The sequence below is a fragment of the Pinus tabuliformis genome, chromosome 9, assembly GCF_031772625.1.
Source record: "Pinus tabuliformis cultivar Carrire ecotype Pingquan chromosome 9, CPIR1, whole genome shotgun sequence".
Classification (NCBI taxonomy): Eukaryota; Viridiplantae; Streptophyta; class Pinopsida; order Pinales; family Pinaceae; genus Pinus; species Pinus tabuliformis.
This window is the reverse complement of record NC_142307.1, coordinates 1333550109-1333622197: the sequence shown is the minus strand read 5'-3', so window position 1 is coordinate 1333622197 and position 72089 is coordinate 1333550109. Positions and strand designations below refer to the sequence as shown.

At 36.9% G+C, this 72089-nt stretch overlaps 1 pseudogene across 1 annotated transcript; it reads right to left on the bottom strand.

Moving 5' to 3' along the window:
• Positions 1 to 26629: 26629 nt before the first annotated feature.
• LOC149153439 (beta-ketoacyl-[acyl-carrier-protein] synthase III B, chloroplastic-like) lies at positions 26630 to 54983 on the bottom strand (annotated as a pseudogene). Its single transcript, XR_016263346.1, has 8 exons — positions 53649 to 54983; positions 53007 to 53155; positions 52658 to 52794; positions 43991 to 44093; positions 43780 to 43898; positions 27739 to 27803; positions 27275 to 27497; positions 26630 to 27172 (listed from the first exon to the last, which is right to left on the bottom strand). The product of XR_016263346.1 is annotated as a beta-ketoacyl-[acyl-carrier-protein] synthase III B, chloroplastic-like (transcript).
• Between the last annotated feature and the right edge of the window lie 17106 nt (positions 54984 to 72089).

Here is a 72089-nt window from a genome sequence, read left to right as displayed (position 1 = left end):
TATAACCAAAAGATGAAAAATCATGGGATCGATTATGGACCATTGTTGACCTCAATTTTAAGAGAAATAGCAAGTTGGGGATCTCCTTTATGCCACCGAATTTGGGGGTCTCTCTCTACCATCAAGGTTGCAGGGTATCTTGTATTTATAACATAAATTATAGAAGTTTTTTTTTTACAGGAATTGGAATATGTATGTGTGTGTGTGTGTAAAGCATGTGGCCAAAGCTCAAAAAAGTAGTGCAACCCAAAATCTACTAGCAAAGCAAGACATCAAAATCTAAAGCTAACTAATTCCATATGTCTTTGTCCTGATGTTTCTTTGTAGAGCCCGTACAACTGTAATTGATAACTGAAACAAAATTGGCCAAAAGAGATCTAGAAGAGAACCACATATGGTTGAGAATTTATTTAAAATTTGCCTCTACAACACCATGGACCTCATAAAGAGACGAGTTGTAAGGAGAATTCCAACCTAGGTTATAATTTCCAAAGAATAATGAAATTCTCTAAGTGACAAGGGACATTGCCAAGAATGATCCCAACTAAGCTTCTTCCATGGTTGGCTACGAAAAAATACCACAATTGCAACCTGGGAGATGACGGGCAAATTGATTAACAAGGGTGGTGCTAGATATGGTGATCATCAGAAGTGGTGGTTGATTTATGTCCTTCGATGATGCAATTTGTTGTAAGTTGATAAAGATGGGTCTTGCATAGTTTAAAAAACCAGGGTTGGGTTTTGAATCTGCCACCTATCAAACCAGGATTCAACCCGGAACCAGGTTAAACCGTATCACACAATATTCAATGAACCAAAGTTAAAAAAAAAACATAAAATAACTCCATTTTAATAAAAATAAAAATAAAAAAAATTGAGTATTCAAACCATGATTCCAACCCATAAGAGACAAAATATCCAAAGTTTTGTTCATCTATATACCATGTAAAGGTGCATATATCAAAATGGCACCAAGTGCAATACATATCATCAACATAATACATAATCAATGACGCTCTAAATGATCTCGAGACTCTAAAAACAGGGCCACTAGCCTACCACAAATCACTGATCAACATGATCACTCATCAAATTCATCATTAATTCACCACTACTCGAAATGGGATCATCAACAAAATCCGCATAGACATCATCTGGATCAAATTCTTCATACTCATATTCCTCAACCTTATAATATGGTAGAAATTGAAAAGTTTTAACATGCCTAACATATGATTTTGGTTTCAATGAAGGGTTAATCTCCTCAAGCTTATAACATTGTAGAAAAAACTTAACATGCCTAACCAATCCTTTTGCTTTGAGTGAAGGGTGCATTTTTCTTACAACTATGATGCAAAAGTTCAACAATCAATACCACCAACATCAAGATACATAAATGACTTCATGCTCTTGATTAAATTCCAACCCCATACCCTCATACATGATAGAATTCAATGGAAATGTTGCAATCCTACAAAGCTTAAAATTCCAATAAATTGCTAAAGTCTATATTGAATTTTGTGTGGGATATGAAATTATACTAGTTTCTCCATATGAAGCTCGATAAGGTTGGAACCACTTTAAAATATCCCGAAACAATTAATGGTAATGATAAAAATTCAAGTAAAAGGATCATTTTACTTTAAGAATTTAACATTATCATTGATTGCCAACATTGCTAGGGTTGAGTTAGGTTTTTTGGTTAGGATTAGGGTTTAGAAGGGGAGTTGATTTTGTAGCCAATGGGGGTTGTTTTGGGAGGGAAACAACTTCTAGTTTCCTCGAAAACCACTTGAAAAATTTGCCACCATAGGTCCCAAACTCCTCCCACACATGTGAGAACTGACCAACCAAGTTTGGAGCGTAATTGGATAGTTCAAGTCAAATGGTACTAGTTAGGTACAAAACCGGCTGGTTTGGTACCTAACTAGTATCAACCGGTCTCTAAATTAGATTTTGCTACCAAGTCATTGGCTAAAGGTTGCTAACCAGCCAGTTTGACCAGTTTTTAAAACTATGGTCTTGTGTGGTTCCTTCATAACATGATTCTTATCTTAAGCTCTTGTTTAGGGGACAGATTGATCATGAGTTGAGTCAATGAACATCAAACACCCCTTTTTCCTTAACTTAATTGCATGACTAGCTTCTAGGTCTACCACAATATCATTTTTCCTTCTTACATGGTACTATTCTACTTGGCAACTGTTGCTTATAATAGATCTTATCCTTCCCAAGATTGCTTCTAATCAATTATCCTTGACATGTGATCCTTTGATCATGTGCCCTACTATAATTAGAGAGTCTCTAATGACTATTATAGATGGAGGAGAAAAAGACTAAATAACAATAATCCCTTGAAGAAGTGCATAATCAGGAAGAAAACAAACTCTCTAAGCAAGATTGTAGTAGATCTACACGTACACTATTTGTTTCATCATTTGAGGATGGATTTGAGGAAATCCTCCCTCCAAAAATGATAGTTATATGATCTAAGCTCAGGATTGTTTGAGTATTATTATTGGTTGATTGTTGATGTTTTCTCTATTCTTACAGTATTATGTTGTATGGTTAAGTATTTTACTGGTGGTATATGGGGACAGGTTGATCATTAGTTGAGTCATTGAACATCAAACACCCCTTTTTCCTTAACTTAATTGCATGATTGGCTTGTAGGTCTACCACAATATTATTTTTCCTTCTTACGTGGTAATATTCCACTTCACGATTGTTGTTTAGAATAGATCTTATCCTTCCCAAGATTGCTTTTAATTGAAGACAGTTGACCTGTGATCCTTTGATCATGTGCCTTAATATAATTAGAGAGTCTCTAATGACTATTAAGTAGGGAGGAGAAAAGGATTGAAGAATAATAATCCCCTAAACAAGTACATCATCAGGAAGAAAATAGACTCTCCAAGCAAGATTGCAGCAGGCCTACAAGTACACTACGTGTTTCATCATCTGAGGATGGATTTGAGGAACTCCAAAATTGATAGCTATATGATCTAAGTTGAGGATTGTTTGTGTATGATTATTGGTTGATTGTTAGCGTTTTCTATTCTTACAGTATTATGTTTTATGGTTAAGTGATTTACTTGTGGTATATGGGGACTCCTCGATGCCACTCATTGCTAAACAAAATGTACCTCTTTATAGAAAGAGTTATGCATTTTTTATCTAGAAAATGGCAAATACTCATTTGTATATTTTTATAAATCCTAGCTATTTTTTGTATATTTTTTAATCTTTTCATATTTTTCACTTTTAAGTATTTTTTTGCCATTCTGTGAAAAAATCAGGGAGATTTCCCTGTTAATCTGAACATCTATTTTTATGTCCCCACATCTACCATTCCAGAAACTAGTGCAACATAAGAATAATATCAACTATTTCTCTCTCTCTCTCGCATCTATGAGAAATTGCATGAGTGTGTTCCTAACACAGTTAGAGCTTGAAACTGGACATCCAAGAGAAACAATGAAGAAAAAAATTGGTTCAAGTGATCCTTGGTACACAATATTGAATGAGGAAGCAGAACTAAAGATAAAAAAAGAACATGTCAGAAGCCTAAATAAGAAGAATGAAGAATCAAAGGAAATCATCAACAACCTAAAGTGCAGCTAGAAGAAGCCAAAAAAATTGAAGAGCCACTTAAAAGAGAACTTGAAGAAAGTAACAAAGAATGGAAGAACACAGAGAAGGAAAATCACACACTCAAAGAAGAAGTTTCTCTATTGAAACTCCAGGTACAAGAAGCAGAAAACAAAGAGAAAGACTTGATAAACCAACAAAAGGAATATGGTAAAAGGTATGTATCTGAAGTTGATCAAAATCAAAGGGAACTAGATACAGTTGTTGTAGAAATACACAGGCTCAAGAAGGAAAATGGAAGGTGGAAGGAACAGATACAAGTTCTCAACAGCGAAGTAGAAATGGTCACTCTTCTAAAGCTACAAATAGAAGCAGCAGAAAGAAGAAAACAAATCTTGAAAAAACGGTTTCAAGAAGACCTTGCTCAAAAGCAAAAATAACTTGACGCAACTCTTAACGAAATCAACAAGTTCAAGGATTGGTAAAAAGAACACTTGCAGGTTATTGACATGAAATATCAAGAATTGTCTCAATTGAAGATGAAGGCAAAAGAAGCAAGTAAAGATCCATGTGACGAAGGCACAAGCTCCAAGCCTTCATAAAACAAGATTGATGAGACGACTAATCCAAGTGAAGGACCAAAGAAGATTAAAAATGTTGTGGCTCCAAGGAATAATGTTGAAGTACTCAAGGACAAGAATCAACAAGAGGTTGTACGTCCTCCTACAAGAAAGAATGAATACAAAAGATCATCCAAACTTATGACAAGTACAATCATCAAGGGCATTATCAAAACCCCAGAAGTAGGTTTGTTGAATCACGAGACAGGTTTCACAATGACTTTGACAACGGGAAGTATGTGTTGTTTGCTCCATTACGCAGGCTCAACATTGAGTGCTACAAATGCCATAACTATGGGCACAGAGCTCGAGATTGCAGGTACAAGATGGAATCAACCATGAATGACAAAATTAACATCGGTACTAGAAGGTTTGGAGAAAAATCAAGTACAAGAAGATCAAGCAAATAAGAAAGTCTTAGTACTCATGCTTTTAGGTTTTGTAATGGCAAAAGGTCATGATGAATCAATAAAAACATTGGATGACGACATGGTTCAGGATGATCTAGCTGAAGCATTGGGTGATATTAATGACAAAGGGGAATATTGTTGAATGGTGTTGCCATTGATATCAAAAAAATTTAATGAACACTTCTTGATATTTTCTTGAATTATATCAAGTTGGAAGCTCCACTGAAAGGATGGTTGAAAACCCTAGTTCTAGGGTTGGAGTTCCCTAGACTAAGGACATGTCGAGGGCTTTTGAAGAAGCTAATCGTTGATTTTTTCTTAGAGATCCTCACCAATGGATTCTCCTCGTCAAGCCGATTCTAGTAGTATATGGCACACCCCGGGAGGCCTCCTAGTTTGAGAGTTATTCGTATTTGAAGTTGAACCCCAACATCTAGGAAAAAACCCTAGAAAGTGACCATATGGTATCTTCACCATGGTCAAAGGTCAAAGGAAATTAAAAGAAAAAGTCTAATATAATTTTCACGGTCAAAGTACAATTAATAATTAAAATTAAAAGGATATTAATGCAACGTTATACTAAAAAACATTAAAGTTTATTAAAGTGTAAAATTGATCAAATTATAAACTATTATCAAATCTAAATCCTTGAGTCAACCTACCTTCCTTAAGCATCGCTTAACCATATATATAAGAAGCCATTTGTCACCTCATTGACAATGAAATATAAAACGATGATCTCTCGAACTAGTCTTGTGTGTTGAAATTAAACCTTGGCCCTCTGGATAAAGCTTCTACGGAATTCGCCCTCTCTAGGGAAAATAATTATTTTGGAGATCAATCACTTGAAAAGCAGTGAATGATCTGAAGTTTGGTTTGGCAACCTTTTGTTTTGTGTTCTTTTATATCTTAGCGATATGTTGGGTTACTGCTAGATTTTGGCTTGGTTTTTGGTTCACTCGCAAGACTCGACCATTCTAAGGCACTCACTCTACAAACCAACGAAGTTACCATTCTTAAGTTATATGTCCATCAAATAAGGTCAAGGTGTTACCGCCCTCAGTTAGGGCAAGTCCGCAATAATGTCCAGGACTTGTTGAGACACAGATCCACTCCAATCCTTGCGGCCTACTGTTGATTATGCAGTCTCAAAAGACCTAAAACACTGGGACTTCAGGGCATATATGATGTGCAAATTATTGCCTAAATCCTGTGCAGACTTGTACAGGCAGAATACAAGGAACTGTTGCTTTATCATTGTTTGAGACTTAGGGCGTAATCCAGTTTAGTTTAGGTTTACCCTTGGATCTGGTTTTTGTATACTCTGTTAAGCATTTTCTTAGGTGGGTTCCTATAATCATTGATCCTATTATTAACATGACTGCCAACTTGTGACAAGGAAAATCCTAGGTGGCATATGCAATGAATACTTATAAGGATTGATGGTGCGCTTATTGGATCTTTTGTGGTAGTGATCTATATAACAAAATTCCATAAGACAATACAACTGAGATAGTGACAAATAGTATTATGCAAGCCTTGTTGTAACAATATTGCTATAACAGTGATCCTTGATGATAACTTCAGTAACCTAATTAAGCTATGACATGTGTAGTGACAGTAACCTATCATTTATACATATACTTGAGACGGGACTTTTGATTGTGTTGTGCCCCTTGGTAACATTGGTTGAAGCTTAGATTTTTTACAATGATTTGCACGCCCATCTCATCATCAACTGAGTAAGCAGTGTGACAGTGATTCTTGTTGAAGGTGTGATGCTTTTAAACATATTACAGTGACTTGATTGACAACAACACTTAAAACAGACGTGATAATGCTGGCTTGTGACAATGAAAAACATTGGCAAACCTTATAACTAGGATTTGGTAGAGCCATTGTTGAGTAGAGAAACAAGAGAATATGATTTGATGTGGCTATATGGTTGTAACGGTGATTGACTTGATAATGGTGATTTGACTTCATACTTGACTATAGAGACTTTATTGATAAAACAAAATTCATCTTGCCAACATAACATCTATGATAGTATGAATCTATGACATGACAACACACTTGATGCTCTGACCTTGGAAAAATTGTGGCATGACAATGATCTACATGAGAGTACACTTAACATATGATGGTGTCTTTTACTATTTGATAATGTTCCTTGTACATGACAGTGTCCTAATGATGTGACAAGTACTTGATTGACATAACACAGTACCTATATGACAATGGATGATTATTGAACAAGTGTAATTAGCAGCTGGTAACTTTGATGATGACAACAATGTTTTGATTTGACTTGAGTAGAGGCAGGATTGTGTTTGAGGTATGATTGAACAATGATTGGTTTGAGAAAAGTCGTGCAGTGAAGTTGCCAGGACTTGACAATGTTATACATGACGAACAAAGCAGCAAAATCTTCATTACAATTTTCTTATATTGATTCAGAGCACAGGGGGATCCAGTATGAAAATTGTGAAATGTGGTCCACCCCCTGATCAGGGTGGCAGGGTGACGCTAGGGCAGGTGGAAGTCTACACAGGGTGTTGGAGCATCCTTTCAGTGAGAGTTGATAAAGCACAGGGCATTGGAGCGTCCATACAGTAGCAACAAGTAAACAGGGTGTTGGAGCATCCATCGGTTGGAGCCTGACTCTAGCCTGACTCTAGGACATTGGAGCATTCTTTCGGTTGCAGCTGGTAAACAAGGCATATGAGCGTCCTACAAGTTGGAGCAAGTAAATCTAGGAACTGGAGCCTCCTTTAGTTGGAGCTGAAAACTTGATGTAATTATTTTTGAAAGACAAATATTAAAAAGTGTTCGATGGTTTTTCCCCCGAAAGGGTTCCACCTAAAAATATATGTTTCCATTGTCTCTTTATTGCTGCATTGTTGAATGGTGTTGTTTAGTGCTTCTTTTATCTAATACAAATTAATGTGAATTACTGTAGAAAATTAACTTAATGCTTTGAAAAGATTAATAAGTTACTAATTGCTAAGAAATACTAATTCACCCCCCTCTCAGTGTTTCCAACAAATTCATGGGAACCGATGGACAATAAAGATATTGATACCAATTTATTTTGGAATCAATATTTTAGGCATTACAACATATTTCTCCAAGTAGGTAAGTGATGGTTGTTGGTCTCCTTGGTATTTAACAGATAGATGGGTAATGTGCAACATGTCTTGAAAAGACTTAACACAAGGTTGTAAAGACGAGTAGAGCTTGGAGAAAAGCAAGGTGTCAAAGCTTGTACATGTAGAGATTTGCAATCCATGGTAATTGTCAGGCAGCATGTACTCTTGGCTTCTTTGTAGTGATTTGTCAAAAATATTATAAATCTTCTTAGAGAAAACCCTAGTGCTTTAGATGCTTTGGAGAAATTCAATTCATTATTTGAAGATGAATGTGGAAGATTGATGAGCATTCTTTGGCCAAATAGAAGAGAAAAATTTAAGATGTTTGTTGACTCTTACAAGAAAGACGAGGTTTGGAAGCCAAAAGTTGATGGAGAAAGAAGCAAAAGAGCTGTAAAAATGGCAAAGAGTGTGTTGCAGAAAAAGCTAGTTCCAAATACATATTGGGCAGAAGTGATGCATGAAGCAGTGTATTTGTCCAATAGGAGTTACACCTAGGGGACATGGTTAGAGAAGAAACCCATGGTAAGCCACTTCAAATCTTTGGTTCAATTTCGTATGATAATGCTACATAGAAAATTGTTATTTGTTGAATATTATGACCAAGCAAAAGCATATAGGTTTTTGGGTCCCTATCCAAATCAGGTTGTTATGAGTAGGGATTTCATGGTTGTTGGACAATCGAAAGGCTAAATCAAAATGACGTTTGTTGGTTTGAAGCTGAAAATTCAAAAATCAATGCATTTGCAAGGAGACTGGGTGTACAATGTTGCCCAGTAATCATGTGATGTTGCACGAGTTGCGTGAGAGGTAAGAGATACCAAGATTGCTCCAAGAAAAGAGGGAAATGTTGTTGGTACCTATGGTAAAGGAAATGCTTGAAATGTGAAAGAAGATGAACTTGCATACTACGGTGACGAGGTTGCACGTGGCACGCTAGAAAAAAGAGGTGGGCATTGTGTTCAATAGATTTAACACAATGGTTTCTACAACGAAGTAGGACAGGATATTGTCAACTATGGGAATTTAATTTGGCAAATGGAGTAGCAAAATGAATGTAAAGAGTGGTGAAGTTAATGTACAAGAGGTGTGATCGACAAGGTGAGCTATGTACCTTGTTGTGCTACCAAGCCATAAAAGTGGGTTTGTTGGAGGACAAACGATAGAAATTTTCAGCCATCATTGACTCCAATTTGCCCTGTGAATTGCTAAATGATTATATGGTTGATGGTTTGGGATGTTCAGTATCAACCATGATGGATATAGGTCTTCCAGTCAGAGTTGGTATAAAGTGCATAGGAAACAGTTGGGTGTGGAGTTGTGAGGCATACTATGCCACTGATCAGTTACATTACTCGTAACTCGAATCAATAGCATAGCTACCTAAGGAAGGATATGGACATCTTATACATGTCTGGTTCACATAAATTGGTTTTGTTTTGAGATAAATAGTTGTGGATTATATGACCACTATGTTGGGTTGTGTTATATTCTTTCCACGACTAGCCCACGTAATTAACCGGGGGGTTAGAGGGGAGGCAAAGCCCTCCCTTTGTTGCGCAAATTACGTAGCGGGGGGATTACAAGGGATTTGAGGGGGGCAGGTAGCCCCCCTCTATGGGCTCTGGGGCAGCACCCTGGGAAAAAAAAAATTGGACCCTATATTAGGTTGGGCGGACCTACCTATAGTTTTGTGCATGGTTTTCGCACATGGTTTTAGACGTGATGGTTTTCGATCCATGGTTTTGGACGTGATGGTTTTCAGTCCATGGTTTTGGATGCTTTGGCATGTATAAATATGTATTATAACATTGGAATATAATGAAAAGTCAAGCTGGTAGTCCCGATTTTGGGATCCGGGGGAAACTCTGTGTATATGTGTTTTATGTGTTATGCTCTCGCATTGTTTATTTTCTGTGTTTTAGAATTTGTATGCGGGTAATTTTTGTACGGAGTTAAAATCTACATTTGGTATCAGAGCATTTTTGGCTTCAAGGGGACGCCTTTGTTGCTGAGGGGTTTCCCTCGGGCCTGTGGTAGACCCTATTCAGTGGGAGATCTGCGGGATCGATTCTAGTGGTGAAAGAAGATGGCGAGCAGTGGAAAGATAGAGATCGAGAAATTTAATGGTCAAAGTTTTGAGTTGTGGAAACTCAAGATGGAGGATCTATTGGTGGATAAAGATTAGTGGATCGCGGTAGATCCGGGTATTAAACCAACGAGAGTGTCCGATGAAGAATGGAAGAAGTTGGATTGGAAAGCAAAAAGCACAATACGATTGTGTCTCATATTCAGTATTGTTGAATGTCTCAGAGGAAGCTACATCAAAGGTTTTGTGGGACAAGTTAGGGACTTTGTACCAATCTAAGTCTCTGGTGAATAAACTGTTCCTACAGAAAAATTGTATAACTTGAGGATGAAAGATGGAGACTCGGTGACAGAGCATCTAAACGCATTTAATACTGTGGTAAGTCAGTGATTATCTGTTGATATTAAAATTTCAGATGAAGATAAGTGCATCAGTTTGTTGTGTTCTTTACCAGATTCATGGGATAGTCTGGTTATTGCAATAGATAATAATGCAACTGCATTGCAGTTTGATGAAATAGTCACATCCTTACTGATGGAGGAGATGAGACGGAAAAATATGGAGAGCCAGAATGGTGATGTCTTGTTTATATGAGTACGTCTTGGAACAGAAACAAAAATAAATCATCGAGTGGGAAATCTAAATCTAGAGGGAGATCTAAATCTCCAGGAAAACCTGTAAAGATGGTGTGCTAGAAATGCAGAAAGGAAGGGCACTACAAAAGGGACTGTAAATCTAAAGTTCCTGACAAAGGAAAGGGATCTAATGATTCTCCTTTTGCAGAGGCGAAAACCACCTCAGACTGTAGTTGGATTCTTCAAGTACACATGTAGATCATAAGGCATGGTTGATTGACTCAGGTGCATCTTTTCACTTCACTCCCCATAGAGAGTGGTTCTGCGAGTATGAGAAATATGATGGTGGTGATGTCTTCTTAGTGAATGATAGGAAGGCTAGAATCGTTGGTCGTGGAAAAGTAAAATTGAAGTTGCAAGGTGGAAATGTTAGAACACTTCCGGGTGTTCTGCATATTCTTGCATTAGCCATAAATCTGATTTTTGTAAGCAAGTTGGATGATGCATGTGTAAAAACAACATTCGAGAAAGGTACTTGCAAGATGGTTGGGGGAGCACTGGTATTGATGCGGGGAGTTCGGATTGGAACTCTGTACAAGCTGCAAGGTAGCACTGTTATTGATAGGTGCAACAATTCTGTAGTTCCTGGAAGTAGAGCAGAAAATATAGTGGTCTCTGGAGAGAAGACCATGTTGTGGCATCAAAGTCTTGGACATATTGGAGAGAAGGGCCTTCGAATACTTCATGGTAAAGGTATGGTAGAAGGTATGAGTAATTGCTCTCTGGATTTTGATTTCTGTGAAAATTGTGTATATGGGAAGAAGAATCGGGTAAGTTTCCCTTCTGGTGGTAAGAGGGCAAAACAGATATTAGAACTTATGCATAGTGATGTGTTTGGCCCTGTGAAGGTTCCATCACTAGGTAAGTTTGTGTACTATGTATCATTTATAAATGACTTCTCAAGGAATACATCGATATATTTCCTTAAGAGGAAATCTGAAGTCTTTGACAGGTTTAAAGAATTTAAAGCTCTGGTAAAAAACCAGATAGAGAAGAAGATAACGGTGTTGAGAACAGATAACAGTGGAGAGTTTTGCTGTAAGGAATTTGAAGAATTATGTAAGAAGTGTAGTATAGCACAGCAGAATACTACTCCATACACCCCTGAGCAAAATGGAGTTGCAGAAAGAATGAACAAGACGTTGATGAAAAGGGCAGGAAGCATGCTCAGTGGTGCTGGGTTATGACAGGAATTCTGAAAAGAAGCGGTGGAGACATCATGTTACCTGGTCAACAGATCACCTTCATTAGCGTTGGAGGATAAGACTCCACAAGAGGTATGGACTAGTAAGAAATCCTCTCTTTCACATCTCATGGTATTTGGATGTAATGCATATGTACATGTTCTAAAGGAGAAAAGAACCAAGTTGGATAGTAAATCTAAAAAGTGCATTTTTATTGGATATAAGGATGGTTTAAAAGGTTATAAGCTTTGGAACCCAGTAACAAGGAGGTTGTGTATAGTCGAGATGTGGTGTTCAGAGAGGTGAAAGATGTTATTAAGCATAAAGTCCAACCAAAGGAACCTAAGAAGATAGAGTTTGAGCTTAAGGAGGAAGAATCAGCCTCTACAGCAGAAGAGGAATCAGAAGATGAAGAGCCACAAACTCCGGGTGTGAGAAGATCAGTTCGAGAAAGAAGGCAACTAGAAAGGTATAGTCCATCTGCTTTCTGTTCAAATTTTTCTTTATCTATTATTGATTATGATCCCAGAACTATGAAGGAAACAGTAGATTCAGAGCATGGAAAACTCTGGAAAGAGGCCATAGTTGATGAAATGACATCTTTGCATAAAAATGAGGCTTGGGATCTGGTGGAATTGTCGGCTGGAAGGAAACCCATTGGCAACAAATGGGTGTTCAAGAAGAAGACAAATGCAGAAGAAAAGGTGGAGAAATACAAAGCTCGGTTGGTAGCAAAAGGTTATTCTCAGGTGCCGGGAATTGATTTTGGTGATATTTTTTCACCTGTTGCCAAAGTAGTTTCTATTAGATTACTTTTCTCTGTTGCTGCTGCTTTTGTTTTTGAGGTAGAACAGATAGATGTGAAGACAACATTTCTTCATGGGGATCTGGAAGAGGGATCTACATGAAGCAACTTGAAGGTTTTGCGGTGAAGGGTAAGAAAGCACTGGTATGCAAGTTAAAGAAGTCTCTGTATGGGTTAAAACAGTCACCAAAGATGTGGTATCAGAAATTTGATACATTTATACGGGGACTTGGCTTCACCAGAAGCAAAGCAGATCACTGTGTGTATTTTAAATTAATTGGTGACCGTGTTATTTATCTGGTCTTATATGTGGATGATATGTTGCTGGTTGGAAATGACAAAGAAATTATCCAGGATTTGAAGACCCAATTGTCCTCCAAATTCGACATGAAATATCTTGGTGTTGCAAACTATATTTTGGGCATGGAAATTAAAAGAGATCGAACAAAGAGGAAGCTCTAGTTAAACCAGAGGAAGTATGTCGAGACAATACTGCAGAGGTTTAATATGCAGGATAGTAAATCGTGAAGGTTCCTGTTCCTGTAGGTGTGAAGTTATCTGCTGAACAGTTTCCCAAGACACAAGAAGAGGAAAAGGACATGTCCCGTGTTTCATATGCAAGTGCAATGGGTAGCCTAATGTATGCAATGGTCCGTACTAGACCATACATTGCACATGCAGTGGGAGTATTGAGCAGGGTTATGTCAAAACCAGGGAAGGAGTGAAGTGGGTTTTTAGGTATTTGCATGGCACTAGTGATTATGGCTTGTGCTACGAAGGAAGACCAGAATTGGACAAATTGTTGGATATTCGTGGTTTGTTAATGCAGACTGGGCTAAAGATCTGGATCAGAGGATATCTACAAATGGATATGTGTTTAACCTATTTGGAGGTGCAGTCAGTTGGATGAGTAAGAAACAATCTGTAGCAGCACTATCAACTACAGAGGCAGAATATATGGCAGTCACTCATGCAAGCAAGGAAGCAGTCTGGTTGCAGAGATTGTGTTCAAGTGTGGGGTTAGTACAGGGAGCTATAAGGATAGACTATGACAACGAAAGTGTAATTTTCTTGGCAAAGAACCCTGCGTACCATTCAAAGACAAAGCACATTGATGTTCCATATCACTTTGTAAGGGATATGATAGAAGACAAAAAGGTGTTGCTGGTAAAGGTAGACACTTTAAAGAATACTGCAGATGCATTGACAAAATCTGTGAGCTCTCATAAGTTCTCTTGGAGTAGAGAAACAATGGGCATTGCAGGCTGGATAAACGACTAAGCTCTCTCGTGGCCCTCTGTGGAAAGAAAACAACAAGTGGGAGAATGTTGGGTTGTGTTATATTCTTTCCACGACTAACCCACGTAGTTAACCAGGGGGTTAGAGGGGGGGGCAGAGCTCTGCCCCCCCTCTCGTTGCGCCGATTGCACAGCGGGGGGGTCACAGGGGGGGCGGCACCCCCCCTATCGAGGGGGTTTTAGGGGGGCAAGTAGCCCCCTCTATGGGGTCCAGGTCAGCGCCCCAGGAAAAAATAAATAAATAAATTGGACCCTATATTAGGTTGGGCAAAACTATCTATGGTTTTGTGTATGGTTTTTGCACATGGTTTTGCATGCGATGGTTTTCGGTCCATGGTATTGGATGCTTCGGCATGTATAAATATGTATTGTAACAATGAAAGGAATATAATGAAAAATCAAGCTCATAGTTCCGATTTTGGGATCCAGGGGAAAATCTCCGTATATATGTATTTTATGTGTTAAGCTCTCGCATTGTTTATTTTGTGTTTTAGAATTCGTATGCAGGTAATTTCTATACGGGGTTAGAACCTACACACTATAAGACGATACTAGAATATATGTTATAATGATAGTATTATGTAACGTTATCTTAGGAACTACACTTCAAGACACATAAAAATTAGTAACATAACAAAATAAAGTTAAGATATAGCATAATGATGATTTAAGTGAATTAAGGCATGTGTTAGATGTTAAGCTAAGTCCCCTGACACGTGGATTCGGGAATTGACAAATATGGGGATTCGAGTGTCGGATTCAGACACATTGACTCCCCAAAACAAGGCACGTTCAGATCTGTATATATATATATATATATATATATATATTAAAAATTAGATATTTCTTACACAAATTCTCATTCATGATATAAATTCACTAATTTCAAACATAGATCTTCATCTAGATGTAAGTTTTTCTGTTTACAAAGTAAGTTAGTAACATTATGGCATGCATAGTACATACAAAATTCAAATACAATTGTAATTTGTGACATGTCACATAAATGATAAATGATAAATTCTGAATTCATAATAGATATTCAATTCATCAATGATCCAATAGGAGAAAGACAAGATAGTAAGATAAAGACACTAACAGCTGTAGTTTTCTCATTAAGTCATCAAAATCAAAATGTGTTACATAAGTAGTGCAATGTCAATGCCAAATAGAAATAGAAAATACGAAACAACTACAAATATACAAGCCTCAAGGCCGTAGGTAGCTCATGACTCATGAGTCATCAATCCTCATAGTCATCATCAAAATCAGCATCACTGTCCTCATCATCATGGTCACCACTGCTCTCCTTTGCGGCATCCTCCTCCCCTGTGTCCAAAATTATCTCTACATTTGCTGGTGTGGAGGATGACCCCTCTATAGTGTCACCATCATCAAATCTAACAGGTTGTAGCACTAGATCATTGAAATCCATGTTGGCCAATGCCAACTCAACAATGTTGTCCAGACCCATATCATCAGGAAAGACATCCAACATCTTTGACTTCCCTCTGTCTATAAATAAGACGAAGGTTGGTGTGCACATAACCATTGTCTCTACCTTGGACTGTTCAAGCCTGCTCTTCTTAACACTTTACAAATTCCCATATGTGCTCCAATTCCTCTCGCAACAAGAGGATGAAGTCACCTGAGAGGGGAGCCTCATGGCTAACTGCTGTAGAGAAGGGCTTGTTTCCCCATGATTTGCCCACCAAGAATAGGGCTTCTTACCCCCCCTGTCTCTGATCAAATCATATCTTGCAAATCGACCAATGCCAGTGGAAAACTCTGCAAAGGCATCCTCCACCTCATCAAGCAATGTCTATCCTGAAAAACCCGCCTGAATGCATCTTTCCTCCCTGGTGAGATTTCACCATCCATGTGAGGAGAGAATTTGCGGGAAGTTCCACCATTCATCCACTCATGGTTGTAGTATTTTGGGTTCAATGAGTGAGTCAAACAATGTTGTTAGGCCAAGTAGTAACTCCTCAAAGCAAAATTGATTCGTATATTTTATTCCTTCAGGTTGGTCTTTATTATATACATGAGGGAGAGACTATTCACTTCATCTCCCGATGACTATTCATATTACTTATTTATTTATTTACATTATGTTTCCCCAATCCTGATGATTAGGTGTCAACATTCCCCCCCTTAATCTGAAGGGATGTTGGTGAGTCCAAGCATCATTCTAAATCGTTCAAGTTTTTCTCTTCCAAGCGCTTTGGTGAAGATGTTTGCAATTTGCTCATTAGTGGAACAATGACAGAGATGGATTGTTTTGGCCTCAACATGATGTCGAATCAGGTGATATTTAGTATTGATGTGCTTCGTTCGATCATGGAACTTTGAGTTCTTGGCCAACTTTATTGCAGAGGTATTGTCAATCATGAGTGGAATTGATTGTACTTTTTTTACCTGCAAATCTTCAATAATTTTCCTGAGCCACACAATTTCTTTTGTTGCTTCAGTTGTTGCCACATATTCTGCTTCTATTGTGGAATCTGTTGGGACTGATTGTTTGCGTGATCTCTAGGAGACAGCTCCTGATTCAAGACTCATAGCATATCCTGAAGTAGATACCTCAATTTCTTTGTCTCCATCGAAGTCTGAATCAGAGTATCCAATCAAGCTGAAGTCGTCCACCTGTGTATACTTGATTCCAAAGTCTTGAGTTCCCTTCAAATACCTTAGAACTCTTTTTGCAGCAGACCAATGTCCCTCACAAGGTTTTTGCATAAACCTGGAGAGGATTCCAACAACAAACGAAATCTCTGGTCTGGTAGTAGTTAGGTAGTTGAGACTTCCTACAAGCTATCTATACTTTGTTGCATCCTCAAATTCTTTTCTTTCAATAGATGTGAGCTTTAAGTTTTGTTCCATTGGAGTAGTAAGAGGATTGCATTCTGTCATGCCAAACCTGTTCAACAAATCTCCAATGTATTTCTTTTGAGAAAGAAATAAGAACTTTGGATGTTGGGTTACTTCAATACCAAGATAGTAATGAACATAGCCCAAACCAGTCATTTCAAAACTTTTCCCCAATTCCTTATTTATGGATGCAATGTAGCTTTCATTGTTCCCTGTCATTAAAAGATCATCTACATATACCACAAGATATACAACTGTTTTGCCAACTTTCTTGACAAATAAAGTTGCATCATTAAGATCATAATGTTTGAAATTGAGTTTCAGAAGATGCTCAATTAGTTTTTCATACCAGGGACGTGGTGCTTGTTTGAGGCCATACAAGGACTTCACAAGTTTGCATACTTTATGTTCATGTCCTTTTACAGCAAATCTTTTAGGCTGGGACATAAAAACATTCTCTTTTAGATCAAGAAAGCAATTTTTACATCCATTTGATGGACTTTCCAACCGTTCTGAGCTGATAGGGCAAAGAGTGTCTGGATGGTAGCCCATTTTGCTATGGGGGCAAAAGTCTCCTCATAATCGACCCCTTCCTTCTGTGCAAAACCTTTTTGCCACAAGCCTAGCTTTGTGCTTATCAAGTGAGCCATCAACTTTATACTTGTTCTTGTAGACCCACTTGTAGCCAGTTGGTTTGGTTCCTAATGGAGGATCAACCAGCTTCCAAGTGTCGTTCTTTATGAGGGCATCATACTCTTTTTGCATCGCTTCTTTCTATTCATCATAAGAAGCAGCTTCTTCGAAGGAAGTTGGTTCAAAATATGTAGACAAGTTCAATTCACAATCATAAGAAACATCCATATCAACAGGTGAATTAGAGTCATCTACATCACCTCTATTTTGCCGGTTTGAATTTCTAGTTCCTGTCTTTCCAACCTCATCAGGATGAACACTTTCAAGTGTCTTTGTCAGCCACTTTGGGGGACCTTTCTCAGATGGTCCAGGCTGCTCCATTGATTGAGTTGGGACTGAATCAAGATTGAGTCTCCTAATTCTATCAATCACATCACTTAAAGCATCATCTGTTGTTGGAGTTTTATGCGGGGAAGAGTGTTCTTCAAAAGAAGATTCCACATGTTGATCTAATATAGGAATCCCCCCTTCAAGTTGTGGTATCTGATTATCAAAATCTGGAAATGATTTTTCTTTTGCGAATCTATCCAAGCGATCAAGTTGTCGCTCAACAACATTGTCAGTTTTGGATGATTCAAGAAAAATTACATCTCTAGATACAACAAACTTTTTATTTACTTCATCATAGAGATGGTATGCTTTGGAGGTGTTTGAATACCCCAGGAAGATACACTTACAACTTCTAGCACCAAGTTTGTTTCTATGTACCTTTGATATCAAGGCATAACAGGTGGAACCAAAGACCCTGAGATGCTTTACCAAAGGAACATGTCCATACCACATTTCATATGGAGTTTTGTTTCTGATAGCATTAGATGGACATCTATTCTTTATATACACAGCACATAAAACAGCATCAGCCCAAAACATTATCTTTACATTTTTGAAGAAGCGCATGGATCATACCATATTTAAGATTGTCCTATTCATTCTTTCAGCTACACCATTCTGTTGGGGATTATAAGGTACAGTTATTTGATGTTTGATCCCATGTTGGCAAAGATAGTTTTCAAATTCATTTGATGTGTATTCTTTTCCATTATCAGTGCGAATAGACCCAATATGAGATTGTGCGTCATTTTCAATCCATTTATGAAAGTTCTTGAATGTTTGAAAAACATCAGATTTGTTCTTCAATAAATAAACCCAACACATTCTGGTCTAGTCATCAATAAATAACATCATATATTTATTTCCATTTGCAGAAGGAACGGGTATTGGACCACATAAATCTGAATGAACAAGTTCAAGTTTTCTATGTGCTCTTGAATGTGAATCATGAAAAGATTGTTTGCTATACTTTCCTAGAATACAAGCATCACATTGCTTAAATTTCCTAGGAATTGTAGGCAAACCAGCAACACCATTTTTCTTCAACAAGCGGAGGCTGTCATAGTTCAAATGTCCAAATCTAGCATGCCATAATAAACTTGATGGAAGTGTACCTTCTTCATAATGAGAATTGTATGAGAAATGTTGTGTACAAGTAGAGGTACCTTGCAACTTGATAAGCCTTTCTTCTTCTATTCCCCTCATGACAAGTGAGTGGTCATATGTTTTTCTTATCTCAAGCTTGCCATCAAACATATGAATGGAATGACCTTGCTGGCAGATGTGGACCAAAGACAACAAGTTTCTCTTGAGTTGTGGGAGATATAGAACATGATACAGAAGAAAGTCTGGAAGACTAGGCAGTTTAAGCCTGATTGTGCCAAGCCCCGATGGCTTGATTTTTTATTGGTCTGCAAAGTACACTACTCCATCAACATTGTCAGTAAATTCTTCAAAAAAATATTTTTTGAGTCATGTGGCAGGTTGCTCCTGAATCAAGCAACCAATCATTTTTCCAAAAAGCAAATGAAGCATTAAATAAATCTTCATTTACTCCAATATTACATTGTGCCACAACATATTGAGCGGAGTCAGGTGCTTTATCTTTGTCTATATCATCAGTTTTACCTTTCTGTTGGTTTCTTTGCTGCTCAATTTTATCCCATGGTAACTTGCATGTAGAGGCATCATGTGATCCATTTCTTTTGCTGCGTATGCAGTGCAAATCTGCCTTTTCTCCTTGAGAGTGTCTGCCCCCCTGCCTCTGAAATATCTTCCTCTTCCTCTTCGACCACCTCTTCCTCTGGAAGAATCTTTAGCAGGATTCTTTTTTTTATAAGCAAGGCACACAACCTCTTTAGAAGATTCAGGGGTTGTCTTCTTTCCAAAAGCTTTTTCTTTTTCAGCAACCTTTTTCACAAGAGAGTCAAAGGTGATATCTTTGAGATTTCCATTTGCTTGCAATGACTCAAGATAATTGGAGTAAGTAGGATAAAATGCCTTGAGAAAAGCGATAAGAGGAATATCCAATTCAACCTTAGTGGATTTGATATCATGCATTATAAAGTTTACTTCAGATGCAAGAGCAAGAGGATCATTATTTTGCAGTTCAAGAGTGAAGAGTTTAATCATGAGTTGAACAACTTCAAGTGCAGAATGTGAGTCATAGAGTTCTTTCAGCTTTTGTAGGGCTTCAAAAGCAGTTGAAAATGGCGAAATATGGCGACTCACCTCTTCATTTACAGATGCTGCGATTAATGCATAAGCTTTGTTGTTCTTGTTTTCCCAAATGACGAGCTCTTTCTCTGATGTAGGTTGTTCTAGCTCTTTGTCTCCATCTCCAACACACATCCTTTCCACAACTCATTGAAAATGAGCGTGTTTTATCATCCGGGACCACTGAAGATAATTTTCTTTGCCAGTGAGAACTATTCCCACGATGAATATGATTGAATGCATATTGTAACAAAAAAAAAAAAACTTCTGTTGCAAAACTTTTACTCTTAATGGGAAAAAAATATAGTTCTGATATCACTGGACAACAAACTCAACTTGACAACGAATGTCAATACTCAAGACATATATATCGGCACTATTCAAGACATATATCGGTTTCTTTTTACATTGATCCCCCCATGCAGCGCTTCAAAAAAATTTAACACACAACAGCGATTTTAAAACATGTACAAAATCAGGGCTCAACTCACATCATAGGACAGCGCTTCATAGGCAGCGTACCAAAACAGTTCAATATACCATGTACATTCAACACATGGCTCAACTCACATACGCATTTAACATATTTTACATGGCTTACCAATGTCCCAAAACAACGTTCAATGTATGGCATTAATCACATTTTGCATGCCATGAACAACATACCAAAACAACGTTAATACAATGCCAAAACAGCGTTCAACGTATGGCATACCAAAACAACATTATAGTACCAGCGTGAAGATGCTAGCCAACCGTTCACAATTCCATGCCAGCGTTAATATAATACCAAAAACTTCAACACATTGGATACCATGTAGCAGGAATGTCAGCGTAAATACAATGATAGCAAGTCCGACCAATTTTACAATGAAATCACCTTATCAGTGTATCTTTTCATGTACAATCGATTTAAAATAAAAAACCATACCCAGCTTTACCCGATAAAATCACCATATCAGCGTAGCTTGTCATGTAAAATCGATTTAAAATAAAAATCATCTCCAGATGCCCGACCTCCTTGTAATCAAACGAGCATCCATGCTTGTCCGAATATTGGTGCAGAAAACATAACCGCACTCACACTTGAAACCCGTCAATCCCACACGCTTCCTGCAAGATTGGCATCGGTTCGGAGTCCTCGCCGGCTCTTCGGAAGACACAGAATTCCCATCATCTGAGGATGACCCAACAACTCCAGCAAGGTTTCGAAACAAAGGGCGGAATGGTTCGTTCAACGCAGAGAAACAAAGGGCGGATTGGTTCGTTCAACGCAGAGAAACAAAGGGCGGATTATAAAAGTAAGGCCTTCAAACGTTATGTTGTTGCTTCTTCCAACTTGTTCAGAAGAGAAATAGGGCATTAACCACTCGAAGATATGTTAAGGAAATTGAGTAACCCATACTTCTACTTGGCTAATCTTACAGCGGAATTTTTCTTTTTCTTGGTTATGCGTTAGATAGAGGCAGCGATTGTGCATTAGACAGTGGCAGTTATTATGGAGGGGACAGAGAGCGCAGTAGACAGTGGACAGAGAGCGCAGTGGGCAAACTCCACCGGGGCATAGGATAGAAAGCAGTAGACAAAAGGGAGTTACAACTATTTTGGGAGCTGACTCTGATACCATGTCAGGCCAGGCAGTAACTCCTCAAAGCAAAATTGATTCATATATTTTATTCCTTCAGGTTGGTCTTCATTATATACACGAGGGAGAGACTGTTCACTTCATCTCCCGATCACTGTTCATATTACTTATTTATTTATTTACATTATGTTTACCCAATCCTGATGATTAGGTGTCAACAAATGTAAAGGTGTGCAATTCTTGTCCCATCTACTGACAAGAATATCGTGTATAGTGGTGAAAAAAGCCTTTGGTGATTTATCATAATCGGGGCACTCACTCTTTAAAATAATGCTCCTCACAGATTAAATCATGGAATCCCATCCCTCGTAAACCTCTCCTCGGATGGGTTGGTCTGTGTCTGCAAATCGAGGCAAAGAAATGATAGGGTCCATGATCTGAATAAATAGATCTACCCTTTCCCACCAAACATCATCTAGCGTTGGGTCCTTCACTCTTTTAGAGGATACTTGATCTATCTTTCTCCAAAAAGACCAAAACTCTGAAATAACCATGGCCCCAAGAGCAGTTTTGACCTCCCTCGACCTCTTCAACATGATGAATGAAGAGGCAAACCGTGCATCCACAATCTTCAACAATAATAGATTGTTGTACTCATTGTAGATAGTGAGGGCATTTGTTTGATTTTGTACAAAGTTACGGATATGTCGTGCATCCTCAATAATGTTACTAGTCCAAAGCACATCAGAAGCAATAGATTCCAGTGCCAAGTTCAATGAATGGACAATGCAAGGTGTCCAAAACACTTGTGGATAATTAGCTTCCACAATCATGTCAGTAGCCTTGCAAACAGGTGCATTATCTATAATGATTTATACACAAGAATCAACAACTACATCTTTAATAACTTTAATAAACAACTCACCCATATATTGTATTCTCCAAGTGTATGCACTGTTTTCAAGAAAACCGGACCATTCAAGGAAGACACCATGAAATTGATGAGCGGGTGTCACGCTGGATTTATCCATCCATCAGAAACAATGCTAATCCCATATGTTGGCCATGATGTTTTCATAGGCTCAAGCATTTTTTGCACCACTTTTTTTGCCTTCATCAACAATGTGGTTCTAAACTTCTATGAACTAGGAGACACATACCCTGATGGAGCCCCTTGAGTTAGAGCTCGACACATCTCAATAAATAGAGGTGAGTGTGCAACATTAAAGGATATGAAGTTTTGATAATAATTAAAAAAACGCAATGATAAAATCAAACTTTTCCCGTTTCTCCTTTTGAAAAATCTTGTCTATTGGACCAATTGAAATTACCTTTCTTTTTTCTGTTTGTCCCCCACTAGAACTCTCAAATGGGAATTTGTTGGTGTCTTTCCTAAAAAATAGAAAGGGGTCATCATTCTTGGTTTTTTATTATTTTGCAGCCACATTTGCCATACCAACATTGAACTCTCTTTCCATTTCTCTTTCCTCTTTTGTAAATGAATTTTTGTACAAACTTCAACTCCACAACTTAGTAAAGCCAACAAATGGCCTTTCACATGGAAATGTGCTCATGAAAGTACTGTGGCAAAAGTTGCATTTCCAATTCACATTGCCTCTTCCCTTCACCTTGTTGCTTGGCCCTTGCTCTCTTGTGACATATTTCCACAAGGGATATTTCTCAATGTTACATGAGGAAGAAGTCTTCCCTCCACATACTTTGCAATAGAGGGAATACTTGCAGCAGACTGATGAAATTGGGGGAAGAGGGGCATCTCCAATGGGGACATTCTTCCCTCAACGTTACTTGCAATAGATGGAATATTTGCAACAGATTCTGATTAAATTGGGGGAGGAGGGGCATCTCCAATGGGTACATTCTTTCGCTTCCTTTGCCCCTTCCCTGCTGCCCTTGGTTGAGCCATGAACACTATAAAAAATAAACAAAAAATGCACAAATTTGTAAAAGAAATGCATATGCAAACTGTTGTAATACAAATGCAAAAAATAGAGAGAAAATGCACTTACATGTTGTTTGAATCTCCATTAAAATGTTCCCACCCTTTGCTCCTTGCTCCAAACCCCTCACAGCAAACCCACATCAAAAGTAAAAAGAGAAAACAAATAAAAAGAACTCGTCTTTTTTATCCCAAGCGGGTCACTTTTCCCGAATTCGTGTTCGGAAATCGACACACGATGTGTCCAGTTGGTACACGATCTGGATTCAATCGTGTCCCAATCGGACACGACATATCCGATTCGCTGGATTCGGGACACATCAGCATATTTCAATGAATCTAGCTTCAGAGGTGTTAAGGTAATAGGACTCCAACTGCAACGTACTCATAACATATGTGCCTCACGTCTTATGCCTAAAATCTACGTTATGAGTCAGCATAGTGCAAGTGAAGTAAGACATGCGTTAAGGTGTTAGTGTGCAAGTTAAGTAAGGCATGTGTTAAGGTGTGAAGGTAATAGGATTCTACTTGCAACGTACTCAAGTGTCTTACCTCTTGATTATGCCTAAAATCTGCATTATAAGTCAGCATAGTGTCAATTCGCTCTAGCTCAGGTGGTTGGGAGGAATGTTTGTTATCCTCCCCACCCAAGTTCAATTCCCACAAGAAACACATCAAACTCTTAATAAGTATATTGTTATAATGGCTTTGAACCCTGTTGTTGTCAAACTCTTAATATGTAGATTGTTATAATGGCTTTGAATCCTATTGTTGACAAGCATTGGGCCTTAAAGATTCTAGGGTTTACCTAGGTACCCTCAAACCCTAGGTACCATCCTCGAAATGAGAAGAAATACATATTATTGTAACAGATTTGAACCCTGTTGTTGACAAGCCTTATGCCCTGAAGATTCTAGAGTTTACCCTGGGTAACATCCTCAAAATGAAAAGAAATACATTGGATATTTGTGTGTTTCTGACAATGCAGAGACACTAGAGAATACCCTTCAGAACAGCTTGATCTCTGCATATGTCAAAGCTCGAGGGTCAATCACCTTAAGCTGATCTCTGCATATGTCAAAGCTGGAGGGTCGATCACCTTATACTTCATTTAAAGTTACGGTCCTTAAGAATTGATCCAGTAAGCATGACAGAAACACAAAAAAGCAGCAGCAATATATACATCCCAATTCAAGAAATGCCCAATGTTACATGGTAATTTGGTTAAGAGGTTTCAGTGTATTAATTTTAAAATGTTCCGCAGCTATGTCAATGGAAAATCCACCCGAAGGTGCTGGAAACATATTTTTGTTTTTCAGAAATGTTTTTGAAAAAGCACCTCTGAAACACAGCTGGAACATTTCAGTGGCGTGTCAGTTTTTTGAAACACTGTATTGACCATTTCAACCAACATTTTAGCTGTTTTGGTCAGCATATATAAATCGTTTCAACTGATGTTTCGATTGTTAAAATGAAAAAGGCAAACATTAAAATAATTAGAAAAAATAGAATGTTACCACTAATGGCATCACATCTAGTTATAAATAGAGGGCTTGGGCTTCTACTGATGATAATATCATTTTGAATTTATTTCCAAATTTTAAATCCATGAATGGCATTCTGAAAGCTTTAATGCGTGTGTATGTATTTGACATATTCGAAACCTGATTTTCTAAAAATTGTCTTTATCTATTTCAGATACCGTAGCCATATTCATTCCCGTATCCATATCCATGCAACTCAGCTCTGCAGCAACTGGTAGAACTCAACTTTATAGCTTTAACAAAGCAATAATAAATTTTAGTGTGGCAGTATGAAACAGGAACTTCAAAACCAATTAAAATTTGAGAGATATAAGAATGTTTTTCAAATAGATAAAAAACCAAAATCACAAAAAAGGACCATTAATAAAGCCCATTTACACGTTGCCCAGAAGTTGGATGAATTTTCACTTTTGCAAAGTGAAAAACCGTATGAAAGAGGGCATAAAACAAGAATAAATCTATTGTAAATGTGGGAAGTATATCAGCCATACCAATCAACCGAACAACTTACTTCAATACTGCATAGCTTGTGTGCCAATGACATAGAAGTGCTGCAGCATCATCTATAACCAGTTAAAGACCCAGAATACAAGATGAATCGCATCTTTAAAATCCACCCGAAGGTGCTGGAAACATATTTTTGTTTTTCAGAAATGTTTTTGAAAAAGCACCTCTGAAACACAGCTGGAACATTTCAGTGGCGTTTCAGTTTTTTGAAACACTGTATTGACCATTTCAACCAACATTTTAGCTGTTTTGGTCAGCATATATAAATTGTTTCAACTGATGTTTCGATTGTTAAAATGAAAAAGGCAAACATTAAAATAATTAGAAAAAATAGAATGTTACCACTAATGGCATCACATCTAGTTATAAATAGAGGGCTTGGGCTTCTACTGATGATAATATCATTTTGAATTTATTTCCAAATTTTAAATCCATGAATGACATTCTGAAAGCTTTAATGCGTGTGTATGTATTTGACATATTCAAAACCTGATTTTTTAAAAATTGTCTTTATCTATTTCAGATACCGTAGCCATATTCATTCCCGTATCCATATCCATGCAACTCAGCTCTGCAGCAACTGGTAGAACTCAACTTTATAGCTTTAACAAAGCAATAATAAATTTTAGTGTGGCAGTATGAAACATGAACTTCAAAACCACTTCAAATTTGAGAGATATAAGAGAGTTTTTCAAATAGATAAAAAACCAAAATCACAAAAAAGGACCATTAATAAAGCCCATTTACACGTTGCCCAGAAGTTGGATGAATTTTCACTTTTGCAAAGTGAAAAACTGTATGAAAGAGGGCATAAAACAAGAATAAATCTATTGTAAATGTGGGAAGTATATCAGCCATACCAATCAACCGAACAACTTACTTCAATACTGCATAGCTTGTGTGCCAATGACATAGAAGTGCTGCAGCATCATCTATAACCAGTTAAAGACCCAGAATACAAGATGAATCGCATCTTTAAAATCAGCACAAAAAGGCATTTCGCATAGCCTGTAATGATAATCCTCTGTTAAAGACATGAAATAGGCTGCTCGGATCACTTAAAAACCAGAGAAAAATGGGTATTTTCAATTTTTAACTATTATCTGTACACAGATATTATCATTGAAGTGTAACGCTGGGCTTTGAAGTAAAGGCCTTTTATTAATTGCCGTTAAAAACCAGTATCCATCAAGTCAAGCACACTGCCAGGAACTTTCTGTTTGCATTACTCTATCGTAACAAAGTTACGATTATAAAATATGAAATGGAAATTAAGAAAAACAACAAAGCAACCCAAATGCTGCCGTAATTGAGCTTGGAAAGAACTCGAGAATGAAAGAATTAACAATGGGTATACGTGGAGGAACTAGATTTCTCAATCAACTTTTCCTCGTGGCAGTAAAATCTTTTCAGACAAGCACTGCTGTCTTGGTCTACCATTCCTGAAGTGAGCAGTATTCAATCAACCCCATCTCACAATGGCTGAACCCCATGTAACTCCAGCTCCAAAACCTGCCGTTGCAATAACATGGCCACTTTGAACTCTTCCACTCCGAACAGCTTCATCAAGCGCCAGAGGAATAGATGCAGCACTTGTGTTACCATAATCAGCTAAATTTGTTATTACCCTATCAGGTTGAATCTGCAGCCGATCAGCTACAGCACTAATAATCCTCTGGTTTGCCTGCAGAAATAAATTCATCAAACATTAAACAAATGTATTGTTTTTGTCAAATTCTTATCTTTTGTAAAAATGCTCTGGCAACACATAAATTTTGAACAAAACCTGATGAAGCAGCAACCAGTCCAAATGTGAACCTGCAATCCCAGCTTCTTCCATTGCTGCTTCAATAACCTGTGGAACACGGTTTACTGCAAAACGGAAAACCTCTTTCCCATTCATTTGAATACAAGAATGGGATGAAGGTTTTGGAGGTTTCAGTGCTGCACCATTTGAGCTACGTAAGTCCTTCACTGCACCTTCTCCAATAACTGGGACACTCAAATGCCTGCAGAATCCAGATCAATGCTGAAAAGCTTTAAACAAGAATGTGCATTGCAAGCAGAAGCATTTGTATTCCATGACAATTTCTACCCCCTCTTCACCCGACAAAAAGACTATAATCCATGGAGACATTTTTTCTGTCAACTGAGGTAATAACAATTAGCAGGAGTCCTAAATAAATGTTCACTTTACAAAGGCTTACTGAAAGTTAAATAAAACATTGGTATCGGAATGTAACTATGTACTTTTGACCATGCCCGTCACTCTGTAGATCAAAACCCAGTAGACCATCCTGATCTCCTTTAGCTGCCTGCAAATTATTCATAAAGAAAACACATAAAATCCTTTCTCAATTTTTCTCAATGCCAGAGCACTTACTTGAGACAAGTGAATCTCTTTTATAAAATCTCTATCCTTAGATACATATTGTAGAGTTTCAACAAACATGTGCATGTCGGGAGTTTAAACAAAATCAATTTGAATAGGGACACAAACAACAGTTCTACCAGATGATGACAAAAGGAGACACAAAATAATGTATACAGATCCAGAAGTCTTTTTAGATTCTTCTTTACTCATTGCTATATGTTCGCTTCATAACAGAATCTAGATTATCAATCTTTCAGAAGAGTATTAACTGTCACAGTATTCATATATTGTCAGTAAATAGTGAATTCATCAAATTCCATCGTTTGGATTCTATTTATATGCGTACGTGTATTTGAGTAGGGACACAAACAACAGTTCTACCAGATGATGACAAAAGTAGACACAAAATAATGTATACAGATCCAGAAGTCTTTTTAGATTCTTCTTTACTCATTGCTATATGTTCGCTTCATAACAGAATCTAGATTATCAATCTTTCAGAAGAGTATTAACTGTCACAGTATTCATATATTGTCAGTACATAGTGAATTCATCAAATTCCATCGTTTGGATTCTATTTATATGTGTACGTGTGCAGGCCCAATAAACAATGGTGCATGTAGAGATAAAGTGTTCACAAAAGGTCGATGACTAGTCGCAATTGGGTTGGCCCCAAAGAAGCTCATTATAAAGCTTAAAAGGCTAGCTTTGGATTCAGTATATCAGATAAACTGATCGCCTAATCAGTTCCTTAGTTGCTCATATATATGTCTGTTTTTGTGACTTAACTGTTTTTACAACTGGATCTTGGACTTTGTTGGAGCTCCCGTCAAATTTGTGGACTTCCACAACCTTGTGGATCCTATAACATAAGTTCTGGTCTTTTATGTCACCCCACAGGTCAACGAGTTATGGTGACTGTAGGTTGATGATTGCCTAATGTGCCTACAAAAGATTCGTTCTAGGTCTCTTTTGCACAGAATTTTCACGGATCCAGGTATGCACCACCTTATGGTTTTGTTGCCACTGTAAATGCATGTGAGATTATGAGTGATGGATCTACCACAATATCTCGACCTTGATCAGATTATATGCACATACCTTTTCGTCTCACAAGATGCACTTTAAAGAAGTCTCGGCTTTCTCCTTCAAGGTGACTGTAGCCTTCTAATTAGGCCTACAATTCGAATTTGATTGAGGAATTATTCAAATTTGCAATTTGGAATTGATGCTCAGAATTTTTTGTAGACTTTCAACTCAGATATGCTCAGAACGTCAGTGCACAGGTGACTCTAGGGCTTCCAATGTAGTTTTATGCTCAGAACGAAGTCAATAATAACGAAACCAAAGACTTTTACCTCATGACTTGTGCTCAAAATTGGAGAACACTTGGCTCTTTTCTAGAGTTGTTGGAGTTGTCAATATATAGGCCTTTGATGCCTTGCAAAACCCAGAACTATCCTTAACAAAACTTTTAACAAACTAGGTCTTGGATACATGGATACATACCAGAGATTTTGCACAGAATGACAAACCCTTTTTGATGAGGATATTATAGCTTGTAAGGTCCCTTTTAGACCCTCGCTCTATCACCAGGATGTGCGGCCCACCCTGAAGCGCTAGATCAGACTTTCGGTCCTCTCAATACAAGACTTTTATGCCTTCACTCTTTTAGTATAAGTCTGCAATTTTGTCACAGTGAAGAGGACTGATAAAGGGGTGCAATTTTGGATTGGCCCTTCGGTCTCTTAGAACAGGGCTTGTATGCCCTCCAAATGCCATCGCTCTCCTTGTAAATGCTTGCGGCTTTATCACTGCAATTAGGGCTAGATTGAGTGCCCAGAAATTCGATCCTCTTCCTCTAGGAGCTCGGTCCTAGATAGATAACCTTCTTGAGTTGAATTGGTGCCAATCTGATCTCCTCTTTTGCCCTTTCTTCAAAGCCCTAGCACTGACACCATGTTGAGAAATCTAGGGCAGAGTAGTTAGGGTAATTATTAAATTGATTTCTCTTAATCCTTGACACTTTTTTGTGATATTAGATTAGGGCATCATTATTATAATTTTGTTTTGGTTATCATCCAGACAAATGCCAATAAGAAGATCACAATGCAAACAAGAAGACACCAGAAATAGGCTCCAAGCCAGGGCAAAACCCCAAAGGGGAAAACCCAGAAACTATTCCTTATAGAATCAATTGAATGAAGACTTCTAAGACCTTGACCCAAGACCAACCAAAGGACAAGCCAGCCAAAGCCTTCAACAAAATTCTTTGCAAAAACAAATCTGAGGAAACCCTAGTTTCTTCCAGCAACTCGCACATGTGAGCTAGAGAGGATGCCCAAAACAGAATTTCACTCCTCTTTTCACTGCCTCTACAAGAAATTTCACTACTCCTCCTTAGATTAGATCAGATCAGAGAATTCGCTTGCTTGATGTCTCTTCAAATGAGGATGAGTTCTCTCTTTTTATAGGCATCTTGAGCAGAACATTAGGCCTCTTCTAGGCCGACTTGAGGAGCTGGCTGACTCGTCACTTTGGAGGCTTCTAGACTCAGACTTTTACATAAAATACTTTTCTTTCTTTTAATACAAGAGCCCTCCAAGGGACTTTACATCATGACTATTGACCCTTTGACTTTGCACAAGACCCTAGAGCACACAATGGGTGCTTTGACCTAGGAGAATAAACCAATGGGCAAGAAACCCATTTACATAAATAATTTTCTTTTACAAAATACATTTTTTTTCCTTTTGTTTTGAAAAGTACATCACTAATTACATTAAGTCATGACTCGTATACAATTATGAAGACAGATCCTAGTTACATTTCAACAAGGGGGAGGCCAAGCTACAAGTAGGGAGTTGAGGGGAACTCAGGTGGTAGCAGCGACAACCGTAGGCACGATTCGACAGTGGAATAAGGGTCTTTGCAGAGCTCCAATCCATTCTCGAGAAGTTTTTATAAAGAAGCAGCATTAGGAATTTGCAATTAATACTATTAGCTTATTCCTTCTGGAGTTCTCTATGAGAGAGAACTGGTTGCATGCAGGAGATTCCTTCATTTCTCCTGTCATGTGTCCGGGGGTTTCACCAGGTAAATCCTTTTTCCCCTCTTGAAGGGAGGTAGTTGCTCTCATGCGGTTAATGTGTGGGGTTTTACACCCACGGACGCACCGATCTCTAGTGACAATTTTCTCGATTTACAAGGTTCCTTTTTGCTGGGGCTTCTGAATTTAGGATGCCCTTTTCTTTCGAGCAGTGGTGGTTTTCTTGGGTACAGGAGTCTTTACGGTGGTTTTGGGCAGTGTTTTACAACCAGGACCAGGACTCCGACCAGGCCGAGGATCGACTCCGACTCCGACCAGGATTCGGTAATGACTCGGCCTAGTCGATTTCAATGACTCGGTCGTTGTAAAAAATACATTAAATATTTATTTTTTTTATAAAAAAACATAATTTTAAAGATTTTCATTCATGTTTCCAAACACATAGCATTATAATATAGATGGAAGACAACATATGATCAAAGTAGGCTCATGATCTGAGCTTATACTTAAAGAATCAACTCAAGTGCTAATCACTAATATATGAAGTCGATGCAAGTGGGTAGTAACTTATGAAACCTTGTATTCTAGACTTAGAAGTTAGGGAACCTGGTTGCTGTTAGAGAAGGTCCCTTTGTGTTGGATTCCCCAACCTAAAGTGAGGGGCAATAGTTATTGAGGTGACAATGACAACTCCTGTGAGTTACACTTGAGCTTAGTACCCCCTTGTGTTGGATTACCCAACCTAAAGTGAGGGGAAGTAGCTGTTGAGGTGACAATGACAACTCCTATGAGTTACACTTGAGATTAGTAACCCCTTGTGTTGGATTACCCAACCTAAAGTAAGGGTAGGTAGTTGTTGAGGTGACAATGACAACTCCTGTGAGTTAAACTTGAACGTGGTACCATGTGAAGGCTTTGCACTAAGGGCTGCAAGTTTGGGTGATAACAGGGACAATACTAATAAGTCAAACAACTAAGAGGAGGATTGGCAGTTACCCCAAGGGCTGTCAATTAGATCAACACTATCTGATTAGTTAAATCTGTGTTTTCCTTCTCTCTTTCTCTATGCATTTCTAGCGTAAATTAGCTGAACCCCATTAGACAACTTATAAGTTATAACTATGTTTAATCTATCAGAGTTATCCATAACATCAATTAGCATAATCTTAACCCACAAAGTTCCCACAAGAACAAACTGCCATACAATTATGTATGTCTGTATACTTATGTGCTTAACTCTCGAGATTCAATAATTGATTATGGTTATGATGCTTCACATAAGAAAATGTGGGAAAAAGACTCTGCTTTTACGATGCTCAACCTCTGGATCTTTCCAAAGGTCAAGTTTTCAATTCTGTGTTGAACATTAAAGAAATTTACCAGAATTAGGCAATATTCCCCTTACTCTACTCCATATTATCCTCAGATACCTTCTTCCCTACTCTATTACATAGCAAATGCAATAAATTCTCTTTAATTTCTAATCGTTAAATGAGAAACCAAGAATGTCAAAAATGGCAAAGGACAAATTGGATAAACTAAACCTCATGTTCTGTGCACAAAATTATCCAGCCCAGCACGGATACCATAAATTTAGTAGTAACACTTATCTGCCCTTCCAGACATGCACACAGCCAAAAAATCACTGCTAGCCAGGACAACTTGCACAGTAACTACATCAGAGTTCTATCATCACTGAATGGTGAGCCATTGTCAGCATTATGCCAATTTTTTGACATTGACATCATCAAGAACAAGACAATCCAATATCAGCATTCATCTCTTTCACAAGGTCCTAAATTTTTGTACTGGCTACAGCTGAAAATCAAAATTCATCGATTGCACTGAAGCATCAGAAGTGAGATCAGCATACATAAGGTAGAATTTCTGCAGTTTATTTTTACTGACTTCAAATACAGTGATTAATACCTGTACAAGAAACAACAAACAATCAGATCAACCCACTGTGTCCTCTCTGTAAATTACAGTTGAGATTTTGTATTCACAATCAAATACATGTCATTGAATTAAATTCACATGCCTCTAATTATAAAGTGTTGAATTAAATTCACATGTTTAACGCTGCCCAGCCGCTTTTTATTGACCCGGCCTGGTCAATGCGGACTCGGCCTGGTTGACCGAGTCAGCTATGACTCGGCCTGGTCATTAGATGACTAGGCCGAGTCATAGCTGACTCGGCCAAACTGGCCGGTTACTTGGCCTGGTCGCATTTTTTTTTTTCCGACTCGGTATGACCAGGCCGTTTCCGAGTCAACTCGGCCTGGTTGTAAAACACTGGTTTTGGGTCAATTCTCTGAGGCTTTTCAGTATGGTGCAGAGCTTCCCACTACTAATGTAGGAAATATTCAAGTTTCAACAAACCAGGAGGTTATTAAGTCAGGTTTTAGCCGCTCAGGAGGCTATTAAGGCTGGAAACAAGAATGAGTTTAGGCAAGTGGAGGATGGACTGGAGGCTGGAGATCCACATCTGCCCTCTTTGGATGGCCCGGGGCCTGTTCTTCATTTGTTCCAAAAAGAAGAAGAACTGCGATTTGAAAAGTGGCAAAACCCCTATTCCTTACCAGCTTTGTTTGGGAGATGATGTGGAGATGGCTTAGGCAGTGGAGTGTGCAAAAAAATCCTTGGTGGATACGGCCAGAGGACAAGAGTTTTGTTTAAAGACACTTGAGGAATGAAGGGATGAAAAGATCAATCAATGCTCCGGAGATATTTTGGTTGGCCAAGGGTTGGATTCAAATGAATTTCAAAACCCAGGAGGAGCCTAAAACAATTGCAAAAGAGGTATGGTCAATTGATTCCACTTTTGTCATCTCCAAGTTTCGGTCTCCTATTTTTTATGCTAGCAGGGAAAGACTATATGTGGTGCCAGTGTGGGTTCATTTTCCTAGGTGTCGTCACACATGTGGAACAAAGTTTTGAAAACTTGAGAAATAGTCTGGGTCATTATTTGGATGAGAATTTCTCCTTTAAAGATACCAAAGAGACCAAAGACATGACTGTAGCAAGGGTCCTTGTTAGTCTGGAACTTCGAGAGAAGTTGCATGAGACCATGAATATTGGAAAAGGGACGGTCATATTACAGGTGTTAGATTATGAAGGGATTTTGTTTAGGTGCAAAAGATGCCAAAAGTATGGTCATCTGGTAAACAATTGTAGTCTTCCATTCAAAAACCCTTTGTTTTTGTGGAAGCCTTCAAGAAACAAAAGACTGTAGAAGGGGCACAGGCAATTGATGCAAATATGCAAAAGGAGTTTTGGACAGGGGTAGAGAATCCAGTGCAGTTCGGGGTCGCTAAGTCGAGTACCATGGTGACCTCTGCAAAGGATCTTTTGGTGGATGTCTCTACAGGACCTAATCATATGGCATTGATTATCCAGACTAGCAAGGGCACTTCAATACATGGTTACTCTGTTTCCCTTCCCCCTGTTATTTTACTTGTAAGCTCGTTTTCAGTGTTTGGGAAAAATTGGGGTGATTCTACTTTAGAAAAGGATTTGTTGGGTCCTCATAAGCCGATCACTTCTCATTCTCTTGTCCAATATTTGTTAGTATGTCGGGGTACTCTTTGCCAGTAACATCTGCCTCTTCGAGATGCTTAGGTGATTTGGAAGAAGATGAGATTCTTTACAATTTGAGGTCAAGACATGTCCTTACAGTATTTGATGGTTTTAATGGAGGATTTGGTTGGTTAACAGTTTCATCTATGTCCGCGAAAGGTAGGGGACAGAAATCTCACATTTCTTTAGCAAAAGCAAAAGCTTGTGAGGAGATGGCTGCAGGCAAACAAACTTCCATAAATGGAGCACTTAAAGTAATGACTGACAACAAGGGTTACCCAATGAAAGTTATATTTTTCAATTGTAGAGGGCTGGCGAGTAATCCAAAAAAACTTGCTTTAAAGAGATTGGTTCATGTGGAGAATCCCGATATTCTCTTTCTTCAGGAAACTTTTGGTGAGGAAGATTTTATCTCTAAACTTCTTGAGTCTTTCTTTTGATCATGGAAATTCATTGCTCTAGATGTTCGTGCTAGATTGGGTGGACTAGCTCTGGGTTGGGACTCCTGAAAGATTTAGGCTCCTAACACTTGAAGTATTGCCTCTGGCTTGGGTTTGGTGGGTTTTTCAGCAGAATTGGACACAGCCTTCACCTTTATCAATCTCCATGGGCCAAATGAGGAGTTGGTGTCCTTTTAGAATCGTTTCTTTGATAAGTCTTTTTGGAGGAAGAGAATCTGATTCTTAGAGGTGACTTAAATTACTCTATGGGAGCAACATCCTATTGATTTGGCAACCCAGGGACAAATTCCCTCCTTTGGATAGTCTTCCTCATCAAGAAAGACCCCTCCTAGCCCTTGGAAAAAAATAATTTTGTTAAGGAAAAATGTATTTTTAAGGTGAAATCCCACATGTGCACAAAAGTATAGGTCGAGTTTAAAAAATAATTGAGCAACCCTTGGAAGCATATAAATACAAAACGAGTTAACTTCATTTGAACATCAGCATCAAGCATCTTCTTCTCTCTCTTCTTCGTATTGGTTCATACAGGTCTGAAATTATAGGGTCCGAGCTCAAACATGTGAAAAGAAGAAATTAAGCTAGAGCCACAAGGTTTGATCAAAGAAATATCGACTACAGCCGCTATGTTGATATGGTGCTCCCCACAGCTGGAGGAATACAGTTGCACTGTCTGTCACTAGGTCTCTAAGCTTGTGACCTAAAATTTTGTTGACCTTTGACCGCAGATTTTGACCATTTTTGGAAACCTTGACTTTGATCGGATTTGTCTATTGGGCTCATCTCTTGGATATTGTTTGGTTGGTTTTGTTGGATAGTCAAGGGATTGACTTTGACTCTTGATTGGTGAATTGGAACATTGTAATCTCTCTGTTGGACATTTTATGACAATCTAATAATAAGAAGAATTTGGAAGGGTTTTCCCCTTTGTGGGGTTTTCCCTGGTCTTTGACCAATATTGGTGTCTCTTGTTATTGCTCTTGATTGTCTTCTATCATATATTGCATTGACTGTTCTATCTACAATTTCTATTGATCATTGGAAGATTAAATTATTTTAAAAGATTGCTAATTGAAAAAAAAATCCAACTAAAGTGATTGTAACAACATAGACAGTGGAAAATTAACATAGCCAAGTCATGGGGTCCTCAGGCCAAAATTGATTTTCTTTTTTATTTTTTTTCTCACATAAAATTGTTCCAAAGAATTTGATTGATCCCACATGAAGAAACCATCATTTTGGTGAAGGGCGTGTGGCAAAAAGATTAAACAGGTTTTTAGTGGCAGAACCTTTGGTGCAGAGGTATAATTTTCTTCGTCAATGGGTAGGTTCTTCGTCAATGGGTAGGCTCAGGAGATGAATCCGATCACTCTCTTGTCTTGTTAGAATTGAAAGGGAAAAATTATAAGCCCGCCAGTCCCTTCAAAAAGAATTCAAGTTGGATAAAATAAGAGGGTTTCATTTCACCGTTTAGAGATAACGGGTGTGTATTTGATGCTCAGTCCATTTTGTCTGTTGCCAATCAGTTTGAGGCCGAATATTAAACATATCAAGAATTTGACTCTGGAGTGGGTTGCAAATAAGCGTAGAAGGGAGGAGGAAGACCTAGCTGAGATTGAAAATAAAATATTGGCCATTTCAGATTCCAGGGAAGAGGGCTTTGGCTCTCAAGAGTCCACAGAGGAGTTGATCAGTCTTGAAGCTAGAAGGAAGGAGATTCTAGCTGCTAAGGAAGCTACTTGGTAATTAAAAAGCAGAGCAATCTGGTTAGATTGTGGTGATGAGAATACCAAGTTCTTTCATGCCTATGCAAAAGGCAAGAAGGTGACTAACACAATTTGGAATATGGAGGATCAGGATAGTCGTGTGATCTCAAATTTTGAAGGCCTTGCCACTCTAGATAAGGAACATTTCCAAAACCTCTTCAAGGAACCTTAGGGGCTTAATATTGCAGAAGTTGTTAGACTGGCTCAAATCCTTTCCAAGATTTGTGGATGTTGAAGAAAACAATACACTCATGGAAGAAGTGTCTGATGATTGAAGGCAGTCTTGGATAGTTTTCAAAAAGACAAAAGCCCGGGTCCTTATGGTTGGGTTGTTAAATTTCTCTTAGGGTTTTATGATTTAATTGGCAAAGACATGTTAAGAGTTGTTAATGAGTCTCGTCGATAGGGAAGGATTCTGGTAGCTTTCAGTTCCACCTTCATAGCTCTCATTCCAAGAGTGGACTATCCTGCCTCCTTTGAAGATTTCCATCCCATCTCTTTATGCAATAGTGTAGGTTATTTCAAAGGTGATTGCTAGAAGGATCAAGCCTGTACTTTCAAAGACCATTTCAAAGGAACAATTCCGTTTTCTAGAGGGGAGACAGATTCATGAAGCTATTGGAGTTGCTCAAGAAGGGTTGCATAATACAAAAACCCAGAAATTAAAAGGTGGCATTATTAAGCTCAATATCTCAAATGCATATGATCGATTCAACTGGTTTGTAAGATTATTGTTGACACATGGGTTTTGAGGTTTCTTTTATTAACTTTCAAAGACCATTTCAAAGGAACAATTCGGCTTTCTAGAGGGGAGACAGATTCATGAAGCTATTGGAGTTGCTCAAGAAGGGTTGCATAGTATAAAAACCCAGAAATTAAAAGGTGGCATTATTAAGCTCAATCTCTCAAAGGCATATGATCGATTCAACTGGTTTGTAAGAATATTGTTGACACATGTGGGTTTTGAGTTTTCTTTTATTAACTGGATCATGAGCTGCCTAAAGTCCGTCTCTTTTGTAGTTTTGATAAATGGCTCTGCTTCACCATTTTTTCATGCTCAAAGAGGGTTGAGACAAGGGTGCCCTTTGTCTCCACTTCTGTTTTTGCTCATGGTTGAAGGCTTTAGTTGGATGTTGGAGGAGGCAAAAAGGGGTGGTGAGTTTCAAGGTGTGGTTCTTGCTCATGCTTTACCAATTACACATTTGCTATTTGTTGATGATATTCTTATCTTTTGTAATGGCTCGATAAGGGATTTACATAAATTGTGAGAGATACTGGATCTATTTGGGAAAGTTAGAGGTATTGTTATCAATGCCAGAAAGTCCACCATATCTTTTCATAATATGGAAGCTCTCGAGCTCCTTCATATTAGAAGGGTTCTTCCTTTTGAGCTAGACGACTTGGAGGATGGTTTAAAGTATTTGGGCTTCCATTTGAAGCCAAACTGGTACAAAAAAGAAGACTAGTTTTGATTAATAGCCAAACTTTAGAAAAGACTCACGTGTTGGAGTTTCAGGTGGTTATCTAGAGCAGGCGTATTAAGATTGCTAAAATCAATTCTTGAAGCTATTCTTGTCTATTGGATGTCGCTGGCTTGGATCCCGGAGGATGTTTTGGAAAAGGCAAGAGGATTTTCTTCAAGTTCTTTTGGGAAGGCACTCATGACAACTTTGTCCTTCCTTGGGTCAAGTGGAATCATCTTGTGGTTCCAAAGTTGTTGGGTGGTTCCAAAGTTTGACTTCAGGAAAAACCACAACAAAACATTTATGATGTATGGAGGGTTGTATTAAATTATTTTGAGCTGATAGCATCATGGAAGATTGGGAATGGGAGTAAGGTAAGACTAGGGTTAGATCTTTCGCCTAGTAGTGGGGACAAACATAAACTGTCACAAGCTCTCATTAATCTTCTCAGAGATCATGGTATTTCTGAGAATTGCTCATATAAATAATCCTATACAAACCACCCTTTGGCGACAAGGTTGGTTTACAGTTGAAGATTTAATTCTACAGAAGGAACAACAAGAGGAATGGAGTAGCTACTTGGATGCCTTTACTACAACTCATATTAGAATGTCTAATGGAGAGGATGAGCTGGATTGGGCTCAATCTTCTAAGGGTATTGATACTCCCAAGTTGGGTTACATACACCTAAACGTGGTAGCTCAAAATGTAGAGGTTGTTTGGTGGTGGAAAGTGCTTTGGAAGTCAAGATGTCCATCAAAGTCTCGTCTTCTTGTGTGGTGTATTATAGAGAAAAAAGTTCTAACTTGGGATGCAATGCAAAGAAGACATTAGATCAGCCCTAGTTGGTGTGCCCTTTGCAAGGGCAACAAGGAGTCTATAGAACATTTGCTTGGTAATTGCCCCTTTACAAAACAAGTTTGGTTGGTGTGTTGTGCTCTTTTAGGTCCGGATTATGTGTGAGAGGGTTTATATTTTGAGGAGATATGAAAATCTTGGGAACAGAATAGGGCTACAAAATCTTTTAAAGTTTTGCCACTCATTTTAAGTTGGGGCATCTAGTTGGCCAGAAACAGAGAGATTTTCCAAAACCAATCATCCTATCTCGAAAATATAGCATCTTAAGGTCTCACAATCCTCTCACATTATCCTCAGTCAAGAGTGCCTGCTAGTAGGAGGACAATATTTCAAGCAAAACCTGAGGTTACAATTCCTTGGGGTTAGTTTAATAGGGCATCTCAGGGTGATGAGATGCTTTGGGGGGGAGGGGACGGGCAGTTTCATTCTACACTTGTCTAAGCAACATTCTTTCCATGTGAAGATGGGTTTGGGTAGAGGTTCAAACAACTAGGCAAAGCTATTAGCTTGCAGACATCTTATAGCATTTGCTCAAGAGAAGGGATGTGATCAGCTTTAAATTTTGGTGACTCTTTGATGGTGGTAAATTAGGTTAATGAGGCTCGATAGTGTAGGAACATATACCTTGCTCATATTTTGGAGGATTTGTGAAGACTAAAGCTCTCATTTATTTCCTTTACATGCATGCATATTTATAGGGAACGAAAAGGAGCAAATAACCAACTTTCTAAGGAAAGCCTACAATTGACTCAAGGGTTGTGGCAGGTAGTTGAAGACTTGGGAGCCGATCACTACCAATTCTACCACAGGCCATTTATGGACGAGATACAAAATGAAGATCATATTTAATTTTTGAAACTTCCACTTATCAGTTTGTGATGCTTCATAGCATATTATGTTAGTAAATATGTTTGTTTACAGGTTGTTGGCTTTCACAACACTATACTAGTATTTTTTTGTGATGTTCAGAAAAAACGTAAGAAATATATAATGACATGACAATATATGATGCTTTATGATGTAATGCAATATAGCCACTATAGGAACTGGGTAGTTTCCTAATGAATATGCACGTCGATGTATATACAAAATGTAATGTTTTTCACTTATATGAATGAAATTATGGTTTTTCCTGAGGGAAAAAAAAAATTGTTTGACAACTACAAAAAATATGATTTCCGAGGGAAATCATATGATTTCTAGAGACTACAACATCAGTATACCGAAGAACCACTTAACTGTTATCATGAAACTCTATGAGTTAGTGTTGGCACGCCCCAAGATGGTCCATGGTCTTTCAGAGTACCATTGGAGTGAAGCAAGGGTGTCTCCTCTCTCTGCCTCTCTTTGGGATTTATATTGATGAGCTTGAACCTTTCCTCCATGAGCACAAAAAAGAGGGTGACGGCTACCTATTGCACCATGCTTTAGTCACCTTACTCCACTTCGTTGATGACCTGGCCTTGTTGGCAGCTACTCTTAAGGGATTACAGAGATAGATTGACACGTGGGATACTTTCTCTGACCTTCAACAGTGGAAGGTCACCCTAGTAAAACGAAGGTTTCGATCTTAAATGCCTCTAAGAACTCTATTGCAAACCTACACTTCTACTACCACAAGACAACAATTGAGATCACCCCATCTTACTTCTACTTGGGGTACTATTCACATGGCCCAGATTTGGTATTCAACAGGCACTCCAATGTTGACTCGGTGAAGGTTATGGCTCCTTATCCCTCATCGAGCAACAATGCTTCCAAACACAGTTCCAAGACATCTCATCCAAGCACCACCTCATGGAAATCGTTATTAGACCCACAGTCCTTTATGGCTCTAAGATCTACACAACCAATTTTCTACAAACAGATCGAGCCACAATGGGGAGAGTCCAAACCCTACTTCTCTGGCATATAATCCACTACAAACGCAAAGTTCTGCAGGCCATTATTGAGGTGGAGTTTGGGGTCCACCCATTTCACAATGAAGTCCCTTTCCGCTTGATCTCTTTCCTCCATAGAGTTAAGGCTTGTGAAAATTTTCAAGTCTATTGCAACAACTGGAAATTATTCTTCTAACTAATTACATGCAGTTTATTTGCTATAGCAAATAACAAATAAAATCACAACTGCAATTTTCACCATAAAAAACGTTGTAGAAAATAAAATGTTGGAAACTGAGAAAATACTAGCACACACAAAATAAAATTGACACAGCTATTTTTGGACAATTGTCCTAGGAATAACCCAGTGTGGGAAAACCATTGCAGCAAATGAGAGTTTTATTATTATGCAACAGTGAATAATCTGAGTACAATCTATGGATGCCTAGTTGGCTATCTAATCAATAAATATCTGACAAAAATAATTCGAGAGAAAATTCTCTCTCCACAAGCAAACCCGGCCTCTGGCTCCCACTGAAAAATGGCCATCCAACCTTTGCCCAGGCCCTACTACGCAACCTCTGCATAAATCTCCATACATGTGGCTCAAAACAACCACAGATCAAGTTGTCCTACATGTTTCTGCCTCTAAGGGTTACTCTCCGGCCCTCTGGAAAATTATCCTAGCCTCTAGAAGTTGAATCGACTTCCCCTTCAACTGGATCGAATTGCTCACTGAAGCACCTATGCAGCTTCACAGTGGAATACTTTTGTCACTTGTTGTTGCCTCTCCGGAACTGGAATTTCCTATGGAATCACTGTCTCTACCCCTCACTAACTTTGCCTCCCCTCTGGTTCGAACTCCTCTTCCCTGCTCAGTTGTTGTTGTTGGATAGCTCGATCTGCCAAGGAAAATCGATCTCCTGTGTCTTGTTCCAACCCCATTGACCTCCTCTTATAATATCTTTTTGGCTCACCAATAGCCATGATTAAGTCCCCATCAACGACTAAGATCATCTCTGAGTTGATCTAATGTGAGTTTCTGGAGAAATCTCACCTTTCTCAGTTAATTCCTGTTAATTAATCCTAAGTTAGACTTTAAAAAAAATTTAATTATTGACCAATTAAATTAATTGAGACATCTCTAGGTGTTTTCACCTAAAACTTTTTATGGGTTCTGCAGCTCTTGTGTTTTTAAGCCTCTTAGATCAAAGTTAAGACTAGAACCCCTGCCTAATGCTACAAAATTAATAGGGTTTACAGAGATTTTTCTACCTGGAGAGAGAGATACCCCTATCTTGCACTTTGTTCTTCGTAAGCCATCGCTTTGGATACCCACTCAGGTTGTGCTCATGCACGGTTCGTAGAGAGATCTCGTGGATGGTTCGTAAACACATCTCAACTCCTTCAGCTAATCACCATCTCCCCAAAGTACCTTCCTCCATTTAGTTTCTCCCTTGACGGGCCAACACATCTCTTACCGACTCGACATGTACTACATTAGGCCATTAGAAAGGATATCTACAGATTATACATTCAGGTCACTTGGACATCCCCCTCAATGAGCCTTGGCTCAAAGATGTCCTTCTACATAGAGCATTTTTTGGAGCTGCAAGATGGTCTTCTCGCCTACCCCCTTATACTCACAAGAACCGGATGCACTCACTTTGGATCCCTCTAGGGCAACTTTGAGTTGGATCCCATCGACTTCGGGTGGAGATGGGTCACAACATACCACCTACAGCAGCCAGAGACCAAGATGCACCACATTTTTCGTTTCCCCATATACTATGAGATCAAAGGATGATATCATTGCCTTTATAGAGAGGTTGGAGGATCCCTCTCTACTTTCTTCCGGTATCTCTACCTTCTTCTAGTATCCTGACCAAAGGTGCCTAGCCCTCTTCATCAAGGAACTATTTAGACACAAATATTAGATCCTACATACCCCGCCTCACTCAAGGACGAATTGAACGATCACATCATACTTTTAGGTTGATCCGACTGATCAAGGCAACAAACAACTAGTTGAGTTCCTGGGTATTTCAAATAGTAGAGTAGTGAGACCTAGGGTCTCCCCTCAGCCCCCCCTTTTGGGAAGCCAACCAGTACCCTTACAGAGTTCCTATCCAGTTCAAATGCACGGCAGTCCGTGTATGAGCATGTCTGCAGATCTGGCACATAAGACAATGAAGAAAGAACAGAAACTAGTGTCTTCTAGTTGTTGGGTGATCCTAGAGTTGCAGATTTCTAGATGGAAAAGGTTTTCTTTTCTTCCAATTTTGACTTTTTTTACTTTGCTTGCACCATTAATAGAAACTAGATCAAAGTGACATCTAGCTAGGCTTATTAGCTTCGGAAAGTGGATGACTGGGGATTTGGGAGCCTCTTCACCATGAAGTTTCATGGTCAAATTCTAGAAACGTTTCATCAACAGAGAGAGTGCCCTGGTTACCAGCAATAACAGAGAGACAGCCTATATGCTTTGCACCATGAAAAGAGCAGTGAAATCCTGTGCCCAACATCATTGCTCCAAGTTGTGCAGCCTACGCAAGTAGCCATTATGGAATGGTTGATGTTTCAGCCCTAACAGCTATTGTGACAACCACAATGAGCTAATCAACATACCATCTTATTATGTATTCCAGTGTAAGATTATAGCAACTAGGACTGCAAGGTAACGATACCAACACTCAAATGGATATGTCAAATACTTAAAAAGTTTTTAGTTTAAAATAAATAGAAAGGTATAAGATCATGTTTAACAATGGAAAGGGATAAATAAATATGGGAGCTCATGTAGTCAAAGGAGTGAGATTTCTGTAAAGGTAACTTAATTTGCAAGGCTAAAAAAGGATGTCTACCTGTAACAGCACAGCACCAGCTCCATCCCCAAAAAGAATGCAGGAGCCCCGGTCTGTCCAATCAACATATCTAGAAAGAGCATCTGCTCCAATAACCAAAACATTTTCAAATCCGCCACCTGTCATTGTTCCAAGAATACTAACCATAAGCAAATGAATTAAACAAACAAATTTGAATTTATCAGAAATCAAAACAGACACAACAGCTCACCTTTTATGAAACGTGTAGCTGTTACAAGACCCAACACAAAGCCACTACAAGCAGCTGTAATGTCGAAAGCCAAGGCTTTTATACAACCCACCTCCCTCTGCACCTGATATCAAAATTGCATTTTTTTTTCTAATACAGAATCATGAGTATGAATAATTAATGCACAACTTTACAGAAAAATATGTAAAATCTACACGTAGTAAATTGTATTTGTTAAAATTATATAAATTGACACAAAATACCAACTGAATATATTTAAGGGGAAAAAATCCTATGTCCTAAAGACATAGGTTGTCAGCATGCAAAAACTTAATCCTAACAATACGATGAGATCCAAAATTTTGGAACTTTTGAGAATTGAAACCGAAATATTTTATGGATGGCTGACTAGTGACTATAGATACTTGGTTGGATCCCATTTAAAAATGACACAATTACATATTTCTATAAAATCAACACATGCACAATCATTAATAGCAGTTACTTTTCATTTGGATATCACGAGGCAAGCCACTTTGTGGTGGCTACCTCATGCAATTTTCATTCAAAGTTTCAAACCCAATAGGAATGTCAATAGGAATGTGGTTGCAGAAAGATGTTCATATACCAACATAATAATTGATATAGATGGAATACTTTGTGGAACAATTTCATTACCGATGTGAGAAGATAATACTGCTAACAGAAAAGTGGCAATTTTGTAAAAACGTAATACACACATGCACACAAGAACAAGTTTTGAAGACACCAAATCATGCCAATGATTGCAAAATGTATCCCAATGAGAAACTCTTACAGTGAAGTTCTTTGATTAGGTCTGTGAAGAGACATTTGAAATTGGTTGCTACCTTGCATAGGTAACAAATGTAGTCTCGGCCACAAGGCCCACAACATTGAAGGAAGTTCATTTGCTAAATATTCCCAACAATAAACCTAACTATTGACTAAAGTGTGGTTTACCGATATTGGGACATGTGGGTTAGAGGACCTTCAGATTCTGCTGAATGATTACAAATTTACAGCAGAATCTGCTTAACTGCAATATTTCCTATCTTGTGCCAGCTAGTCTAATTAGTCATATGGAGAATATGCTCACTTTATGGTCTTGGTTATGGTCTGGTTCTAGTTTGGCTGTGTTCTAACTTCCATCTAGTATCAGCTGTTTCAGGCATTTGTAATTTTTTGTCTTTATGCAAAATACAAAGAGGTTTTCAATACCTTTGCAGATCAAATAGGGAATATCTAGATCACCACATATAAAATTCTAAAAATTTTATAGAATTTTATATTAGGTGATCTAGATATGCCCTATTTGATCTGCAAAGGTATTGAAAACCTCTTTGCATATTATGCTGGCAAGTGGCAACTCTCGGCTATGAGGGTTTCACTGTCCAAGAAAATATTCAACTTTAAAAAGGGAACAACAAAATAATAGAGCAAAAGTCTCCCTGGGGAATGAAAAAACAATTACAAGCTTCTTTTTCTGTACGTCTAATAGGTTATTTCCTAAATGATTTTTTGATTTGATTTTGAGCTGCTGTGAGACTCAGCTCAAACAAATTCATGAATCGGTGGCTAAATGATAAATACATGTATGCTCCAAAAGGATAGAGGATATTGAGTGTGATGTTGATATAAAAAAAAAGACTCTTCAGTACTAAGAAGCAAGCTAATGGTTCAAAGATCTTAGCATGTGGAAAATAAGGATGCTTTGCATATACTCTAACAAGGCACTATAAACTAATTCCAAGGAATAACATACTAAACTATGATAGAATGATTAGCTTTAATTCACAGATTTGCAATCAGGAAGCACGAGTTAATTCAGAAAGCAGAAGGATTTTGACAAGGCAATACAGACTATGAGTGAGAAGCAACAGACTAAACTAGGATAAGAATCAGATGCTTTTAGTCAGAATTTTGCACAACAGCATGTACAGATTCCTCCACATGCAACAAAAGCAAGGCTGCTTGCGAGTGGGGAGTGACATTTTCAAAAGCTCCCGGGTCGGGATCGATGTTGGGAGCGAATTTTATACAATATATATTTTATATATTTTGATGCATATATGTCAACAAATGCACGCAGAATGATGAATTAGTGATAAAAAACATAGAAACATGGATTAAACCATATAACATCATTCATCTAGTAGTTAATAAGTTATACTTCATCAACCACAGGTCCACAAGTTGCACCATCTCTATTCTCATCAACTTTAAAGTTTCAAAATTCAATATATAGCATTTGTCATCACTAAAGCTGTTACTTGTAACCATTACAAGTAACCAAACGATAACAAAGAATATCAAAGTTTCAAACATGAGATGAAACATTCCATGAAGCATCATATTCATAATTCATTACCAATGAGTTATAAATGCCAACTTCAAACTTGAATTGTCATATATTATTCACGAAAAATACCATAATAAATAGGCAATAGTAAAAAATTATAAGAAGTACTACAAAGTACAAACTAGAAAAGACATGTAAATCTATAGTATATACTCTAAAATCTCTTCTTCCCATGAGAAACTTCTAGTTTCTTCAAGGATGATCCATGAGACTCCTCTTCCATAGTGGGACGACCATGTCTAGAACCAGAAGGCACATGACTCCATGCAATGTTGCAGATGGAGGTGGCGGCAAAGGCAAAGCTGGTGCCCGTCCAACTTGAGCATTGCTAGTGGATGATGGGGGTGGCATGGCTACTGCTGCTTCATCTTCATCTTTCAAAATCTCTGCATCCAATTCTTCTAAATGTATAGCTCAATCCTCCAAATTAACCCCATCTAGGTTGTTGTACCATCATATATGATCTATCAGCATGAGTCTGCTCACAATAATGTGTCAACAACCTCAAGTTGTAGTGCACAAAAACCAAGCTTTCTGCCCGATTTTCATTGAGGCAGTTTCTTCTCACATTATGGATGAAGCTATAGGTACTCCAACACCTCTCTGCGAAAGAAGTATTAACGACTTGTGAAAGCAATTTTATTGCCAAATTGCCAATTTTGCTAAAGGTCCCCTGGAGCCATACATGTTCCACCATGTGACAGCATCCATTTTATCCCTATCTTCGGTTGCATGCAAAGAACCAAATACTGTAGTTTGACTGAAGTATTTGCCTAATTCTCTATGCAACCTAGCACACTCCTCCATGTCAAGGACCAACTTGTTTAATGTTGCCATGTACCCAACTTGTAACTCTGGATCTGTATGGGGTTTGGTCCTAACCCCACCCCAAGTGCAGGTTTGCCCAATAAAGATGGAGAGTAGTGTTTTGGCATAAGGATATAGGCCAAGGCATGTAGTGGAACATTAAGTTTATCCCACCGTGCGGCGTGCACACACATATTTGTGAATATGATCATACAAGATGGGATCTTTTGGTTGAACAATATCTTTTATTTACCCCAACATGTTATCCATCTGCTCATACACCTCCCCAATCACCGATGCATCTGTATCTACAAACAAAATCATGTTATAAATGGACTTGGTGTATTGCAAAACATCCCTCACACTTGCCCAAAACTCCTCCCTATCAATTGCGATTGCAGACTTGCCCTTTAATACCTACCAATGTGGACTTAATAGCATGCTAGCCAATGACTCCCTTACCTTTGAAAGGTGCCTGAAGCTGAGGTAATAGCTAGCAAATCTAGTATTCCCAAGCTTTAATAGCTCCAACCTTGAGTGACTGTGGAAAAGCCCATGGGTATTGCTATGATTAGTAATAAATTTTATCATTTTCTTGCCTCTTGTACAATTCACCAATCCATCTGTTTGAGGTTCCTTGATCTTGATAATGTCATGCATCAAAAGGTTCATTGTGTGAACCAAACACCCAAACCAAAACATGTTGGGTTATTTATCCTCAATGATTGCTCCCGTTGCCTTACAATTAGAAGCATTATCAGTGATGACTTGGATGACATTGTATGCCTCAATACTTTCAATAGTTTGAATTAATGGTTGTGCAATGTTGATGGCGGATGGTGGTCTTGAACTTTTCAAAGTAATCATGTGATGAAAGGAAAATTGCAGCAATAGCAAACACACCAGGAGCAATTATCAATGGCTTGCCTTTTACATTTGTCCAACCATCAAATACAATGGATAACCCATATTCATCCCAAGCATTTGTGAATTTACCCAACGCATTTGTTATTTTGGCTTTTTCACGATCAAGTCCCTCAGTTCTAACTTTGTCATACCTAGGGCTCTTGTATCCTTTAGGGGCATCATTGATGCCGAAAACCATTTTATGCCAATAAGGTGAGCGAAGAACATTGAATGATATCCCACATGCATAGTGAAACCGGAAAATTTTTGCATCCACATCCTCCCTACACCCTTGATCAAGGAATTATAATACGGTTCTATGCCTTAAAGAGATGTCTGCGCTTGTGCCTATGTATCCACTACCATGGGTGGTGGACGCTGATGGAGTTCTTACTCTGTGATTGTGGGCTAGTGGAGCCATGTTCAAAGTCACCCTTTGATCTTTTAGATTTGTATTGGGCTTCTTCCTCTTCCCTTATGTATTTGGCACTTTCTTGTGCTGACACACTTCCACAGATTTCAATTCTTATTTTGTTTAGTTCCATCCCATGCCATTTTCCCACAGAGATGCTTTCTGGCACAGGTATATAAACCTGTGTAAGTGATTTTGCAATGGGGGCATGAAAATTTAGTGGTTCCACCCCCTTTCCCTCCTGAAAGCCTAGTAACATATTTCCACTGAAGGGTTTGGTCTACCTTGGTTTTCTTTCCATCATCATTTCCACTCTCATTATCTTCCTCCTCCTCTTCCTCTTGGTACTCTTCCTTTCCAGGGTTTCCTAATCCACCACTACCCACTTCTTCATCGTCTTCATCACTTCTTCTTCTTTTTCTCCCCAACGCCATCATAATAAAAAAAGGAACCAACAAGAGAATGCCAAGCCATATACCCATCATGTTTGGAGTTATAGTTTCTTGCTTGCAATAAAATGAAGAAGGAATGGGAATTGGGAAAGAGTAGGAGAAGGGAACATCTTTCATTCAAAATATAAAAAACACAAATGCTACATGGAAAAAAAAATGGGATTAGACCCTACCTATTTGGCTCTCCAATGGTGGTGCCTTCAATCTCCCTTGCAAGCTCTTCAAGCTCAAACCCTCTCAATCTTCTTTTCTCTCAAGCTCCTCCAGCCCTCTCAATCTCATGAAAATGACACAGTGTGGGAGGGAAGGAGGCCTTTTATTATTTTGGCCCCTCCCTTCCCTCAAAAAAAACCCACACACCTCTTTTTTTTAGTGGGAGAGATTTTTTTCACGCGAGAACGATCTCTCCCTGACCTTAAAACTCACTCCCAAAACAGGAGCGCTCCTAACAGAGCGGGGAATGCAAAAATTTTTAGGGAGCACACTGTTAGAGCCACTCCCGATCGAGGCACGCTTCAGGAGCAGCTTCGTCAGGGGGGCGCTCTCTCGCAACCCTGAACAAAAGAATTTTGATAAAAGCAATTATCGATAAGACCTCCCCCTATATCTGTCTATTATTAATTTATTATCACTTCTTACTAGGATAAGTACTTATACCAAACATGCCCGGAACATCCATGAAATTTGCCAAGAATGTCTAGAGTATGGCCAGCAAGTCCCTTCGTCCCCAATGAAATCCATTGCACAAAGGGACATTTCTTGCTCCTCGAAACATCAGAACAGTGGGTATGAGGATTTTTTTTGGGGGAGGGGGGTGCAGGAATAGCAAAGCATAATCAACCATTTTATCATAAACTTGTGTAGTTAACATCTTTAGAGCCATGTTCAGCTCAATGTTATTGAAATTTGAAAATGGACAATCCATACTAGAAGCAGTTAGTTCTGGTACTTTTTTGAGCATTTCCAGTTAGAACCAGCCCATGAAACTAGAATTGATTGGCTTTTCCCAAAACAGCCAATTCGGGACAAAACCAACCAAACCGGACAGTTTGACCAATTCTGTACCATTGTAGTCCCAACCCAGAAAAATGAAAAAATAAGCATACAAAAAAAACTAAAACTGCCATAAACTTCATTTCTCATCTATTTAATCATTCCCCCGGCCCCCCCTATTTGATTCAAAACCTTCTCATTGATCATTTGAGTAGCAAAGAGTGTTGATGATTCAACAATATTCTTGTGCTGATTCAGAGTGCTTCTTGGGCTGATTCAGAGAGTTAATTCCAAATCAGATGATTTGGAGCACTCAGATTTGATTGGAGTGCTTATTGGATCTATTACTGGATCTGATTTGGATTAAGACTTGGAGTGCTGATTTGAAGAATTGATTGGGGTGCTTCTTGTTTTCTTGGCAATGTTGTAAACATCATGTCAACAAAAATATCACCAAGGATCTGGAAAAGGAAATATTGGCAACAACAGGAAAATATCACAAAATATTGGCAAAATTAAAATACAAAATTATTCAAAAACACAAAAAACTGTTATGCCCCTCTGTCAATGAGCTGGGCAATATTTTCATGCATCTTGTGATAATATCGAGATATTTACAATATTATCATGACATTTTAGAGAATGAAAATACCGCGCTGTTTACCGACAATAATATCGTTTTGGGGTAAAAACTGTGACATTGCAATAATATCATGACGTCGCAATAATCCAAATGTTGCAACACTGGTTTTTGAAGCTACTCTTTTGCTGATTCCAGGTGTTAAATCGATCTGTTCCTGCAGTTGATTCAGATCTGCTCCTGGAACTGATTCAGAGTGAAGACTTGGAACTTGTAAAGGTATGTACAAATATTCTTCAAACCCTCTCTCTTAAGAGTTTGTTTGCTAAAAAAAATCTAGAAATTAAGTGTAAAGCTTTATTTGCAGATTATTTTTGTGGGTAGAGAAAATGCCATGGCTCCCAAAGACAAAAAGGATTCTACATGGAACCATTGTCAAATGGTTGGGGATGAAATGGTATGCAACCATTGTTCCATGGAAATTGGCGGGGCGGTGGTTATACATAGACTGAAAGTAGAAACAACAACTAGCAAATATACCAGGGAAAATTAAACATTTTTATAAAGACGGCCAAATTATAATCTCACAGGTGAGCTGTGCTATTAAAAGCTCAGCAAGGCAAAACAGATGCAAGAAGAAATAGGAAGAAATGGAAGTGGACATGATAGTGAAAACCATAGATTTGAAGACTCCACTACTTATCCTGCTAGGGATCCCTTTAGAAACCCAAACCATCCGAAATATGAGGGTTATTATGGCACACAGTACACCTAATCCTAACAGGCAAAGAGTTGACTCAATCTTTGTACCCAGCAGGCAGCAACACCCTTAGTTCTTAGCCTACCATTGATAACAAATGAAGTTGCTTGGGAATGGACATGATGCAAAAATAACTTTCAATCTAAGTTCAGCAGGATACAGATACAGATCTGGATACAGATTTGCCAAATTTTTGAAAAGCCAGGATCCAGATACAGTAGCGAAATGGCAAGTACAAAAAATATTTTGTAATATATATAAAGAGAGACAATTTTAAAAAACAAACAATCAATAATCAAAGCCATTCCGGAATGACAAGAGTAGAACTACAAGTTTACAACCAAAACCAAAAGAGAGAAATCTCATGCATTTTACTATTGGCCATCCATGAAGACTATGGGAAGACTAAATATCAGTGTTAGTGAAGTGACCAACACCGTAGCACATAAGGGTAGAATAGACATTGACAGCAGACTTTGACCATGATGATAGATCAAACCTCATCAAACCTTGACACAGTACAAAACATTAAGCAAAATGAATGGCCTCCAGTTTCCCACCGTATCCCTATCTATTCCTTTGAGAATAAGCTTGATCAAATCTGTATTTACCTGCTCCCCCATGTGCCTATTTCCAAGGCTTTTCAGCACACCCCAAGGAAACACTTACATGGATTCAAGACACATTTCTAGCCATTGAAATGCTAATAATAACAAAACAACCCAACATCAAAGTAATTCCCTACAGCAGAAACTAGCATTAACAAGTTCACGAAAAATGCATGAAGAACTTCAAATTTAACTTCAATGTCACTACAGTTCATTTTTAGGTTAGTAGGATGTTTCTCTTTAAATCAAAGCAACAAAGATAATGAGTTCAAAAGCATCCCCTTATATCAAATTATAGGGGAATTTGTCACAACAAAGCCAAAATGTTGGCTACAAACATTATCTCAAAACAAACACACAGCAATACGAGGAATTTTAATATCAACAAAATTGTGAATTGTAGAATTTCAAAATCCAGCACCTCTGAATTGATATTAGCCTAGACAAACGAAATTGCTCACCAAGCCAATCAATACATGAATAAATTGAATAAAAAAGAACAGGTCGCCATTCAATGAAATGCATCTAAACTCCATGTTAGCTGCTATAACATCAATAAAATCTGACACCATCGTGATATAGATTCTATAACTGATAAATTCCCATACAAATGCTAACGATATAGCATAATCTCTCTAGTCCAAGTAGCTCAAATATTATGGAAAACGTCAACTCAAACAATTCGAACCAAGCAGAAACATGGGAAAACACAAAAATACATTAAAGTGTCATAGCCAGGTTAATGATAATTATTCAGCTATAGATCAAATAAATAGTATATGATGCTTACTTGGGGAGCACCACCAAATAGATCATCTGGAGTAGAGGTACACATCAAAACCAAGTCAACATCCTCTGGCTTGACTTTTGCCATTTCAAGGGCTTTTCTAGATGACTCTATAGCTAAACCACTTAGTGTTTCATCATCTGCAAAGCAAAGTGAGCTCAATGACATTTAATTCCATGTAAGTGAGGAGGTTTTGGCAGGCCATTTTTTAGTATCCACAAAAAAATATCAATTCTAAACTTTACCTCATCGACTGCAATAAATACCAAATTAGGCCTATGTATGTAGTTATGTACTCGATCTAACAATATATAGAGAGAGATATGAGATACCATGAAGTATGATAACTTGCCTGAAAGAATCCGTCGATTACGGATCCCTGTACGAGAAGAGATCCATTCATCTGAAGTATCCACCAGTTTAGAAAGATCGTTGTTTGAAACCACAAGTTTGGGCACTGCTGAACCAGAACCTATCAATCTCGAACCTCTGCCAACAACTCTGAACATAACCCACAAAGAAGAATAAGAATTATATATCCTGATTAATAACAAAAATAATTGGTGTCCACCAACCCACCAAGAAATCCATTACGTTTTGATATTTGATGTGCTTAATAAGGGAAGATCTTGATAAGATTTCTCTCAGCAACTTCTCAAAAGACTATCTAACCAACTGTTACTGTATTCTGACAATTAAAACCTCAAAAATAGTCGATGTCATTCCATCAAAAAGAGTTGATTCTATAGACAGGAGAAAGAAAGTGACTTCAAGGATAAAATTTACTCTTTAAAAAGTGCAAAGGCAAAGTTAGTCATTTTAGATCAAAATTGAAAAATCGCTATCCAAAACCAACAATTTCTCATCAAAAATCGAGGGAAATGAATTTTATCTAAAAAGTGCAAAGGCAAAAAGGCAGTAATTTCAGATAAAACTTGAAAAATCGCTATCCAAAACCAACAATTTCTCATCAAAAATCGAGGCAAATAAATACCTGCGAGGCCGGTGTGCCGATACGCAAAGGGTTTCACGAAATCCTTCAGCTACAGCGCATCGAACGTCCTTGCGCACACTCCTCGTAGATGAAATCTTCAACGAAACGCTTACAGCTATCCCTGAAATCTCTCCATTGAGGAACGAAATAAGAGGTATGCAGTTCGATTCCCTGGCAAGGGGAGAACCAGTAGGCAGGTACGATGCTGTGGCCATATTGACGTTAAATTTAGCTACGATTCCCCAAATATTTGAAGGCTATAGCAAGACAGAGCCGAATAGCAGAAATAATGGCGGGACTAGAGCTGTAGGCTGGTACGATGCTCTGGCCATATAGCCGCTAAATTTAGCTACGATTCCCGGAAAATTTGAAGGCAATAATCATAGCAAGACAGAAATAATGGCGGGACTAGAGATGCGCATGACTCCAGTGAAATTATTTGGAGGGTTTATGTAATGTTTTTCTTGAAGGCTCCGCAGCGTTAATTACGCCGTGTGGAGTTAGTTGGGGTGATGAGGGGGTTGTTGGCCAATCTCAGGGCTGCATTTTCGTCCTCCTCTATCCAATGAAGATTCGACACGTCACAGCTCAGTCACCATTCGCCAACTACGTCGCGTTAATTAATAATTTTCATGGCGTTAAGACCGGCCCTGGTAGCAGCGTCTCACAGTTGACTTAATGTTTGTGTTGCAAAGCTGGTCTTTATGCTTCTGGAATTTAAAGAAGGTTACACAGAACATTCCATTCCAGAGGGTACTAATGAGTAAAATCAAATGTTTTGTGCGCAACGAGAGAGGTAGAAAATTATACTAACCTGTAAGTGTTGTGTTGTTGAATGAACTCTTTGTATAGGTTGAATCAAGCCAGAAACCCTAGCCTAATGCCCTGAACCAGTTAGAACATCTCTAAAAATGCTGTTTATCCGTGTTGTTGAATAAACTGTGTAGGTTGAATCAAAGCCAGAAACCCTTGCCTACTGCCCTGAACCAGTTAGAACATCTCTAAAAATGCTATTTATGCCTAGTGTGTCTCTTTGCCACAGTCCTTTGTATTGAATCTAAGGAATGCTGTTTATCCCTAGTGTGTCTCTTTGCCAAAGTCCTTGTATTGAATCTAAGGAAGCAGGAATTGCTGAGGCCTCTGGATGGGAAGTTCATGGCCGTGGCGGGTTATGTGAACATGCAGTGGAAAAAAACTCATTGTGTGTTGTATGACCAGGTAGTTCATGGTGGGATGTGTGAGTCTGCTTGTAGAGGCGACTTATGGGAGGGGAGTATGCAGAGTGTTGTTGACGAGTAGCAGAATATTATGATTTTTTGACATGTAATGGCCACGCGTGTGGATTAACATCGTAAACTTCACAATGTACCCCTTGGTGGAAGATGGAAGAGTGAATTATATAAAAAAAATTGCCCCTATTTTCGTTTATAACTGGTTTGTTTGGGTAGTTTAAGTGGCCATTGCTATTGAAGTTTCACAGAACTGAAGATTTTGGGTTTAAATTTTGTGCTAATTTTCCTGTAACTGAAAATTTTGGGTTCCAATTTTGTGCTACCCTCCTCCCAACGAAATAAATAATATAAATAATAAACATATAAATAACAAACATATAAACATGAAAATCAAAACTTTGTTAAATAATAATTCTAAAGATCATATCCATATAAAATATTCCATCACTCATTGGTTGGCTTATAACTGAAAATTAAACTACAGTCTATGTTTCCTTTAATGTGTTAATAAATAAATGAATAAAAATTGTTTTTTCCCTTCCAGAATTGTTTAATTATATAATTAAAAAAACAAAAACAAACAAACAAACCAAAAAAACAAAATTTTGTTTGATAGTCAAATCATCCATTATATTCAAATTTCTTATATTGATTTACAGATTTCATATGAGATGAGATTTTGGGATATGTCATTCTAGATTTCTATTGCCATTTCAATTTGCACCTTATTAATATAAATGGCCTATTTATGATATAATATCAAGTGTCTTAAAGTGTAGTTTAAAGGTTAGAATTTTTATAAAATAATATATATATATATATATAATTTTAATAAGGATAAAAAAAATTATATTATTAAAGGAATTTTAATAAAAATATTTTATATAGATAAATAGTTTTTTAATATTTGTTTTCTTTTCAATTTTTAAAAATTATAAGTTTAAGTTATTTAATTTTTATTTAAGATTTAGAAATAATTTTTGGGGAAAGATTTTTAAAATAATACATTTAAATTATTTAATTTTTAAAGGTAAAATTTTAAATATATAAAAATAATTTTAAAAATTAATATCAAGTTTCATATTTGATAAAGTATAATGTATATATAAAAAATAATATCAAGCTATTAAATGTATATATATAAAATGATTTTGATTTTATTTTTTTAGGGTGTGACGTTTTTATGTAGAAAAAAAATAATAATAATAATAATAAATTGTTTCTATATAGGTATTTGAATTTAATGTTAATATTCTTTTGATCCATTTTCTCACCTTTAAACAAAAATTGCCCTCCCTTTTGATTGCTTTGTTTTAATTTTAGTCACATTTAATTATTATTTTTGTTATAGGATCTTGACTCATTAATCGGGGCTTGACTCTTCTTTATATATATATATTTGATTTTGTTCCCTAAAGATTTTTAGTTGACTTGGATGGTTTGACTTGGATGGTTTGTTTCTTATTAATGTTTACATTTTTGGATTTTTCTTTTTATATATAGATAAATATTAACATCGAGGATGAAAATCACTTCCTCTTAGAGTGTCCCGCGTACAACCACATTAGATCTCAGTTTCATAATCTTTGTTGCAATACTGACCTTCCTAGCATTTTTCTCTCCAAGTTTTTTGAGCATAGGAATAAAATCTTAAATCAAACTAAATAATCCGTTTCTTTAGGTCCGATAGACCAAAGTTTGGTCTCAGTGGATGTTAACCATCATCATCATCATAATTATTATAAATTATAATATTGTTATTCTTAAACTAATCATTAAATTATAATATTATTATTCTTAAATTAGCTGTTATAGAATATTGATGAGGCCAAACTTTGGTCTATCAGACCTAAAGAAACAAATTATTTAGTTTGATTTAAGATTTTATTCCTATGCTCTAAAAGCTTGGAGAGAAGCCTCCTGAGCTCACTCTAATTTTGACAACTTAAAAGGCTAGGAAGGTCAAACTTTGGTCTATCCGACCTAAAGAAACAAATTATTTAGTTTGATTTAAGATTTTATTCCTATGCTCAAAAAGCTTGGAGAGAAGCCTCCCGAGCTCACTGTAATTTTGACAACGTAAAAGGCTAGGAAGGTCAGTGTTGCAACAAAGATTTTGAAACTGAGATCTAATGGATTTTGAAACTGAGATCTAATGTGCTTGTATGTCGGGCACTCTAAGAGGAAGTGATTTTAATAATCATTTAATAAAAATATTATTTTTCATAAATTAGCCATTATAAAAATAATAATAATAATAATTTTACCTTCCCTTTTGATTGCTTTGTTTTAATTTTAGTCTCTTTTAATTATTATTTTTGTTATAGGATCTTGACTAATTAATCGGTCTTGACTCTTGTTTATTTTATTTTATTTATTTATTAGTTATTTTTTACTTTGTTCCCTGTATTTGGTTCACTTGGATTGTTTGTTTCTCATTAATGTTTATTTCTTAATTATTATTATTATCATTATATTTTTTATCTTAATTATTATTATAAATTATAATATTATTATTCTTAAACTAGCTGTCATATTAGTCGTTAGAGAAATATTATTTGGCCTTAATAATCATTATTAAAATATTACGCCCTCTCTTTAAGCTTGTGCCATGATCTGCATCTTCATCTACTCAGGACACCAATAGCTTGTGTCATGATCTCGGGACACCAATTGGTTTGAAACGCGTAGGCAAAATTAATTTTAAAAAAAAGACTATTCTCTTCTTAATGTAATATGCATCACAAAAGCTTGACTCTTCTTAATGTAATATGCATCACAAAAGCTTGACTCTTCTTAATGTAATATGGATCACAGAAGCTTGAATTCAGAAATCAAGTTTCATATTAGGTAAAGTATAAAACATAGTTTTAATGTTAGAATTTCTAAAAAAAATCATTTATATTGTTTTGTGAATTTTAATAAAAAATTGTTTTATATAGATAAATAGTTTTTTTAACATTTTTTTGGTTAATTCTTGATAGAGATTTTTAAAAATCATAAGTTTAAGTTATTTAATCTTTATTAGGGAGTTTAAGGGATTTTTATTTTCAGTAGAAATTTTTAAAATCGTAAATTTAAATTATTTAGTCTTTAAAAATAAGAGTTTGAATACATAAATTTAAAAATTAATAATAAGAAATCATTAATAACAAGTTTCTTATTATGTACAGTATAAAATGTAGTTTAAAAGTTAGAATTTCTAAAATATTATTTTATGAGTTTTAATAATAAAAAAATTGTTTTATATAGATAAATAATTGTTTTTAACATTTTTTTGTCAATTTTTAATAGAGAATTTTAAGAATGGTAAGTTTAAGTTATTTAATCTTCAGTGAGGACTTAGGGGATTTTTATTTTGGATAGAGATTTTTAAGAATCATAAGTTTAAGTTATTTAATCTTTAATGAGGACTTAGAGAATTTTTATTTTGGGTAGAGATTTTTAAAATCATCAATTTAAATTATTTAATCTTTAAAGAAAAAAAATTGATATAAAAAATTAATATCAGTTTCCTATTAGGTAAAGTGTATATATAAAAATTAATATCAAGTTTTCTAAGTATAAAGTGTATATATAAAAATTAATTTTGTTTTTAGGGTTTGACTATTCTATCTAAAAAAACTTTTTTTCTATATAGGTATTTGCATTTAATGTTAATATTCTTTTGATCAGTTTTCTCACCTTTAAAAAAATTTGTCCTCCCTTTTGATTGCTTCGTTTTAATGTTAGTCTCATTTAATTATTATTTTTTGACTGCTTTATTTTAATGTTAGTCTCATTTAATTATTATTTTTGTTATAGGATCTTGACTCATTAATAACGCTTGACCCCTCTTAATAATCTATAACAGTGTTATAAATTATAATGTTATTATTCTTAAACTAGACCTTATAGAATATTATTTGATCTTAATAATCATTATAAAATATTTTCATAAACTAGCCATTATAAAATAATACTAATAATTTTACCCTCCCTCTTGATTGTTTTGTTTTAATTTTAGTCTCTTTTAATTATTATTTTTGTTATAGGATCTTGACTCCTATTTATTTTATTTTATTTATTTATTTATTTTTAATTTTTTTTACTTTGTTCCGAGTGTTTGGTTGATTTGGATTGTTTGTTTCTTATTAATGTTTAAGTGTTTCGATCTTTCTTGGTCTTAGATAGTGATCAAGTGCTTTGTTATGGCACTCCTTGATGTGAAGTCACAAGTTCAATTCCCTGCCCCGATAAGGGTGATATATTGGACATGTTGAAGATGTAGCCTTGCCAAGCTTATAAAAAAAATGTTCTTATTATATATAATATTTTTTTATCTTAATTATTATTATAAATTATAATATTATTATTCTTAAACTAGTCGTTATATTAGTAGTTAAAGGGATATTATTTGATCTTAATAATCATTATTAAAATATTAATTTTCATAAACTAGCAGTTATACCATCTTTTGGTCTCTACATCGCCCTCTATTTAAGCTTGTGCCATGATCTGCATCTTCATTTGGTCCTAATGATGAACCACACTAGCTGGCTCGAAAAGCATCGACAAAATTTTATCCTATATGATTTCTACCAAAAAGGCTCTTCTTAATGTAATATGGATCACAGAAGCTTGAATTCAAAAATCAAGTTTCCTATTAGGTAATTCTCCTATATGATTTCTACCAAAAAGACGCTTCTTAATGTAATATGGATCACAGAAAGTTGAATTCAAAAATCAAGTTTCCTATTAGGTAAAGTATAAAGCGTAGTTTTAATGTTAGAATTTCTAAAAAAAAAAAATTATATTATTTTATGAATTTTAATAAAAATTTGTTTTATATAGATAAATAGTTTTTTTAACATTTTTTTGTTGATTTTTAATAGAGATTTTTAAAAATCATAAGTTTTAAGTTATTTAATCTTCATTAGAGACTTTAGGAATTTTTATTTTGAGTAGAGATTTTAAAATCATAAATTTAAATTATTTAGTCTTTAAAGATAAGATTTTGAATACATAAAAAATAAATTTAAAATTTAATAATAAGAAACAATTAATAACAAGTTTCTTATTAAGTAGAGTATAAAGTGTAATTTAAAAGTTAGAGTGTCTAAAATATTATTTTATGAATTTTAATAAAAAAATTGTTTTATATATATAAATAGTTTTTTTAACATTTTTTTGGTCAATTTTTAATAGGGATTTTTAAAAATCATAAGTTTAAGTTATGTAATCTTCATTGAGGACTTACGGGATTTTTATTTTGGGTAGAGATTTTTAAAATCATCAATTTAAATTATTTAATCTTTAAAGATAAGATTTTGAATATATAAAAATAAATTTAAAAGTTACCTTACATAAAAAAATAAACTTAAAAATTACCTTGTGCATTTTATAATTTAAATTCTATAAGAACCGGGTGCTAAACTTCAAGTTCCTTGGAACAGGAGATCTAGAATGAACATTGGTTGTGTTTTCCTTAATTGAAAATTATCATTTTTTTTAAATAGTGGGAAAACTTATCATAACTCGTCACTCTGATCTGCGAATACACACTTACTCATCACTATTTTTCAAGGATGATGAAAATTATCAATTACATTTTTTATAAATATAAACTATATAACATTAATTGCTTCTAAAATTATGAACAAGATTTTAGTGAGTTGTATATTTTCATATTTTAACTTTTCATTGTTCTATAAGTTTAATTTTTTGTATTTTAACTTTTCAATGTTACTTATCATTTTAATTTTCATTATTATTGACTATCGCATTATAGATAGAATGTAAGAAAATACAAAATAATTCATATAATATATATCATTTTATTTAACACTTCAAAAACATGTTATTACAATTGTGTAATCTCCATTTTCATAATTTCTTTGAACAAAATCAAAGTGTGTGTGACTACTAGCATTTGCATTTGCCTCAACATCTTTGGCGATGATGAGAATGTCAACAACATTTGGTCATTGGATGGGATTGAAGGCTAAGCAAATAACCAAATTTTAGCACGTTTTGTGGCTACAACTGACCCAGACTATTTTGGTGTTTTTTAAAAGCATGATTTTCGTGGTTGAAGTGGATTTGTCGATCGTGCTTGCTTCCACCAAGTAGACTTTGCTCCGCTTCGCTTTTATTTCCTCTCTTCTCCTCTCTTCAAGCCATGCTAAAAGGCCTAATTAAAAACACTATTATTTTCGTTCTGCAAAAGTGTGCACTTTCATGACTGTGACAACAGGCAGAGACCTCAATGTTTTTATTCAAAGGTATGGATGAATTGCATGAATAGCTTTTGTTATTCGTTCTTTTCCTTTTTGTTTTTCTTCAAATCATTTAGTTGGATGGTTATCAATGTGCAGAGTAGCGTTTGGAGGAAGCAATGCACTTTTGTTCTATGGATGATGATATTTTGGCCTTCTTTAGCAGGAAGCAGGAGGCAGGCGATAGGAAAAGGATGAGCTACAATGATTATCGAGTTATGTGTAAAGGTTGCAGTGATACCTGCATTCTTCGTCCTTTCCTGCAATGGATCACATCCCCGAAAACCCAAGGGCATGCCATTGCATTTGTTGTAAGTTCTTTGACCATAGGTTTCTCATGCCATTCGTTAGTGCTTTGTCAGATCATCAAAGGTCTGGTACATTCGAATTTGAAGCTTTAAGTAATCAATTTCTCAAATATTTAAATAGGACATTCATTAACCTGATAAATTTCTTATCGAGATGTCTACTCTAATGTAAATTGAAGCTTTGGTAGACAAGTTATTGTATCTTTATGTCGATAGGCATTTCTCTACAGGGTTGGGGTAGGCAGGCACTGCTTATCCCAATCAATTGCAAAGCTTCTTTTTCATGTACCTCCCTCGAATTAAAATATGACACATGGAACAATTGAACCCTAACATGTGGTTGATCAATTCCAAATCCCACACAATCTCCTCCCAATATTCGTCCTCGTCTTTGTCCAAATCTCTCACACCTCACATTCAATATTCAAGTCACTTCTTGCATTGGTATGCCCAAGTCACATCTTTCTGTATTGAATAAGCATGGACTTATGTATGCATATGCCCATACCCGCCTCTTTCTGCATTGAATAGGCATGCAAAGAAATAAAAATATTCCATGTTAATTAACGTAGCAGTAGCACGAACAACAACACACGGAGCTTTCTTGGAGTGGGACATCGCAACAAGCTCATAGATTTTTTTTGTTTTAAGGGGCCTGTTAGAGATGCTAGTGTATTTTCAATTCAGTGAAGGTGAGGATTCATTAAAACCTACTTCCTAAAACCATTGTTTTTTTTGTAATCTTGGCAGGACTACATCTTCGTCATGTCCAATATATCACCTCGATCAGGGCAGGGAATTGAATTAGTGACTTCACATCAAGGAGTGCCTTAACAGAGCACCTAATCACTGTCTATCCAAGATCCCGTTGATACTTCCTGAAACCATTGTTGAAGCTGACGTGTTTCAACAATATCTCGGTTTATAAGAAGGAAAGTGGTGGGGATAGGTCAAATAGGACAATGGAGCTTCGAAGCATATGACATGTTCACGTGAAGTGTTCGAGACTCTAACTAAATGGGACTTGAAGTTGCACATGGTGGTTGGCAACAAGAGTCAGAAAGAGATCAAGGGATCAAGTATTGTGTCATTCAGGATGAATTCATGTAGTTTGTTGCGAGTTCAAGATGTATTGTGGGTATCGGAGCTCAAATACAGTGTGTTGTATGTCTCAGTGATCGAGACAAAGGGGTTTGATGTGATTTTCCAAGATGAAAAAGTGAAGCTTAGGCCCAAAGGCTCTAACTTTGTTGGAGTTAAAGAGCATGGTTTATATCGGCTAATGGGAAAGCCTATAGATCATGAGAAGAAGCAGGTTCCTGAGACTCGGAGGGAGTCGATTTCAAGCGGGAGTATGCAAGTTCAAAGGGAGAATACACAACCCAGGAAGAGCGCATGGTCAATGAGAAGCAAGGGGACTTATACTAGCAAGAAGCAACCGTGGGGTGGCATGAAGGCCTATTAGGAAAGGAAGAAGCGAGAAGATTCTAGTGACAGAGACACTACCAAGACAAGTGTGGTCCATTCTATAGGGTATGTTGCAGTAGTGAATGCCAAAGATTGGGCTAGTGTCGTTGACGATGATGACATGATACTTCTAAGTGGTGTAAGTATCTCCCTCCTTAAGAGGGAGTGATGATTTGTGTAGCTTGGGAGGTACTCCCATAACCCTAGAGTACCAGGTTTGGAAGGAGTTGACCCACAAAAGGGATTTGTGGGCAGTGTACCCAAGCAATGGGTTTTGTGCACAAAGTTGTGGGCGCAAAACCAAGTGGTGAAATTGATGGTTTCATCATTGAGAGCATGTGGGGCACCCTTAAAGGGCTAAGGGGCACCAAAGGCTTCAATTATGGTGCGTTGGATGAATGAAACAATTTTTTGTCTTATGATTTTATGGTGTTTAAACAAATTGTTTAGGTCGGCATTGATGAAGTGATGTGACCCTCGGTGGAATATGAAACCCACCATGAACACTATAAATAAAAGACAACTTAGGTTGAGCTTATTCTCACACCACAAGTGCACTCGTCAAGAAGAAGATCAATCTAAGGTAATCGTAAACCTAGAGGGGTTGATCTGAAGTGGAGGAAAGGATGAGTTTTAATGGGCATATGAATGAGAAAAATACTCTGAGATAAGGTTGAACTGTAGTCTATGTATTTGAAGGAGGGTCGAACCCTTGAAGGTGAGTTGGACATTTGTCTTGTAACCTGGGAACGAGGGTTGCACTGCTTCGTAAATAGATGCAGAGGATAAGGGTCCTTAGGAGAGGTATTGTGCAAGTTGGAGAGGGAAGTTTGGAGGCTGAGTTTAGGGAAATCCTATGGCTATTTCAGGAGCCCTAAATGTGGGTCGAATACTTCAATTTTTGTGCATAGACAAACAAGTATCTTATGGTTGGTATTGACATCGTAGAGAGGTATGTGATTGGTTGTTCTTGTGGATGAATAATAAGTTGATGTACTATTGTATGCCTGGTTTGGACAGAGATTTAAAGTAGCCCTAAGCACAATGCATGGTGTGGCATTCTCTCTTATGAGGGCTTCTTGTTTGTAAGCCCTAAGTACAGTCACTTGGTGGAGCAAGACACCTATTAAGAGGGAAGCTTGATCAAGCCCTAGTTCAGTGCTTTCATGACTGGGAAATCAATGATAAGAGGGCTAGTTATTATGCCCTAGTTCAATGGTTTTCAAGTGGGAAATATCAGTGATAAGAGGGAATATTGTTGAGCCCTAAGTTTGGTTATCTTTGGAGCAACATAGAGACAAGAAGAGGGAAGAGTTGAAGACCCTATCAAATGGAAATATTGAAGGAGCATGAGAGCAGCTAGAGGGCAGATTAGTATAAGCCTATGTTCAGTCGCTCTTGGAGCAAAAAGATGGTTGATAGTGGCATAATCTTAAGTTGAAGACACAAGCATTTTGAAGGTGTAGAAGTCTAGTGAGTAGTAGTAGAGGAGGCAAAGGACCTCCCAGATGTGTTCAAGGTACGTATATTGAAAGGGATGTGGAAGCACTACATCAACAAGTAAAGTGTACCTTATTCAGGGATAGATTGGTAATCATAGGTTGTTGACTCCAAGCCCTAGTTTTCCTTGTATCAAGGATGAATGTAAGGGCCATAATGCCTAGTACGGGAGCCCTATGTGTGGTGTATTAAGATTTGTAATACAACAAGTTTTGGGTTAAAGATTGTCTTGTGTATTAGTTGATTCACTATTGCATTTTTCATTTTGCAAAGTGCTTGTATTGTGGAAATTTAGTGTGTTTATGATCGTGAGCTTAGACATAAACCTGATTTTGAAGTGTCGAGGAAAAATCAACGCACAACTCTTGCAAAAGTGAGTGGTAATAAAAACATTAAAGCACTAATGTAGATTTGAATTCTCCAAGGAGAGAGATCTGAAGTTTAGAGTAATGGAAGTGTTGTAATATAGGGTTTATGGAGATGGTGATTATGGTAGGAAAGTTGAGCATTAGCCTTTCGAGGTAGAATGGTTGGACACGAGTTCATATGTGGCCTGGAGATCTCATGTAGGTAGCCTTATTAACAAGATAATAATAGTTATGTGCATATGTATGTGTAACCCTGGAAAATTCTAGAGTGACAGGGGACATGTGGGTTTTCCATATTGTATTCGAAGAATTTTTCCAAGTCAAGTTTAAATAGATGATTGTTAGATAAACTTGACTTGGTCATATAGCGAAAACTATAATGCATGTATTCCATAGTATTGCACGTGAAGGATATAAATACGCTTCGAATACCCCATTGTAAGGCACTAGAAGTGAGCAAATATTGAACTCACTTGGCTAGTTACTTAACCAAATTTGACTAAATAGTAATAAAAACTTAATATCTAATTTTTCACACTTAGGGTTTTCCAAAATAAATATTAAATATGATTTATGGTATGGTTTTTCTCTTAGTCTAAGCTTCATTAAATTTGCACCACTTCACATGTTATTACTAACAAACAAGTCTAACCTCTCATTAAATCTACACCACTTCAAAACAACTTCTTGTGTATGTTTGACTTATGCCTAAGGGAATGATGTCAAACCATCTCATTTTCGTTCGTATTTTTTTAGTAATGAAATTAGCCACACCCATAGTGCTTACCAACGTGCAAACAAAGAGGACCGAAAGAATAAGGGAGAGAGGCAACATAATATGGCACAATGAGTGGAAACCCGTTGCAAGCGACGTGTTAATTAATGGTTGTTATGTGGAAACTACTACAATAATCAATTCATGACACTAATGGTTGTTATGTGGGAACTCAATACATGACTTCATTAATGACATTCATGACTTCATTAATGGTTATCATGTTGGATCTATTACAATAATCAATTCATGACACTAACAAAGAACTACTGCAATAATTAATTCATGACTTCATTAATGACATACATGACTTCATTAATGGTTGTTATGTGGGAACTACTACAATAATCCATTCATGACTTATTTGCAGTACCTCCCCTATTTATCTCCAGTTAAATAAAAAACAGTGGGCATCTTCAACCATGTACATTAATCCAAGAAGCTCATCTATTCAATATTTTATACGTACTTAATCTCATTAGAAAATATTTTATGATGTTTCAACACCCAAGTCAAGGTTGTTCTATTTAGGGAATTTTTAAAGTGACATGTTATAATGTTTAATTACATAAGCATTTATGTAGTTAAAATCAGAGAAAAGAGTTTTGAATGGAAGATTTACTCACTAAAATATTTATAATGGTTTGGAAATGGAGTAGTAAATTAATTGTGGTTGAGTCTGTGCAAATTTGTGTTTTAATTATAATTATGTTTGAAGTATTATTATATTATAGTGAATTGGTTTTTTAATAAATTTTGGTTTTCATATGTAAATTATGGAAATGATGATTGATTTTGTGCAATTCATTTTGTTGGTTTTAATTTTTTTGAGCATCATTTCATACAATGAGTGTTAAGTGGATTATTAAAGCTCATGATTAGTAACAAATTATGATACTCATGGTAGATGTGTCATATTGAGTAACCTAAAGTATTAAATATTTCATGTAGTTGGTACCACAAAAAAATTACCGATGCCTTGTTGAGTCAGTAAAAGTGAATATCTAATATAGGCCTCACCAAGGTTCAACTCTATTAAGCGACATGTTAGTGCATATGCTCACACTTATAGTTGTGCACCAGTGCATGCAGCGTGGTTGGGGATAGGTGTGAATCTTGCGTGACTTTGGTGGAAATAATTACCCACCTCGCAGTTATTTTGCCAAAGATATCCAAATTGAATGGTGCTCATGGTTCCCCTCAATGCTAAATCTTTATGCATCATTCTCATCATGAAAAAAGAAGGGAAGTGGAGAGGGTATTCATAATGTTTGACTACAAAGGTCCCCTACACAATTTACTTTTGTTAAGGCCACATTTGGTTTGAATCAAGTTGTGCCAAAGGACTTTTTAATACCTTTTATTAGCAAATTACCACCAACCCCAAATGAGGCAAAAAAAAACATAAAGAACATTTTTTTTAAATTAGTTGACAAACCAGGGCACACCCTCGAGACATGTTTATAATATATGCACCATAGAACACGACAAGTTGTGAGCGTGATATAATGCTAGATACCAAAGTAGTGGCTCAACAATAAAGTTCTACAGTTAATGAGCAACACAACATACAAATATATGAATCCTTGAATGAGGGAGCTAAATCTAACATGGAGACTCTTCCATATATCCCCAAATAGGTGATTAATTATCTACAACCTCATGAACTATGGGAACATGTCATTTATAAATCTAAATTTGGCCAATCTAATTTAAATGGAAACCCTTGGTATGTCACTTATTATGAAAATATATATCAACTATTGCACCCACACTATAACCATTTACCTTGGCTACTTTGTTCATAAATCACTTGAGATAATTTAATTTGCTTATATTACTAGAATTTAAACATTTTTGAAATTTTACATTAGGAATTTCAACTCAGCCTAAACAATAATCATAAGTTTGGAGAGGGAATAAATCAATATATTCCCTGAAACAAAATCTAAGTAAATCATGTACTCGTTTGGAATGTGAAATTTTGTTTGTAGCTAGAACATCCAGATCATTACTTAAATTTAACATAACCAAACATGCAAATCCAGTGCAAAGGTAACAACTTTAGATAAAAATTGAAAAACACAATCCAAAACCAATAATTTCTCATCAAAAATTAAGGCAAATGAATACCTGCGAGGCCAATTTTTCGAGTTCGATACCCCAAGAATTTCACGAAATCCTTTAGCTACAACACTTTAAACACCCTTGTGCACACTCCTTGTAGATGAAACGTTGAATGAAACTCTTACAGCTATCCCTGAAATCTCTCCATTGAGGAACTAGATATGAGATTTGGAGTTCGATTCCCTGGCAAGGCAGGAACCAGTAGGCAGGTATGATGCTCTGACCCTATAACTGCTAAATTTAGCTATGATTCCCCAAAAAATTGAAGGAAATAATCATAGTAAGAAGGATCCAAATAGCAAAATAATGGTGCAACTAGAGATGCACATGGCTCTAATTAAATTATGCAGGGCCCCAAGAGGTGTATTAATTTAATGGTTGTTAGGTGGGAACTACTACGAGAATCAATTCATGACTTTTTCGCCTAGAGTGGAGTAGTTCCCTTGTTTATCTCTAGTTCAATAAAAAAACAGTGGGCATCTACAACCACGTATAGGGTCAACTCATTAATCCAAGGTGCTCATCTATTAAATACTTTGTATGTACTTAATCTCATGAAGAAAAAAAATTATGATGTTTCAACACACAAGTCCTCCTATCTTTAAATGATAAATAATGTAAAGTTTGTTCTATTAAGGGAATTTTTAAAATGACATGTTATAATGTTTAATTGCATAAGCTTTTATGTATTTTTTTCCACAAAAGAGATATCATCCATTCTATTAAAAAAGGAGTACAAAAGCGAATTTTTCAGTGTCTCTTGGATCTAGTGGAAGTGTCCACAAAGATGACCCTTCAACTATTTTACAGCCTAAACCCTGACATACATGTTTTCTGCAACATGAAGAAAACTTAAGGAAATTTGTATTAGATACAAAAGATTTAAACTCAGAACATTGTGCCTATCAGTCCCTAAAACATGGACACAAAGTTGAAACTAGTAGAAACAACTAATAATCGACTATTGTACAATACAAAGAGCAGATCAAATGAGATTTAAGAAATATAATCCTGTTGTATTAGTTGCATGTCACTAGGTATCTAGAAGGATTCTCTCCTCTTAAGCTTAAGGCCTTTTCGTTCATCAAATAAGATCCTTCCTTCCTCCTCTTGAAGATATTTTTTGGATAGTAGGTCAGCCAGTTGATTCCATTCTCTCAGGATGTGTTGGAGAGTTGAGGTTTGAAAGAGGCCCTTGAGTTGTTGGATACGTTTCATCCAAAAAGTTAAGGAGAGAACCCTCAAATGGCACTTCCCCAACAACCAATTGACCACACACTTAGAATCCCCATAGATATGTGGTGAACATATGTTCAAAGAAGAAACACAAATAAAAGGACCCAAGTAGCTGCCACTATAACCTTTGTATTTGGACCTGCACCAAAGTTTAACCATATAGTAGGATATATTACCTGGAAGGAATATGATTGCACCTCCTCCATAGAGCCCTACCTGGTAAGCTCCATAAAAAAATCCAACAGTTGCAGAAAAGGTGCGGGGAGGAAAACGGAAGGATCGACTTCTGGAAGGCCTACTAGGATTAACATAGTCAGAAAAGAAGCCTATGATTTGGCCAAGGATACCAGATATTTCTTTGGGCCTGCCTTCGAAAATATATTTATTTTGACGTTCCAAATTCCCCATGCAATGAAAATATTAAGTGATTTGAATAATCCCATATTTTTATCCCACCAAAAGAGACATTGATCCAGAGGCTCTATAGAATCAGATGCCTTGATGTTCAGAGCATCGTTGACATCGTACTAGAGGGAGCTAGAATAAACACACTTGAAAAATAAATGAGATGCAAATTCAAAATGTCTTACGCATAATGAACATAAACTCGACCCATGGAAACCTTTCTTTATCAAAACATCCCCTTTTACAATTCAATTCCCTAAAACCATCCTTATAGAACATTTTAGTTTTTGGGATATAGACCAATTCCAGATTTTCACGTGCCACCAACTAATCCTTTGTTGAGCATAACACTCAAAAATTTCACAGTAAACATGTCATGCAGTGATTTGTCCAGACGAGGATTTCCAAGCCCAAGCAAATGAGTCATTCTCATTCATTAAGGTGATGCCACTTCCTTGGAGTTTCTTAATAGAAAAGTACCATTCCTCAATCAATGAACTAGTGAAACCCAGATCATGGGAATTTTTCCACCTGCCAGTTGAATCTTGGTTCAAAGAATAACTAAAAGGAAATTGAAGATAGATGATGTTGCAGGACTGGAGATGAAAAATAAGCTCAGAAGATAATTGATAGACATGAGATTCCCCAATTAAAAGAAAGGTTCTAAATTTTACGTGATCCCCCTTACCGACCTTCCAGCTCATCCACTTTCTGATCTAAGGAACCGTAGTCAACATCCCCCTCCATATAATCGATCTAACACTATGAGTGGGGTGCTTAAAAGACCATATCCAATCCATAATTGACTAATTATGTAAGTATTTATCCAAGATTATTTTGCTCTAGATATTGCACTTGTAAAAGCCCTCCAAATATTTTTCATAGCTAGAGACAAGCTAAACCCTTGGTGGATTTTAAAACTCCATGTGCCACTATGCTTTGCTTAAGCGAGCAAGTACCACTTGACCAAATGCTGGAAGGCACATTTGTTCTTGTCATTCCATAGGAAATTACTCATGCACTAACGAATCTTTTGGACTGTCGTCTTAGCAATCTTAGCAAGAGTAAACCAGAACACAGGTAATCCCTCCAAATTTGATTTAATTAGGATCATTCTTTCCCCTAAAGATAACCATCTATAGCACCAATTTTTACCTTGCCTTCAATCCACTTTATTAGCCAACCCCAATCCTCCACCATGTAGTTGTTAGGTTTGAGAAAGAAACCTATGTATAGGGTGTTGAAATATGGAAACAAGAATATTCCAATTTAATTTGTCCTTGAATTAAATTGTGAATTAAAATCGAATTTAGTCTTAACAACTACTTGAAAATAATTGATTAATTTATTTTAAATTAATTAGTTGGAGAAATTCAAGTTAGAAGTCTTCCTGAAGTCATGCAAGTGTTATCCCTTAAATTAAGGAGATAAGATTGAGTTATATTTGAGTTGTAATTAGTTGACTCAGTTTACTGAGTTCAGTCCAATTAAATTAGTTCCAAACTGTTTTAGGAACTAATGGTGAGTTAACAGTCAATTGATGTATGCATGCACTCAACTAGTGCTACTCTAGTTAACTACAGATTCTCTCATCAGAAACTCATGCATGCAGTCAAGGATTTAATCCTTGAAGATTGCGCGGTTTTGGAGGGAGATCATCCACTTGGTAACTGGAGAATCATCCACAAGGACCAATGCAAGGAAATAGGAGCTTGGAGGGTAGAGAGGAAGGCTGGAGAGAAGCCAAGATTGCCTATGAACATCTGTGAGGATTGTACTGAGAGCTGGCTAGCTGTGAGAGCTAAGGCTTTGTATAATTCCTATGTATTTCCACCATGTATGATAATACAATAGTGTGGGGTTTTTAGCTGAGTCTTTCCCCAAAAGTATTTTCATGTGTATTGTGCGATTGATTCTTCTTCTTTTGGTTATATTGTTTAGCTCGATCTTTAAGCTTCCGCAAATTGATAGTAGAAGTAGGGTATAATATTCTGCTTTGATTTATATTGCATTATCGGGTTAACCTACCATCATATTTTCTACATGATATTAGAGCTAGATTTGTAGAAATCTCTACATGGTATCGGAGCTGTGAACAATATACTGAGAAGAGAATTCGAAGTTTGAAGTTCGGGGTTGTAGGTGCAAATCGAATTCATATCATACTTCAAGGTTTGCCAATGGCGTTCTATGGCTTGAGACTCGAGTATGCCTTGGAAGGCAACTCAAATTACATAGCATGGAAAGATAGAATGGAGGTTGTATTAGAAGACAATGGCTTGAAGGAATTCATTGATCAAGAAATCCCAAAGCCAGCTTCAACTAATGCACATGAGTTGGCTGAGTGGAAGAAGTGTGTGGCAAAGGCGATATGGATCATCCTTGAGGGAGTTCGAGACCATATTGTCTCTAGTCTCCATGGGAAGGATACTCCATTTTCAATGTGGAAGACATTAAAGGACCTCTACCAGAACAGTAGCGACCAGAGGAAATTGGTGCTCAAGGATAAGCTTCAAAGAATCAAGATGGAGAAGGGCGATACTATTTCCACATATCTGAACAAGCTCACCACCTGCAGAGATGAGCTTGGCAGTGTGGGAATAACTACTACCGATGATGATATGGTGAGCTTTGCTCTCCTTGGCCTTCCAAAGAGTTGGAATAGCTACCAGGACTTTGTGAATGGAAGGGAGAAACTGTCGGATTGGGAACGACTGTGGTCGGATCTTATGCAAGAGGAGATCAGGAGGAGCACACGAGATGGTT